The 55,843-nt window shown below is 44.7% G+C and overlaps 1 protein-coding gene and 1 non-coding gene across 2 annotated transcripts; both read right to left on the reverse strand.

Annotated features, from left to right (window-relative positions):
• Positions 1-14,094: 14,094 nt before the first annotated feature.
• On the reverse strand, positions 14,095-29,860 carry SERPING1 (serpin family G member 1). Its single transcript, XM_053561456.1, has 7 exons — positions 29,800-29,860; positions 26,115-26,664; positions 23,488-23,622; positions 20,950-21,153; positions 20,616-20,755; positions 17,191-17,410; positions 14,095-14,616 (listed from the first exon to the last, which is right to left on the reverse strand). The coding sequence occupies exons 1-7, from the start codon at positions 29,851-29,853 to the stop codon at positions 14,363-14,365; spliced, it is 1,557 nt and encodes a 518-aa protein (XP_053417431.1). The 5' UTR covers positions 29,854-29,860; the 3' UTR covers positions 14,095-14,362.
• LOC128566291 (U4 spliceosomal RNA) lies at positions 29,313-29,455 on the reverse strand. Its single transcript, XR_008374551.1, has one exon. It is a non-coding gene; the product is annotated as a U4 spliceosomal RNA (small nuclear RNA).
• Positions 29,861-55,843: the final 25,983 nt, after the last annotated feature.

Below are 55,843 nucleotides of genomic sequence, written 5' to 3' on the forward strand. Positions count from 1 at the left end.
CTGTTGCCCTGGGTAGAGAGCAGTGGCATCTTCCTGGGTCGAGAGATCCTCCTGCCTCAGCCTCCCAAGCAACTGGGACTACAGGCGCCCACCCCACACTGGGCTAATTTCTTTTCTATTTATGGTAGAGACAGATTGCTCTTCTCAAACTCCTGACCTGAAGTGATACTCCCACCTTGACCTCCCAGAGTGCTCATGGTGTGAGCCACCATGCCTGGCCACCTTAATCATTTTTAAGTGTACAGTACAGTAGTGTTCATCATATACACACTGTTGTAAAGCAGATCTCTACAGCTTTGTCCTCTTGTAAAACTGAAACTCTGTATTCATTGTTCAACAACTCTTCTTCCCTTCTCTCCCTCCCTGGCAACCACCCTTCTACTTTCTGTTTCTAAGAGTTTGATGACTTGGGCGGCCCCTGTAGCTCAGTGGGTAGGGCGCCGGCCCCATATACCAAGGGTGGCAGGCTCAAACCCAGCCCCGGTCGAACTGCAACAAAAAAAATAGCCGGGCGTTGTGGCGGACGCCTGTAGTCCCAGCTACTAGGGAGGCTGAGGCAAGAGAATCCTCTAAAGCCCAGGAGTTGGATGTTGCTGTGAGCTGTGTGAGGCCACGGCACTCTACTGAGGGCGATAAAGTGAAACTCTGTCTCTACAAAAAAAAAAAAAAAAAGAGTTTGACAACTTGACTTTAATTAGATACCCCTAAAAGTGGAATTACACGTCATGCAATATTTGTCTTTGACTGGTTCATTTCCCTTAGCACAATGTCCTCAAGGTTCCTATCCTGTAGCGTACATGACAGGATTTCCTTTATTTTTAAGGCTGAACAATATTTTGTGGTATATACATACGTTTTCTTTATCCACACATCTGTCACGGACTTTTGATTGCTTCCACCTCCTGGCCATTGTGAATAATCTGAAAGAACAGTGCTTCTAATCCATTAAGTTATTATTATTATTATTATTTTTTTAGACAGAGTCTTACTATGTCACCCCCAGTAGAATGCCATGGCCACAGCAACCTCAAACTCTTGGGCTTAAGCAACCCTTGTGTATTTTTTTGTTGTAGTGTCATTGTTGTTTGGCAGGCCTGGGCCGGGTTGGAACCCACCAGCCCTGGTGTATGTGGCCGGCACCCTAGCCACTGAGCTACAGGCACCAAGGCTGTTTGTTTTGTTGAGACAGAGTCTCACTCTCTCACCCAGGCTAGAGTGCCTAGCTTGCAGCAATCTCAAACTCCTGGTTTCAAGAGATCCTCCTGCCTTAGGCTCCGGAGTAGCTGAGATTAGAGGCGCCCACCACAATGCCTGGCTAATTTTTCTATTTTTAGCAGAGGCAAGGTCTCACTCTTGCACAGGCTGGTCTCAAACTCTGGAGCTCAAAGGATCCTCGAGCCTTGGTCTCGAGAGTTTTTTTTTGTTGTTGTTGTTTTTTGTAGAGACAGAGTCTCACTTTATGGCCCTCGGTAGAGTGCCGTGGCCTCACACAGCTCACAGCAACCTCCAACTCCTGGGCTTAAGTGATTCTCTTGCCTCAGCCTCCCGAGTAGCTGGGACTACAGGCGCCCACCACAACGCCCGGCTATTTTTTGGTTGCAGTTTGGCCGGGGCCGCATTTGAACCCACCACCCTTGGTATATGGGGCCGGCACCTTACCGACTGAGCCACGGGCGCCGCCCTTGGTCTCCAGAGTTTTAAGATTACAGTCCTCATGCCTATAATCCTAGCCGTCTGGGAGGCTGAGGCAGTGGATTGCTTGAGTTCAGGAGTTGCAGGTTGCTATGAACTGTGACACCAGAGCACTCTAGCTTGGGGCAAGAGCGTGAGACTCTGTCCAAAAAAAAAAAAATAGGAAGAATAATAGAAACTAGTTCTGTCTTTTCTTTTAATATCTTTGAGAGAGCCCTTAATTATTTTTTTTTGTATGTAAATAATTGTTAGATAAACCATCTTAGGTGGAAACAAACAAAGAAGATGGATCAGAGAATTCCCTAGATACTATATATCAATTAGTGGAAAGGGAAAAGGCCTCCCGGACAATAGCAGAGCACAGATTCTCTTTAGGTGGTCCATTTGAATAGATAAGGAAATAATCTACACAGTTCAGACTCCAGACACTTACTGAAAGGCTAGGAACCCTCTTTCCCCTTCTGACTAAAGCCATCCATCTGTGGAGTTCCAAATCCTGATTCCAAGGATCAAAGACTTAGGGCAGCAGGGAGGGACAAAGACCACCCAAAAACAGAAACGGAGCTCCCCAGGTTAAAGATAACTTGTAAGGCAACACTTTAGCTGATAATAACTCCAAGAAGCTATGCTTTGGGCTTTGGTGTTCTTTCCTCCAATGATGTGTCGAGACAAATAAAATAAGAATAACATTAATGTTATTATTGTGAAATAGAAACTTCACCCAAATATAGACATTGCATACTTTGAAACAAAGGTGTTTGTTGGGAGGTCAGGAGTTGGAGATCAGCTTGGGAAACATAAGAGAGACTTCTCTACAAAAAAATAAAAATTAGCTGAGTGTACTGGCATGTACCTGTAATTCCAGCTACTTAAGAGGCTGAGGCAAGAAATAACTTGAGCCCAGGAGTTTGAGATTTCTGTGAGCTGTGATGCCATTGTACTCCTCCCTGGGTGATAGTATAAAAATTTGAGGGCAGCGCCTGTGGCTCAAAGGAGTAGGGCACTGGCCCCATATGCTGGAGGTGGTGGGTTCAAACCCAGTCCTGGCCAAAAACTGCAAAAAAAAAATTTTTTTTCTGGGTGTTTATAGGCATGGATGGTACCAGAGAGACATTTTCTTTCTTTCTTTTTTTTTTTGAGACAGAGTCCCACTATGTCACCCTAGGTAGAGTGCTGCGGTGCCATAGCTCACAGCAACTCAAACTCTTGGGCCCAAGTGATTCTCTTGCCTCAGCCTCCCAAATAACTGGGACAACAGGTACCCGCCACAACGCCCGGCTATTTTTGTTGTTGTCGCAATTGTCATTGTTGCTTAGTTGGCCTGGGCCGGGTTCTAACTCACTACCCTTGGTGTATGTGGCTGGCACTGTAACCACTGTGCTATGGACGCCGAGCTGCAACCTCAAATTCTTGTGCTTAAGTGATTCTCTTGCCTCAGCTTCCCAAGTAGCTGGGACTACAGGCACCCTCCACAATGCCCAGCTATTTTTTTGTTGAAGTTGTCATTGTTGTTTGGCAGGCCCTGGCCGGGTTTGAATCCACCAGCCTCAGTGTATGTGGCTGGTGCCCTAGCTGCTGAACCAAAGGCGCCCAGCCCAGAGAGATATTTTCTGAATCATGTTCACAAGGAGCTTCCTAGTGCTTGGAGTGAAAAGGCAAATACTTGTGGGGCTGGGCAAGGTGGCTCAGGCCTATAATCCCAGGACTCTGGGAGGTTGAGGTGGGTGGACTGCTTGAGACCAGACTGAGCCAGATCAAGACCTGTCTCTAAAAAATAGCAGGGCGTTGTGGTGGGCTCCTGTAGTCCCAGCTCCTTGGGAAGCTGAGATAGCAGAATCACTTGAGCCCAAGAGTTTGAGGTTGCTGTGAGCTACAGTGCCATAGCAGTCAACCCTCAACCCCAGGGCAACTGAGTGAGACTCTGTCTCAAAAAAAAAAAAACAGTAAAAAAATAAAAGGCAAACACTTGTGAACATGTTACAGATTTTACAAGGCAATATATGATCACCATAGTGTTTGGAGGAGAGGGAAGGTGCTATTGTTTGAGAAGAACAGAAAACACTAATGGGAGATGGGACTTTGTACTGGACTCAAAAGAATGGAGCATTTGAGTGGATGGGATCTGGAAAGGCATTTGTTTTGTTTTGTTTTAGCTGATAGGTTTTTCCTTTTTTATTCCAGACAGGGTCTCAATCTATTTTTTTTTTTTTTTTTTTTTGCAGTTTTTGGCTGGGGCTGGGTTTGAACCCGTCACCTCCAGCATATGGGGCTGGTGCCCTATTCCCTTGAGCCATAGGCTCCACCCCAGGGTCTCACTCTTGCTCAGGCTGGTCTCAAACCTGTGAGCTCAGGCAATCCACCTGCCTCGGCCTCCCAGAGTGCTAGGATTAGAGGTGTGAGCCACTGTGCCCAGCCTAGGAGTTGGTTTGGATGCGACACCCCAGACCTAGCTAATAGACAGGTGTCCTGTGACCATAAGCACACCCATGTGGCCAAGCAATGGGTACTATCCCCATCCTGGTGGCTCTGTTGCCTGCATTTTCTGCTCAGCTCTTGGCCCTTGGCCCTGGGAGTTGGCGTTCGGTCTCCCACTGTGAAACTGAAGTAGACTTTGGCTCTTCAGACTCAGGAGAGAAGAGGAGGAAGACCTGCCCCTGGGGCTTCCAAGAGGAAACAGTCATAGAGCAGGCTCTGCAAGTATGAGACAGTGAGTTGGGGGATCACCTTCACAGAGGTGAGGTGAGGTGAGGTTGGAGAAAGACTACGGATTCTGAAATGTGCAAATAGCTGGCTTTGGTTTGAACCATCTCCAGCCTTCCTAGTTCAGTAATCCCGGGCAAATTATTTCTTAGAGGCTCCTTTTCTTTATTTGTAAATTTGGCAAAACAATTCCAAGTCATGAGATATCGGAAATTTCAATGAAATACTGAAAATAAAGGCCAGTGTGGGGCACAAATAAAAAGCCTGACCAAAGGGGGGTTGTGCAGGGGTGAGGGGAGCAGAGGACCTTCACAAGAGCTCTCAGGATGTGCAGAGAAAAGAGCAGAAGGCAGACAGTTGAGCCAGGGCATGTCCATGTTTATGTTTTTGGAGAGGATTGAATATTCAGCCAAAATGCTTTTCACTCTGTGGAGCAGATCTGCAGTTAGTCCCGGAGAAAAAGGAGTGGACTGGGGGAGGGGCCAGGAGGCGGCTGCACAGCCAGCCTGCCACTCTGGGATGATGGATGAGCCTATTTCAAGGCTTCTAATTACTGGTGACTAGCTGTGAGATCCTTCCTCTGGGGGAGTGCTCCCTGCTCCTCTGTGCCCCAGAGGCCCTCTTCTGGGATTGAGGTTGGGGCTGGGTTGTAAAGTCGGCCCCCAAACTCTGGCACAGATTTCCAGAGAATGGTATGCATGTGATTTTGTACATGCGTGTGAATATGAGTACATGTATCTGAGATGCTCTATCAGTGTATGTGTACGAGTGCATACATGTGACTGTTGTGTGTATTTATATGTCTATATGTGCACATGTATGCTAAATTGCTAGTCAAAAGAAAGATTAAATAGGGTATACAATGAGAATAATACTTAAAATGCTAAACTTTTGTCTAGGTCACTTGAGGCAGACTCTGAGTTTCAAAGAGGTCACTCGACTAGCCCATCTCATTTATACAAATGGTAGACAGCCGCTGTTGTGGGAGAGGGAATAATAGAAACATGCAAACTTCTATGGAAGTTGCCATTCCCCAAAGTGCCTGGTAGCCAAAACAGATCAGGAGGGTGAAAAAGGGTTTTTTAATTTAAAAAAATTTTTTTTTATTTTTTGGAATGAGGGTAATCTATATTTCCCCGACATTTCTTCATAACATTCAAAATTGTAAGGAACTTTTTGGACCAATGAGTGTAATTCAGCCAAAGTTTAGGACAAGGGGCTGGGTGAGGTGGCTCATACCTCTAATCCTAGCACTCTGGGAGGCCGAGGCAGGAGGATTCCTTAGCTCAGGAGTTTAAGACCAGCCTGAGCAAGAGGAGACCTGTCTCTACTAAAAACAGAAAAATTATTGTGGTGATGTGGTGGGCACCTGTAGTCCCAGCTACTTGGGAAGTTGAAGCAGGAGGATCACTTAAATTCAGGAGTTTGAAGTTGCTGTGAGCTATGCTGACACCGTAGCACTCTAGCCTGGGGATAACAGAGTAAGACTCTGTCTCAAAAAAAAAAAAAAAAAAAAAGGAAAGGAAAAAGAAAAGAAAAGAAGAAAAACAAAGCTTAGGACAAAGAACATTAATTAGTAAGTTCTCTAAAATAAACCTACCTTGTGAGAAAATAGAATCCTGGTTCCTGAGCACGGTGCTGGTGTCTACTCCCAACTCCACTGCTTATCAGCTCTGAGGACCTTGAATAAGTAGATTAATTGCTCTCTAAGGCTTCCTTTTTCATCTATATAAAGGGGATAATAATGGTGTTGTACTCTTGTATATTATGTAAACTTGAATTAGACAAATTAGAAAAATTATAAATCTCCCTAAATTAAAAAAAAAAATGGGTTGCATAATTTCAAAACTGATGGGCTAAGTCGATTGTAAAGTGTACCCACAACTATTGCTACATGACTGAGCACTACATGAATGGTGCTTGAGCTGGTAAAACTAAATAACTGCCACCAATGCTCATAGTATATAAATCAGCTGCTATATGTATGTCATAACTCCTAGTAGCAACATTAATGACTAATGTGCTGTTATTTTAATATTCAGCATTATAATTTAAAATATTTTCTGTATCATAGAATGATGTTATCTCAGAATTCATTAAGTGATAGCAGTAGTGCTAAAAACACTTTTCGAAATCAATAACTTTATAATGGAAGTTAGATGTGATAAAGCACTGTGGAAAAGCTCAAATAACTCCTACAGGGTGCCAAGCAGTTAATTTAAGAGTGCTTACTCTGCGAAACATTAGAGATTTTGTGTTTAGTAAATAAAAAATAGCATGAAGATAAAACTATTCTACAACAGATCAAGATTTTTCTCCCTACCTGTTACAGTTATTCTCTTCTGGAGAACACGGGGTCAAATTATTTAAGGTTATTTTTTTCATTTTTATTTTTTTGAGACATCGTCACATTGTCACCCTTGGTAGCGTTCTGTAGCATCATAGCTCACAGCAATCTCAGACTCTTGGGCTCAGGTGATTCTCTTGCTTCAGCCTTCCAAGTAGCTGGGATTACAGGCGCCCTCCAACACACCTGGCTATTTCTAGAGACCAGGTCTCACTCTGACTCACACTGGTCTAGAACCTGTGAACTCAGGCAATCCACTCACCTTGGCCTCCCAGAGTGCTAGGATTACAAGCGTGAGCCACCGTGACCCCCCTGGATTTATTTATTTATTTATTTATTTTTGAGACAGAGTCTCAAGCTGTCTCCCTGGGGTTGAGTGTCATCCCCATCTCCACGGTGTCATCATAGCTCACAGCAACCTCAAACTCCTAGGCTCAAGCGATCTTCCTGACTCAGCTTCCAGAGTAGCTGGTACTACAGGTGCCCACCACAATGCCCGGCTTGTTTTTCTACTTTTAGTAGAGGTGGGGTCTTGAGGCTGAGCAAGAGTGAGACCTCGTGTCTATTAAAAATAGAAAAATGGGGCGGCACCCGTGGCTCAGTCAGTAAGGCGGCACCCGTGGCTCAGTCGGTAAGGCGCCGGCCCCCATACACCGAGGGTGGCGGGTTCAAACCCGGCCACAGCCAAACTGCAACCAAAAAATAGCCGGGCGTTGTAGCGGGCGCCTGTAGTCCCAGCTACTCGGGAGGCTGAGGCAAGAGAATCGCTTAAGCCCAGGAGTTGGAGGTTGCTGTGAGCTGTGTGAGGCCACGGCACTCTACCGAGGGCCATAAAGTGAGACTCTGTCTCTACAAAAAAAAAAAAATAGAAAAATGGGGTGGTCTGTGGCTCAGTGAGTAAGCGCCGGCCCCATATACTGAGGCTGGCGGGTTTGAACCTGGCCCCGGCCAAACTGCAACAAAAACTAGCCAGGCATTGTGGCAGGTGCCTATAGTGAGCTACTCACTCAGCTACTCGGGAGGCTGAGGCTACTGTGAGCTGTGATGCTATAGCACTCTACCAAGGGTGACATAGTGAGACTCTGTCCCAAAAAATTAAAATAAAATAAAAATAGAAAAATTAGCCAGGTGATGTGGTGGGTGCCTGTAGTCCCAGCTACTGGGGAGGCTGAGGCAGGATTGCCTGAGCCTAGGAGTTTGTGTTGACTCCAAGGCACTCTAGCCTGGGCCAACAGAGTAAGACTCTGCTTCAGACAACAGTTACCGAAAAAGTCCCCACATTAGCTCCCTAAGAGTCTGGAACACCGACAACCCAGTACTTGAAAGAAAAAGCAAGTGGCCATGGGGCTATGCAGGACAAAGCTTCAACAGCGACACCATGTGGCATCAAGTACTACTGCAATGTAACTCTTCGACCTTCCCCAAGGAAACGCTTGGAGCCTGCGGAGGAGCGTCTAGTTGGAGACAGGAAGTGAACCACTGGAACTGTGGAACTGGGTCTGCGGATATGCGGGGCTCTGTCTATTCCAGAGTAGAACTGCAGGGCGGAGCAGGAGGGTGGGAGTCTTAGGATATGTCTCTGAGTGTATGACCCTCTGTTCCTCTTTCTGAAGTTAACACATGCAGGCAGAGGAGTTGGAGGTTGTTAAATATGCCACAGAGATAGCAAATAGAAGAGTAAATTCATATGCAAGCAACTTGAAACTTCCTGTAATAAATTGTTTCTAAAATTATTTTGATGTTAACAAAAAGCCCTTGATTCTTTAGGGAGAAACTCAGAGCAGCAAGTTACTGAGGAACATTGCTAATAGTTTCTCTGAAACTATGTAAGGCTACTTTTGGTAGATTTGGAAAAGTGGCCAGAATTATTCACACTTCTTTTTTTTTTTTTTTGAGACAGAGTCTCATTATGTTGCCCTCGGTAGAGTGCTGTGGTGTCACAGCTCACAGCAACCTCAAATTCTTGGGCCTAAGTGATTCTCTTGCCTCAGCCTCCCAAGTAGCTGGGACTACAGGCGCCTGACACAACCTCCAGCTATTTTTTTTTGGTCGTAGTTGTCATCGTTGTTTGGCAGGCCTGGGCTGGATTCGAACCTGCCAGCTCTGGTGTATGTAGCTCGTGCCCTAGCTGCTTGAGCTATAGGTGCCAAGCTGACTTTTCATGCCTTTACTTGCTTTTTTCAATTTTTGCCATTCAATTTATGAATAAGACCAGACTACCCTCTTGGAATATGAGAGATTGGATGGAGCAAAGTTGGTCAGATGGTTTATTGCAGCCAAAGTCTAAGAGAAGTGAAAGAGTGTACCCAAGCTCAGCAAAGTCAAACCTTCCAACTAACCCCCAAATGCCTGCAGCAGGTACATAACCAAGGCTACCCCAGGCCTGCCAGGCCCACACACACTCAATGTCTCATTAGCAAAGTAAATGTTTATTGTTTTAAATAAACAAAAGCGGTGGCACACATCCTGTTATAAGAAAAGCCTCAGAACAGAAAATATTTAAATTCTCTTCACTTCCAGATTTTTGATGGTTTCCAGATGGGTGAGATTATCCTCTTTCCCCCTACCTGGATGTGATGATTCATTCATTTGTTCAATAGATTTTTTTTAATAGAGTAAAGTACTTTCATAGGCTCTTTGAAGGCACGTAGTGCAAGGCTTGAGAAGACCCAGATCTGGTATAGCTGTATCTTTTCATGCCCTGAATCAGGCCATAAGATTGGACAGAAAGGAAGGAAGTGTGGGCAAAGAAGTCACTACATTTGAATTTAGACAACATGGGATTATTTTATTTTATTTATTTATTTATTTATTTATTTTTGAGACAGAGTCTCAAGCTGTGACCCTGAGTAGAGTGCCATGGCATCATGGCTCACAGCAATCTCCAACTCTTGGGCTTGAGTCTCTTGTCTCAGCCTCCCAAGTAGCTGGGACTACAGGTGCCTGCCACAACACCGGGCTATTTTTTTGGTTTTGTTGCATTTGTCATGTGATAGTTAAATTTATGTGTCAACTGGACTGGGCTAAGGGATGCCCAGATAGCTGGTAAACATTATTTCTGGGTATTTCTGTGACAGTGTTTCCATAAGAGATTAAGTCTTGGATTGGTAGACTGAGTAAAGAAGATTGCTCTCATCAGTGGGGGTGTACACAGTCCAATCTGTTAAGGGCCTGAATAGAACAAAATGGTGCAGGAAGGGCAAACTGGCTCTTTTTGCTTGACCTGAGATGTCCATCTACTCCAGCCCTCAGATATCAGCACTCCTGATTCCTGGGCCTTTAGCCTCAGACTGGAACCTATACCATTGGCTCCCTTGGTTCTCAGGCCTTCAGATTTTGACTACATTATACCACTGGCTTTCTCGGGCCTTAACTTCATAATTGCATGAGCTAATCCCTAATAATAAATCTTCATGTCTGTATCTATATCTGTCTATCCCCGTAGTTCTGTTTCTCTGGAGAACTCCAACTTATACAGAAGGACATGCAGAGACCACTCTGCAAATCAAGACTGGTATGAAGCAGTGATCTCTCCATGGTCATAGAGCTATAAGTCAAGTCTGGGTGACCAGGATTTATGATGCACCTGCCTTGCCAAGGCCTATTGGAAGCCTGGGTGACCTCAGATCATGCATTCAGCCCTGAGCTTGGCAGCCCTAGCCCAGGGCCACAGAGGATGGGACCAGCCCAAAGCACGGCCAGCTGCAAGCCTGGCTGTGGTACCTGTTTAGATCAGTTACCACACTGCCCCACCTTCAGGGTGTTCCATGACAGAGGGATGGAGAACCCAGATTTTGCAGGAGGCAGAAGTTCCTAGAGTAAGGGGCAACAGTGATGTGAGCAAATATCCTATTGGCTTTTGTGGCCTTAAGGAAAGCACCTACCCCACAAAAACATCTCAGGCAGGACTAGCTGACCCGCACCGAGACCTTATTTGAAAATCAAATCTTGTTCATGTCAGACAGATGCTCAATAAATGTCTGTGGACCACTGGCTGAATCTCATGTGCAGGCGTGAGGAGTATGCATAGCTCTGGGTGTTTGTGGCTGGGAACCTGAAGGTTTGAAGTGTGGCGAGAAAGCTGCCGAGGGAGAAGGGATAACGGGACTGGAGGGTCTGACCTGCAACCTTATCAGCTCGAGAAGCTGAAGGGCTAAATCCAGAATGACTCAAATGTGAGTCAACAATGCCATAACAAGGAGAGAAAGGAAGCGAGAAGAGACACAGTGAGAGATGGAAAGAAATAAAGACAGAGAAGGGAGGACAGAGACAAAGAGGTGGGATGAAAGGAAGACAGAAAGGGCAGAAAGAAACAGGAGGGAGGGATAAAAGCTGGAGTCTTAGCCTGGTGTGTGGGTGCATGCTTCTAATACTAGTTGCTCAGGGGGCTGAGGCATGAGGATTGCTTGAGCCCAGAAGTTGGAGGCTAGGCTGAGCAATATAGTGAGATCCTTTCTCTAAAGAAAAATGAAAGCTGGAGTATCAGCAAGTCTAAACTAAAAATGGCAAAAACACGTTCAGAGACATCTTCAGACATGAAAAGAACTGTTAGAATCTATCTTCTGTCTGTCTCTCCCTTTTAAGAGGTAGATTTGTTTTTGAGATAGAGTCTCACTCTGTCACCCTGAGTAGAGTGCTGTGGCATCATACCTCACAGAAACTCCAAACTCTTGGGCTCACGTGATCCTCTTGCCTCAGCCTCCTGAGTAGCTGGGACTATAGGTGCTCTCCACAGTGCCCCACTAGTTTTTGTATATTTAGTAGAGACGAGGTCTTGCTCTTGCTCAGGCTGGTCTCAAACTCCTGAGCTCAGGTGAACCACCCACCTCAGCCTCCCAGAGTGCTGGGATTACAAGTGTGAGCCACCACATTGGTCTTTCTCTCTCTCTCTCTTTTTTCTTTTGAGACAGAGTCTCACTTTGCCACTCTTGGTAGAGTGCTGTCACATCATAGCTCACAGCAACCTCAAACTCTTGGGCTCAAGCAATTCTTTTGCTTCAGCCTCTCAAGTAACTGGGAGTAAAAGTGCCCACCACAACACATGGCAATTTTTCTCAGAGACAGGGTCTCACTCTTGAACAGGCTGGTCTTGAACTCATGAACTCAGGCGATCCACCTGCCTTGGCCTCTTAGAGTGCTAGGATTACAGGTGTGAGTCACTGTGCCCAGCCTCTTTTTCTTTCTTTCTTTCTTTTTTTTTTTTTGAGACAGACAACAACTCTGTTGTTGCCCATACTAGAGTACCATGGCATTGCCTGGCTCACAGAACCCTCAAACTCCTGGGTTCAAACAATCCTCCTGCCCCAGCCTCCCATGTAGCTGGGACTACAGGTGCCTGCCACAATACCTGGCTAACTTTTTTTCTCTATTTTTAGTAGAGGTGGGGTCTCATCTTGCTCAGGCTGGTCTTGAACTCCTGAGCTCAAGCAATCCTCCCATCTTGGTCTCCCAGAATGTTTGTTAGGACTAAGGAGTGAGACACCGGGCCTGGACAGGAGGTATGTTTTGAAAGTTGGCAGTAGGTGTAAGTCATATTTACATCCTCAGTGCTTAGCATAGTGACTGAATGACAGGCACTCAAGAATAAGTTTTTGTTGTTTTTTTGTTTTTTTGAAACAGAGTCTCACTGTATCAACCCAGGTAGAGTGCAGTGGTGTCATTGTAGCTCATTCCAACCTCAAACTCCTGGACTCAAGCCATCTTCCCACCTCCCAGAGTGCTAAGATTACAGGTGTGAGCCACTGCACTCACAATAATAAGACTTCTAAACAAGCTGGGCATCTTGGTGCACACTCGTAGTACCAGCTACTCAGGAGGCTGAGGCAGGAGGATTGCCTGAGGCCAGGAATTTGAGACAACAGTACACTATGATTTGGCCTGTGAATAGTCACTGTACTTGCCTGGGCAAAGTAGCCATCTCTAAATAAAAATAGTTTTTCAAACAAAATATTAAGATAAGGTAGGCTGGGTGCAGTGGTTTATGCCTGTAATTCCAGCACTCTGGGAGGCCGAGGTGGGTAGATTGCCTGAGCTCACAGGTTCGAGACAAGCCTGAGCCAGAGCAAGACCCCGCCACTAAAAATAGCCAGGCATTGTGGTGGATGCCTGTAGTCCCAGCTACTCGGGAAGCTGAGGCAAGATAATTGCTTGAGCCTAAGAGTTGTTTCAGGTTGCTGTGCGCTATGAGGCTCTCTACTGAGGGTACAAAGTGAGACTCTGTCTCAAAAAAAAAAAAAAGAAAAAAAAGAAAAGAAAAGAAAAAGAAAAAGAAAAAAAGGCATAATTTCAAGAGAAAAGAATGGTAAAGACAGCGAAGATAGCAGCTATGAGCTTAGACTTAGGAGTTACGGAGAGGTACAATCAAACCCTGGTTCCATCATTCCCTAACTATGGGATTTTGCACAAGACTTAGCTTCTCCAAGTTTACCATATAAAGTTATTGTGAGGATTAAGCATCTGCAAAGCTCTTAGCAGGCTGCCTGCGTAAGTTCCCAACAATGTTGGCTATTAGTGTCCCAATAACACTAACTATTATTAGTGTTGTCACAGTTGTTGCAGGCTAACAAGCAAGATGGAGACTGTGATAAATGGATTGGGTAAATGGCCTCCAATTAATGGCTCTCTGCCCCATAACTTGGTAGTGCCTTTCCATATTGCTCTAGATTTGGATGTGTGACTTGTTTTGGCTGATGGGACAATGGTAAATGTGATGCAAGCAAAGGTGTGAAAAAGAGACTGCCCAGATTCCCTTCTGGTACCAGCTAGCCTGCTGGAAGGATGTGGAGGACCTGTGAAGGAGGGCCAAGGTGTCCCAGCTGAGGCCATCGAAGATCAGTCACCCCCAGTCAACCTACCAACTATTATAGATGTAGGAGTGAGCCCAGGCAAGAACAGCCAGGCCTAGCCCAGATCAGCAGGATCACTTAGCCAACCTTTGCATGAAAGGTGGCTGGGTTTTTGTTTGTTTGTTTTTTTGAGACAGAGTCTTACTTTGTCACCCTTGATAGAGGGTTGTGGTGTCATACCTCATAGCAACCTCGCACTCTTGGGCTCAAGAGATCCTCTTGCCTCAGCAAGTAGCTGGGACTTTAGGTACCCATAACGCTGCGCTATTTTTTAGAGATAGGGTCTTGCTTTTTCCCAGGCTGGTCTGGAACTCCTCAAGGTCAAGCAATCCACCTGCCTCCACCTCCCAGAGTGCTAGGATTATAGGCATGAGCCACTGCGCCCAGCCAAGGTGGCTGTTTTAAGCCCCTAAGTTTAGAGTGACTTATTACACAGCAGCAGCTAGCTGGTAGAGGAGCCCTGGTAGTTCTTGTCCTCTAATATTGAAGCAGCTGACACCATAAAGGAAGTCATGGTCTACCAGGTTTTATTTGTTAGAGTATGATAAACTTGAACCAGAAGAAGCTGCAAAGCTGCATAAAGTGGCTTGGAGAGCATGGCAGAGCCATGGGGAAGTGCTGACAGCAGCAGGTCCCTTTGTCAGACCCTGAGGGGGCCCTTTAGATGGCAGACAGAGGACACTTGAGGTGGGAGCTGGCCGGGGGCAAGACCAGGCAGGCAGCAGCAGGGCTGCCTCTGGGAGAGCCTCAGCTCATCCTAATCTGGCCCCTGAAGGTCTTAGGCCCTGGGATCATAAACCCGCCCCATGAAGACAGGAAACTTGTGCTGGTTGTCCCAGAGCAGGAAGAGGAACGGCTGCTGCACTTCAAACACCAGCAAGGTGCGGGCCACGGAGACAGCAGACGCAGCGGCTGCCTCTACCCCAGTCTCTGTCAGCTCCAGCACAGACTGGTGCTGCATCGCAGAAACCGCCAGATCCGGGTCCTTCGTCAGCCCACATAGGTCGAGGTCATAAGAAAAGTCGAAGAATTCTAGGAAAAAAGCAGAGAAAGACCAAGAATGAGAGACCAGTATGAAACCCTTAGCTGTTAGAGACCTTTGTCCTGAATTTTTTTGGATTTATCCTGAGTCCCAACGCTATCTTCCTCCTCCTCCCTTGTCAGGCTATATACCGTGTCTTCTGGGCTAGTGTGGGAGAGCCTCTGTTAGTAGGTCTAAACACCACTCCCTCTCCAGAGGGGAGAAGCCTTGTCCCCAGCCCTAAAAAAGGAAACCCTAACCAGGCGTGGTAGCTCATGCCTGTAATCCTAGCACTCTGGGAGGCTGAGGTAGGTGGACTGCTTGGGCTCAGGAGTTTTAAGACCCATTTGAGCAAGACTGAGACCCCCCCCATCTCAAAAAAAAAAAAAAAAGGAAACTCCAAAAAATGATGTCATTGCTTCCCCGCTTACTAGGACCTTGGAAACAAGGAAACATATTAGAGGCAATTCATATATCATAAAATGAGACTATATGTAGAAGGCTGTGATGCTGTGTAGTAATGAGAAATGGATATGTTGGTTTCTGTCCCCATCCTGACACAGAGCTCCCCAAACACTTGTAATTTCTACAAAGATGGGGTGCTAAGAGCGTCTTTAGCTCTTGTATTTGGTCTTTTACCCCAGTTCCTAACATAGAGCTCCTAAATCCCTTGGAATGTCCTGGGTGATAGGAACACCTTATGTGTTAATGAGGGAGCTGGTCACCATAAAGACCATGGCAGAAGCTTGGCACTTTTAGCCCCACATCCCATCCTTTGGGGAGGGGAGAGGAGCTGGAGATTGAGTTAGTAATCCATCATGTCACCATATAAATCCCTATCCCTAAAGTACAGGGTTCTGAGAGCTTCTGGGGTGATAAACACACATGGGCAGGAGGGCGGCATATCCCAGACCCCTTCCAGACTGCCCTGTGCAGCTCATCGGGCTGTTCCTCTGTATCCTTCATCACGGGCTTTCTATATGTATTTATAGTAAACCAATGAACAGCTAAGTGTTTCTCTGACTTTTGTTAGCCATTTTAGCAAATGATCACATCTTAGGAGAGAGATGTGAGAACCTCTGATTTATAGCCAGTTGGTCAGAAGCACAAGTGACAATCTGGTCCTTTTATTTATTTTTTTTTCTTTTGAGACAGAGTTTTAATTTATCACCCTCAGTAGAGTACTGTGGCCTCATAGCTTGTCAAACTCTTGGGCTCAAGTGATTCTTTTGCCTCAGCTCCCAATTTTATTTATTTATTTATTTTTGAGACAGAGTCTCACTATGTCATCCTAGGTAGAGTGCCATGGCATTACAGCTCATAGCAACCTCAAATTCCTGGGCTTAAGCAATCCTCTTGCCTCAGCCTCCCAAGTAGCTGGGACTATAGGTGCCCTCCACAATGCCCGGCTACTTTTCTGTTGCAGTTATCATTGTTGCTTAGCTGGCCCAGGCTGGGTTCGACCTGCCAGCCTCAGTATATGTGGTTGGCGCCATAACCACTGTGTTATGGGCCCTGAGCCTCCCAATTTTATTTTTATTTTTGAAACAGGATCGCTCTCTGTCATCTGGGCTAGAGTGCAATGGCAGCCTAGTTCACAGCAACCTCAAACTCCTGGGCTCAAGTGATCTCCTGCCTCAGCCTCCCAAATAGCCCTGTGTCTGCCACAAGACCTGGTTAATTTTTCTATTTTTAGTATAGACAGGGTCTCACTCTTGGTCAGGCTGTTCTCAAACTCTTGAGCTCAAGCAATCCTCTTGCCTCAGTCTCCTTTCAAGAGTGTAAGGTTTACAGGCATGGACCATTGAGTCTGCCCAACAACTTGGTCTTGTAACTGGTGTCTGAAGGGGGAGGGGGCAGTCTTGTGGGACTGAGCCCTTAACCTATGGGGGGAGACAGTATCAGAATTGAATTGAATTGTATGACGCTGTGGGTGTCCCCAGAAAATTGAAGAACTGCTTGGTGTGGAAAAAACACCCACACCTTGGGTGGTCAGAAGTGTAGATAAAAACAGTTCATTCTTCCTTTACAGATGCCATTGTACTAGGAAATGAGATCATGTGTTTGGTGGTCACATTCTCTAACAGGACATGAAGTAGCAAAGCCAGACCTGAGGTCAGAGGTCAGTGGAGTCTCTGCTGCCTCTCTTCACCTCAGAAGCCTCCAGACCCTCACATCCAGAGGGCCTCTTGCATATTCCACGGTGTGGTTGACTGTCGCAAAATGTCTCTGGGGAAGGAGCATCTATAACCGTAACCCACCTTGGTCACTTGTCCCACTGCCTATGTCACCATGAACCACAGTGGAAACCGTCACAAGAGCTGAAGACCTGGACTGGCATTTTGGTTTGCCTCTACCTAGCTTAAAGAATAAGTCATGGAAATTTGGGGTAAGTCATATAAAGTTTCCAAGTCTTGGTTTCCTCAATGATCCAATAGGGTAATAGCACCTGCCCCGCTAACTCATAGGATTGAGGAACAACCAAGATCATGGATATCACAAATATTCTAGAGAATTTTGACCACATTTTAGGGATCCCCCTTTTCTCCTCTGATGGCCTGAGGTTACTTGCCGCCAGAGCTCACCCAGTTTCTCCATGACTGACAGCATGTCCTGGCTGGTCTTCACTTTGATGCGGGGCAACATTAGCAGAGTGGGGTGGAATTTGGACATCTCCAACTTCCTCATGATGGCCTTTAGCACAGTGGGGCTGAGAGCCTGCTCCATGTCTTCGAGATGGTGTTTCAGGCTCTGAGGCACCAGGAGCACCACGCTCAGGTTGTGTGAGAGCTGCAGCTGCCCCACCTAGAGAATAAGACAGGTAGCTTTTCAGTCTTCCTATCCCAGCTCTCCTGGCCCCTGTCCTCTGTGTCCCAAGGCTCTCCTGCAGTTGGCTGCTATTCAGCGGTCCTCAAACTAAGGCCTGCGGGCCACATGGGGTGGTGTGATTGTATTTGTTCCTGTTTTGATTTTTTTACTTCAAAATAAGATATGTGCAGTGTGCATAGGAATTTATTCATAGTTTTTGCTTTTTTTTTAAACTATAGTCTGTCCCTCCAGTGGTCTGAAAGACAGTGAACTGGCCCCCTGTTTAAAAAGCTTGAGGACCCCGATACACTATTCCAGACATTGCCAGGAAATGGGATACCCCACTGGGGGAACAGTGCTGGTCTGACTCTGTGGGTGAGGGGCAGTGGAGTGAACACAAGTTTCTGATTACACCCTGACTTTACCACTGACTCATTACGTGATACGGGCAAGCGTTTGATCTCTCTGAGCTGCCTTCCCTTCTTTCCAAGCATGTTGTATGGACAGTGTATAACACACACAACGCACCACCAGAGTTATCAGGTCAGTTTTTAAGAACTATGGATGGCTCTTCACTACCTATGAGAGTAAGTACAAGTTTCTAAAAACAGTTGAGCATTGTGGCGGGTTCCTCTAGTCCCAGCTACTCAGGAGCTGAGGCAAGAGGATCATTTGAGCCCAAGAGTTCTCGAACTTCAGAGCAAAAGTGATCTTCTCATCTCACCCTGTCAGAATGCTAGGATTATAGGTGTGAGCCACCATGCATGGCATAGTTTAGTGTTTTTATATAAAAATTACTCTATTATAAATAATGTAGCAAGCTCAGCTTAAAATTAAAAGGCCTAGGCCAGGAGCAGTGTACAGCATGACTGTAATCCTACCACGCTGGAAAGCCAAGGCAGGAGGATCCCTTGTGCTCAGGAGTTTGAAACCAGCCTGAGCAAGAACCTGCCTCTGAGAGACTACCCTGTGTCTACCAAAAAGAGAAAATTAGCTGGATGTGGTGGTGGCAGGCACCTGTAGTCTCAGCTACTCCAGAGGCTGAGACAGGAGGATAACTTGAACCCAGGAGTTTGAGGCTGCTGTGAGCTGAGTTAATGCCATGTGCATTCTAGCCTGGGCAACAGAGTACAACTCTGTCTCAAAAAAAAGAAAAAAAAATGGGCAGTGCCTGTGGCTCAAAGGAGTAGGATGCCGGCCCCATATGCCAGAGGTGGTGGGTTCAAACCCAGCCCCGGCCAAAAACTGCAAAATAATAATAATAATAATAAATTATAAGGCCTAAGTAAAACTTTGATTTTACATTTATAATGTTAAAACTTTAAATTAAATATCTGTTTAAAACCCAAGGAATTTTTTTTTGTTTTTTTAGAGACAGAGTCTCCCTTTATCACCCTCTGTAGAGTTCGTGGCATCACAGCTCACAGCAGCCTCCAACTCCTGGGCTTAGGCAATTCTCTTGCCTCAGCCTCCCAAGTAGCTGGGACTACAGGTGCCTGTCACAACACCTGGCTATTTTTTTGTTGTTGTTAAAACCCAAAGAATTGTAAATAATGTTTTGTTTTGTTTTGTTTTTAGACAGAGTGTCACTTTATTACCCTCAGTAGAGAGCCTCATAGCTCACAGCAACCTCCAACTCTTGGACACAAGCGATTCTCTTGCCTCAGTCTCCCGAGTAGCTGGGAATATAGGTGCCTACCACCATGCCCGGCTATTTTTAGAGACAGGGTCTCGCTCTTGCTCAGGGTGGTCTGGAATGTGGGAGCTCAGGGCAATCCACCCACCTTAGCCACCCAGAGTGCTAGGATTATAGGTGTGAGCCACCGCACCTGGCCAAATAATGGTTTTTCTGTATAAAATTCCTCCTCCTCTGGCATTAAAATAATATTTATGATGATCCCTCCACCCTATGTCCTGAGTCAGAATGATACCCTGAACATGTCTCAGATACTCACTCTCCTGTGCCTTATACACGCTGGTCAGGTTCTGTTAAATGAGTCATGAATGGTCAACTACAATACGTTGGATAGGTATGAATGGACAGGTGGATAAGTAAATGAGGAAAGAACGGTCAGAGTAACCCCCATGCAGTCTTCTAGCCACTCATACTAAGTGATAGCTCCATTTGGTGCTCTCTCTGTCATCCATTCGTGCATTCTGCAAACACTGAATGAGCACCCCTCATGGGCACCATTGTTCTTGGCACCGTAGATGTAGAAGGAAACAAGACAGGGTCCCTTATCCAAGTAGACAGACAATATCTCAGGGAGACAGACAATACTGTTATCAAATAAGCAAATAAATGGCAATTTTCAGGTGAGGATGAGTACCGTGACTATAATAAAAGAAGCCACTGTTACAGGGGGAGGGGGAAGCTTCTTTAAGGGGGAGAAGTCCTGTCCACCAAGGTAATCTTTGAGCTGACACCCAATGACCAGAAGGAACAAGCTATGTGAAGATCCATGTGAGGAATGATCAGGCTGAGGGAAAAGCTAAGTGAAAACTCCCAAGGTGGAACAAGCCTGGCATGTTCCAGGAGCAGAGTCTTTACTTCTCAGCCTGGGACTGAGGCATGGGGTGTCTCCCCTTGTTTTCCATCTAACTGGTCTATGTCTTGCTGTCCTAACAAAGCAGAAATGTCTGATCACTGGGCATGAAATGGTTTACTGAGGAGAATACCCTGCCTCCATATTTTATCTTCAGTCCCTTTACACTCAGTCAAGTTGTATATGTTCTGTTTCTCCTAAGGCATGTAAGCTATTTAACACATGTGCAACTCATGCCCTTACCACACATATGCATATACATGGATATACCTACACGTGTGCACATGTGCGTATGCATGCTGTACACAGGTACACACAAATACACAGGACTCACCGAGCCACCAGGGTCTCCTGGTGGGTTGACTAGAAAGAGAAACATGCACAGAACAGGAACACGACTCACTTTTTGCCATTTGATGCAGCAGAGATGCATGAAGAAACTTTAGAATCTTGTCTTTCACCCTAAAACATACAATGCCTGCCTCGGCCAAGGCTGGAGAAAGGAGGTGGAGAAGAGACAGGGTGGAAACACAGATGGAAGGAGTAAAAATGATGAATTCATAAGAGTTTCCCCCCAAATGATGGGACCATAGCAGAAAAGAAATCAGGAGACTCAGATGGGTCTGAAACAGGAGTGTGAAGTGTCAAGGACCTACCTTGGCCTTCAAAGTTGGATCAATGAAATGGGTCATAGGATACTTCTTGCTATTCATCATTGGCACTTTTCTAACAGAGTCTTTGAAGTAAAAGGGCTCCATCCTGGTTTTACTTTGAGAAAATGCTGTCTTCCACTTGGCTGGAGGGAAGAAAGGGGGAAAGCATTGCTCTAAATCTGGCGGAAAAAGGATGAAGAGGAGCTAAAAGCCTTGTTACGAAAGAGAACACAAATATCCTGGGATCTGGTGGTGGAACTTGGGGCTTGGGGGTTTGAAACCAGGAGGGAAAGAGGAACCCAGAATGGGAATAGCACCTGGCCAAGGGCCCCCTTACCGCTCAGGTAGACGGCATTGAGGAGGACAAGGCGGGTGTCCAAAGGCAGGCTGTCTAGCAGTTGCCTGATCTTGTGATTGGTGTTCTCAGCCACCCAGGTGTTGACAAGCTCCAAGTTGGCATCACTATCATTGCTCAGGACTCTGGGGCTGCTGCCATACAGACTCTGAGAGGCGTTCACAAAGCTGTCCCTTATAGCCAGGTCTGGAGGATAGGTTGAGAGAGGGAGGCATGAGTCCCCTGAACACTTTTTCCCCTTCCAAAAGCAAGTGTTGAGAGTAAGCATGCTTCCCATGGCTCTTTCTGCTCACTCTACTGAACACAGCATGTTGGAGCAAGGTCTAGTCCACTTCTCTTACAGATGTGGCATAAGGCCCAAAATAGGCAAACCCCGAACTAAGAACAGGAGAGCTAGTCCTAGGCCCTTGCTGCCTCTGCTTGCCATGTGACCATGGTTTGGCAAGATGATAACTCTTCTGAGACATTAACTTCTACCTGCATGTGTTTTTCCCTCTTTCTTCCTTTAATTCAGCAGGGAACAGACTCTGCTTCCTGGCCACAGTGGAAACTTGTGACAAAACTTCCTGGCTTTTGCTCTCCAAAAGATTTCAATCCACTCAAGAAAATAGTATTTGAAAGAGAAATCCATCCTGTGCTAAACAGATTAAAGATATTTCCCCAGGCTTTGCTGATAATTAGGTATAGCATGAGACCAAGAACCTTGGCACAACCCCAGGGCAGGCCTGAGAGGGGGACAAAGGCCCTAAATGAATGCAAGTTGTATTTTCCATCAACCTAGCAAGATAGAGGATAAAGCAGACTTATAGTTTTACAAGTAATAATTCAGTTCAACATTTCATGAGTATCTCTGAGTCATATTATCCCTACATCTAAAAAGAGTGTTTTTTAGATGATGAGGTGATAGGTGATTTTTCTTGTGTTTTTTTTTTTCTTTTTTCCTCTATATTTTCTCAGTTTTCTATAATGAGTATTGTTTTTATAGGTTTTTCTTTGTTGTTGTTGTTTGTTTTTTTTGCAGTTTTTGGCTGGGGCCGGGTTTGAACCTGCTACCTCTGATATATGGGGCTGGCGCCCTATTCCTTGAGCCACAGGCTCCACTTTGTTTTTATAGTTTTTTTAAAAAGCCTGGGGCGGGCGGCGCCTGTGGCTCAGTGAGCAGGGCGCCGGCCCCATGTACCGAGGGTGGCGGGTTCAAACCCAAACCCGGCCAAACTGCAACAAAAAAATAGCCGGGCGTTGTGGCGGGCGCCTGTAGTCCCAGCTACTCAGGAGGCTGAGGCAGGAGAATCACCTAAGCCCAGGAGTTGGAGGTTGCTGTGAGCTGTGTGACGCCATGGCACTCTACCGAGGGCAATAAAGTGAAACTCTGTCTCTACAAAAAAATATAAAATAAAATAAAAAGCCTGGGGCAAACATTTTATGTTTTTTAAAATGGGGGGGGTTAGATGAGAACTATGGTTTTAAACCTTATAAAGCATCAGCAGAACTGTGTTTTCAAATAAAGTCATGTCTGAAGCCCACGGTATAAAAGGGCCCTGGTTGAGGGTAGGTGAGCAGTCAGAGCCCCATGGCATTCTCGCTTGCAGGAACAGTGCCCCATTCCCTACCACTCCACCTCCCCATGACCCTACTCCCACTGGACTCCTGAAGCAGCTCTGCAGAACTCTAGGGCTCTGAGGGACAAAGTTTGAAAACAACTATATTAGATAATTTTACAAACTTATCACTCTTTATTACCTAGGTCATAACATAATACATGTAAATGATAACAAATTCAAATAACACAAAAATACAAAGAGTCCCAAGACTCCTTTGACCCAAAAATTAGCCAAAAACAAACAAAAAAAATGTTATGGGTATTTTATGTTTATAACTCTCTAACTCTCTAGCTCTATTATTTTCTATTATATTTTCTTTCTTTCTTTTTTCTTTTCTTTTCTTCTTTTTTTTTTTTTTTGAGATGGAGTCTCTTTCTGTCACCCAGGCTGGAGTGCAGGGGTATAATTATCGATAACTCATTGCAATCTGAAACTCCTGGGCTCAAGGGAGCCTCCCGCCTCAGCCTCCCAAGTAGCTGGGATCACAGGTTCCCATCACAACACCTGGCTAATTTTTCTATTTTTAGTAGAGATGAGGTCTCGTTCTTGCTCAGGCTGGTGTCAAACTCCTGAGCTCCAGTGATCCTTCCATCTTAGCCTCCCAGAGTGCTGGGATTACAGGCATGAGCCACCTGCCCAGTCCCTAGCCCTATCTATTCAGAAATGCATAAGGATAGTTTTATTCTGAAAGGAGCTGATGCATGCAAATGACTTGCCCAAGGTCTCACCAGAGGAACAGCGCAGCTCCTGAAGCTACTCGAAACTTCTGCCAAGGCCCTCACCTGCTCTGCACCCTGTCCCTGATAGTCTAGCTTCAACATTCCCTCCATCCTATCTTCCTCGTTGCTGGTGTTGGGTCCCCATCCAGAATCCCTTCAGGACCCTCCTCTGCAGCTGCTGCTCCTCCCTGGGTACCCACCTGGGCTGTGGAAGATCTGAGAGACTGAGGTGATGCCTTTGGACGTGAAGGCCTTCAGTGCCTGGTGGACACAGGTGAAGTCCTCAGGGTAGGAGAGGATGCTCTCCAGGTTTCTTCTGGTGCTGTTTCCAGCCCCTACAACAAAAGGCCGAGGTGAGGGACACTTGCAGGCAGAGTGGGAGACCCACCATTTGGGACCAGGGTTGAGGGACCAGGCTGGTCTGGAAGGTGTTCCCGGCTATGCTGTGGATCAAAGATGTGAGGAAGAATCTTTGTTCTCTGGAAGATAATATCTATGTGAGAAAGCAGGGGTGTGAGAATTATGAATAATTACAAAGTTAGGCTTCTGCAGGGCTTTGACTACTCTCCTCCCCCCTTTTCTCTATCTGTTTAAATCCTGCTCATCTTTCAAAGCCATGTCTAACCAATCACTGGCTGGTCCACATTAACTATTAGTTGGTTTACAAAGATTTGCCTCATGGGCAGGGATACCAGATTACTATTTACAGGAGAACTCATATAATCATAAAAGAGAATGGATGCACAGTATCACTTCAACTATTCGTTCATTATTAAATATGTATTGTACGTACCTTCTATGCAATAACAGCTAAAAGCTATTGAACACTTTACTTGGTTCTAGATCTCCTAAGTGCTTCTCCCATATTATGGTATTGAATCTTTACCATAACCCTGTTATACAGGCGAGGAAACTGAGGTTGAAGAGATTCGGTACTCTGGCGGCGCCCATCCTCAATGGGTAGGGCGCCGGCTACATACACCGACGCTGGTAGGTTCGAATCTGGCCTGGGCCAGCTAAACAACAATGACAACTGCAACAAAAAAATAGCCAAGTCTGGGCGGCGCCTATGGCTCAGTCGGTAAGGCGCCAGCCCCATATACCGAGGGTGGCGGGTTCAAACCCGGCCCCGGCCAAACTGCAACCAAAAAATAGCCGGGTGTTGTGGCGGGTGCCTGTAGTCCCAGCTACTCGGGAGGCTGAGGCAAGAGAATCACTTAAGCCCAGGAGTTGGAGGTTGCTGTGAGCTGTGTGAGGCCACGGCACTCTACTGAGGGCCATAAGACTCTGTCTCTACAAAAAAAAAAAAAAAAAAAAAAATAGCCAAGTGTTATGTCAGGGGACCTATAGTCCCAGCTACTTGGGAGGCTGAGGCAAGAATCGCTTAAGCCCAAGCATTTGAGGTTGTTATGAGCTATGACACCATGGCACTCTACCCACGGTGACATAGTGAGACTCTGTCTCAAAAAAAAAAGAAAGAGAGATTTGGTACTCCATTCATTTAAGGGCAGAGAGCTAATATATGGAGGATGTAGGAGGACTTGTGCTGTATTTGGGGGAACAATAAAGAAAGTAACTGAAATCAGTTGAATGAAATGTGCCTCCCAGGAGACCTTTGGCAATGTCTGTTGTGGTACCTGAGGAGAAGGGTGCCACTGGCATCTAGAAAGACACTGGGATTCTGGGACCTCAGAATAATGGTTCTTTTTTTTTTTTTTTTTTTGAGACAGAGTCTCACTATGTCACCCTCAGTAGAATGCTGTGGTGTCACAGCTCGCAGCAACCTCTAACTCTTGAGCTTAAGTTATTCTCTTGCCTCAGCCTCCCAAGTATCTGGGACTACAGGCGCCTGCCACAATGCCCGGCTATTCTTTGATGCAGTTGTCATTGTTGTTTAGCTGGCCCAGGGCTGGGTCAACCCTGGCGTATGTGGCTGGCACCGTAACCACTGGGCTACGGGCGGCAAGCCAGAGTAATGGTTCTTATATGCACACTGTATTGCTTCTGACAGCCTTCTTTGAATGCCCCCTTGGCAATGACAACTGCTCTCTCCACTGCTTGTAGTAATTTGTTTGTGCCGTTCCTGGCGTGATCACCACATGGAACTTCACAGTAACCTCTCAAAATGACAGAGGGATAAACATTTTTTGACCTCCCACCAAGTCAGGCTATCTACTTATCTTTTGAGGTAGATATTGCCAGTACCACTTTACACATAAGGACTCAAGGTTCAGAGAGGTTAAGTAATCTGTCCGGGGTCACAGAGTTAGAAAATCATTATTATCATTATTTTTTGAGACAGAGTTTCACTCTGCTACCCTGTATAGAGTGCTGTGCTGTCTAGAAGATCCCCTTGCCTCAGCCTAGGAAATCATTGTTAAATGAAGGAATTTTCAAGAATGAGAAGAAATATGCCCCCACTCTCCCCAAATATACCCCATTTTTTACAGCTTCCTCACAGAAGCATAGCTTTATAGAAAGCATCTGGGGCTTGGCTCCTGTAGCTCAGTGGTTATGGTGCCAGCCACATACACCGGGGTTCGAACCCAGCCGGGGCCTGCTAAAAACAACAATGACAACTACAACAAGAACAAAAAATAGCTGGGCATTGTGGCAGCTGCCTATAGTCCTAGCTACTTGGGAGACTGAGGCAAGAGAATCGCTTAAGCTCAAGAGTCTGAGCTGTTAGCTGTGACACCACAGCACTCTACCGAGGGCGACATAGTGAGACTCTGTCTCAAAAAAAAAAAAAAAGCAAACAAAGCATCTGGGAGTTGGGTCACAGAGAGACCTGGAGGACACAGAGAGAATTCAATTAGGGTCTTACCAAGCAGGACCTGAGTGAGGAGGCTGGCGATGCTGAATGGGGAAAAGACCAAGTTGGTCTCAGGCTTCTTCACTGCTGAGAAGGCCTGATAGAGTTTCAGGGAGAAATCTACTAAAGCTTCCCCCAACACTGCTTCTGCAGAATGAGTCTCCAAATCAGAGCAGAGAGCACCAGGCTCTGGGCAGAAGGGCTCAGGCATGGGCTGGGTAGTAGGCTCTGTTGGGGGCTGGGTAGGAGGCTCTGTGGGGGGCTGGGTAGGAGGCTCTGTGGGGGGTTGGGTAGGAGGCTCTGTGGGGGGTTGGGTAGGAGGCTCTGTCGGGGGCTGGGTAGTTGGCAGGGTGGTGGGTTGATCAGTGGTGCCAGCCATTATCACAGTGGCTGAGCTGGTTGCTGGGTTGGTCTTCGGCAATGTGGAACTCTCTTCCACGTGCAGAGTGGTTAGAGTATTGGGGTTATCTCTCTCCACGATGTTCCCTTCGCTTTCCTCTTGCAAGCTCTTTGGATCCCTGGAGCTGGAGCTGGCAGCATTTGGATTTGAGAAGTATCCATCCTGTGATTCAAGACAGTTTCATTTTTCTTACTCTGAGGCACAAGTCCTCTTAAACACTCCAAGCAGGAAGAAAAGATGGGATGTGGAAAACGCTGTACCAGAGAATTATTTCTGAAACAGCATGGTGGATGAGGAACCTGCCCTAATGCCACCACCATGAATTCCTTCAGAGAGGGGATGATGCAGGGATAGGGCAGGATGAAGCAGGAATATTCCATGCAGGAGGTGAGGGGTCATCAGAGATTCTGTTCTCTCTGATCAATTATTGCTATGTAGGAAATTATTTTCCAAACTGAGTGAAGCTGAGTGAAATTGTCATTTGTCTATGTTCTCACAATTTTTTTTCTTTTTTTGGAGACAGAGTCTCACTCTATTGCCCAGGCTAAAGTGCCATGGAGTTAGCCTAGCTCACAGAACCTCAAACTCCTGGGCTCAAACAATCCTCCTGCCTCAGTCTCCCAAGAAGTAGCTGGGACTACAGGTATGTGCGTGGTGATGCCCAGTTAATTTTTCTATTTTTAGTAGAAATAGGGTCTCACTCTTGCTCAGGCTGGTCTTGAACTCCTGACCTCAATGATTCTCCCATCTCAGCCCCCCAGACTGCTAAGATTACAAGCATGAGCCACTGTGCCCAGCCCATTCTCATGATTTCTTAGAAATAGCTACCTGTCTTGACTCACTTCCCAAGACAGATACTCAAACTTCTGGCCCTTGCTTTAGAATAGTGGTTTTTCAAATTATGCATTGTAATCTTTTACTTGGTATTAAAAACAATCAGCATTCTGACAGGAAGGAACCAAGGGAAGCAGGAAAGAAAGGAGGGACAGAGGAAAGGAGAGGGGAAGAGAGAAGTGGGGAGAGAGAGAGAGAGAAAAGAAATAGTATCCAGGGGTCCTCAAACTGCAGCCCGCGGGCCACATGAGGCGGTGTGATTATATTTGTTCCCGTTTTGTTTTTTTACTTCAAAATAAGATATGTGCAGTGTGCATAGGAATTTGTTCATAGTTGTTTTTTTAAAAAAAACTATAGTCCGGCCCTCCAACGGTCTGAGGGACAGTGAACTGGCCCCCTGTTTAAAAAGTTTGAGCCCCATGATCGCATTAATGTACACAGCTATGATTTAATATAAAAAAAAAAAAGTTTGAGGATGCCTGGTAGACCATAACTCTGAGACAATTGACTCCCAGGGATATTTAGCAATGTCTGAAGGTATTTTTGGTTGTCATAAGGAAGGAAGCAGGGAAGATGCTGGAATCTAGTAGGTAGAACCTAGAGATAATAGATTGTAAAACATCTTGCAATGCACAGGACAGCCCCTCAACAACAATTATCCAGCTCAAGTGTCAAGTGTCAATGTCTGTTCAGTTGAGAAACTATACACATAGTTTAACATAGTAAATTGCACACGAACTTTATGGACACCCTGCATTATCTCTCCATTTCAGATAGAGAAATTGTTGCTGACACATATTTTTTTCTTTTTGAGACAGTTTCACTTTGCTGCCCCCAGTAGAGTACTGCGGCATCACAACTCACAGCAACCTCAAACTCTTGGGTTCAGGCAATACTCTTGCCTCAGCCTCCCCAGTAGCTGGGACTACAGCTGCCCACCACAATGTCCGGCTATTTTTCTTTTTTTTTTTTTTTATTTTAGAGACAGACTCTCACTTTATTGCCCTCAGTAGAGTGCTGTAGCATCACAGCTCACAGCACCCTGCAACTCCTGGGCTTAGGCGATTCTCTTGCCTCAGCCTCCTGAGCAGCTGGGACTACAAGTGCCCGCCACAATGCCCAGCTATTTTTTGGTTGCAGTTTGGCTGGGTTTGAACCCGCTATACTCGGCCGGCGCCCTACTCACTAAGCCACAGGTGCCACCCAATGCCCAGCTATTTTTAGAGACAGGTCTCACTCTAGCTCAGTTGGTCTGGAACTCCTGAGCTCAAGTGATCCACCAGCGTTGGCCTCCCAGAGTGCTAGGATTACAGGTGTGGGCCACCGTGCCAGGCCTTGCTGACACATATTAAGTGAATAGCTCATGGCCTCACAGAATGGGAGGATAAACTAGGAGTCAAACCAAAATCTCTGATTCCCAACTCCTTGCTAGTCATCTGCTGAATCTCAAAGGGAACTATGGATGCCAACTTCCACACACAAAACACACATGTACACACATGTACACATACCCCAAAGTAAGCATTTACCTTTCTCTTGGGCTTCCCCGCTTCCTGGGCTTATTTCTCCAGACAACTGCAACTGCACACTGCTGTTAACCCCACCCAGGCCCACACATTTGCTATTCTTCCTCCCTTCCCCATTTCCCTAGGCCCCAGCAGCCAGAACCCTACTCCGCACAGCAGATTCATTTCCTTTCCCCATTTCTTTTCCCCTTTCCTTTTCTTTTTCCAGTCTCCATAGAGACTGTCAAAATTTGCCAAAAAAGGCTGACATCGGTGGCTCATGCCTGTAATCCTAGCACCCTGGGAGGCAGAGGCGGGTGGATTGCTTGAGCTCACAAGTTCAAGACCAGTTTGAGCAAAAAGTGAGACCCCTGTCTACTAAAAATAGAAAAACTGAGGCAGGAGCCCAAGAATTGGAGGTTGCTGTGAGCTATGATGTCACAGCACTCTACCCAGGGTGACAGCTTGAGACTCTAACTAAAAAAAAAAAAAAAAATTGCCAATGTAGACTATATTTTGTGCCATCAAGCTGGTTACTGGGAAAAGTTTTCAATTAGCAATAATCACTCCTCAGATAAGCCTCGTTGGCTACGATACTGCCACTGAGCAAAGTTACACATGGCTGTTTTCTACAACCATGACAACCTCCTGCTTTGATATCACAAAATGCTCTCTGTCTCCTAGTGTTCTGTGGTCCTTCTGACAAGCCTGCTTGGTGGACAGCGTGAGGTCTATTTATTCAACATTTTAGAAGTCAGGATTGGGTAGGCTGGAGAAGTGACTTGCTCAAGGCCAACAGCCAGTGAGTGCATCGCCCTGCCAAGGCCCTGTCTGTCTCCTCCCCGAGGTCTGTCTCCATGCCACCAAGTCAGGTGCTACACTAACTGACATTCCCGGGAGCCTGAAGGGTTAATCTCCACCCCCACCCCCACGCCCGCCTCTGGCAGGGCCCACGTACCCCAGCCAGCAGCAGCAGCAGCAGGAGGGTCAGCGGGGTCAGCCCCGAGGCCATCTGGACGTCAGCCGGACCTGCAGAGCCAGCCAAAGTCCCGGAGACAGCCCCCAGCCCGGGAGCCCAGGGGGCGCCCACCCCAAGGCCCGCCCCCCTTGCGTCCCAGGCCCCGGCCCCTCTCTGCGAGTTCCCTCCCACTCCCTGGCTCCTCCCTCTGTTTTGTTTTCCCCAAACTGCTTCCCATTCCCGGCACCAGCTGGCCCTTCCTCTCCCCGGGGCCTGGGTCTTCATCCATCTGTTCCATTGGGGTGGGGGAAGTCCAGCGTTAGCTAAACAATGGGGAGGGGTCCAGAGGGGACTGAGCACAGCAGTCCTGGGGGAGCACAGGGTAGGGGAGAGGAACAGAAGTGGGGCAGAGGTCTCCAGGTCTCCTGTGGAGATTGCAGAGATAAACTGGGCAGAAACCCGGGAAGGGGAGGACAGAGGTGAGGACAGCCCTCTCCCCAGACCTCGTCACTTAACGCTCCCCACCTCACCTCCCTACCCCAGTCTAGCACCAAACCTGCTCCAAACTCCGGCTCCCTAGGCAGCTTCAGTGCAGACTGCTGGAGAGTCCCTTAGGGTCAGGGAGCGGGGGGTGGGGGGGTTAGTCTTAGCTATTGGTTGGCCCAGGACACTGCCCAGTTACGAATTAAGGATGATTGATCGCTGGTGTGACTTCCCGTAAATCAGGGTGGGACGGACCACTCTGTGGGCCAGGACAGGAATTTAGCCTGAAGCCCCTTGGGGGTGGGGGGTGAAGTTGGGTGCAGCTCTCAACTCCACACAACCAGAGCTTCTTGCTCTATCTTCATGGGTGGTAATAAAAACAGCATGGACACAAAATGTGCTTATCAGTATAAAAGGAATGAGCTTTTTGGAAATCACACATCTGAGTTGATCCTTAACCCTTTAGAAATAAGTTTTCTTGTGCCTATTTGATAGTTAAGAGACTGAGCCTTAGAGCAGTTACATGTCTGGTCCACAGTGGCCCTCACTTGGAGAAGCGTCCTAACCTCCACTCCCACCTCTTCTGTGCTCTGCGGGTGGCCTTCTGTTTTTTTTCTCTTTAGAGACCCATAATCAGTAGTTCTGCCTTTTCATAACACACAAGGAATCTGAGGCACCCCACTCAGCAAGCATTCACCTTAATTAAAACAGGGAAAAAAATGAAAGCTCGGGTGTATTTGTGGGGAGGCAGTAGATGTGACTTGCTGTATGACCCCAGCAAATTGATTTTCCCCTTGGCACCTAGCTGTTCTCTCAGACCTGCCAGATAAAATATAGGAAGGCGGGCTAAATTTGAATATCAGATAAACAACAACAACAACAAAAAGAACTTTTCATGTAAGTATATCTCATGCAGTATTGGGACATAATAAATGCTAAATATATATATATCTTCTTGTGTCTCTGAAATTCAAATTTAATTGGGCTTTTTGTATTTTATTTGCTAAATCTGGCAACCCTATCTACTCTGCAAATCACGGTTGTTTCTGATGACCTAATACAGCTCCAGTGTTCTACAATCATCTCAATGAAGGCTTGTCCTTTAGTTGTGTTGGGGACATTCAGAAAAGTTCCCTGCTAGCACCAGAGCTGTTACTCTGAGGGACTTACCAAGGACGGAAACAGAACAATTTTGTACCTCCTCAGGGATCCTTGGATAAGACCCTGAAAGAGTTTTTCCCCCAGCTTTGCATTTCATTCCCTGCAGCTGCTTGGGAACCTCCTAAACTTTGGGGAAGTCATACAACATCCGTGCCATCATTGGAACAGGTACATACAAAATATCTCTTCTCCATCCCCACTGCTCAAGCTGGTGGCCTCAAAGGCAACATGAGCTCCTGAATTCTGGGGAATGGGTCAGCCAGAGAAGGAGGTAGAAAACAGTCTCCTTCCCTGGGTTCTTACCATGTGTTTACATTCACCCTCTCCTTAACCGTCATGATACTTATGAAGTGAGTATTAATATTAATCCTATTTTAAATGAGTAAAACAAAAGAAAAATGAGGCTCAGTGAAATTAATTGGTCCGGGCAACGCCTATGGCTCAGTGAGCAGGGCGCCGGCCCCGTACACGGAGCATGGTGGGTTCAAACCCGGCCCTGGCCAAACTGCAACAAAAAAATAGCCGGGCGTTATGGCAGGCGCCTATAGTTCCAGCAACTTGGGAGGCTGAGGCAAGAAAATCGCCTAAGTCCAGGAGTTGGAGGTTGCTATGAGCTGTGACGCCACGGTACTCTACAAGGGCAATAAAGTGAGACTCTGTCTCTACAAAAAAAAAAAGGGAAATTAATTGGTCCACCCAAAATCGCACAGCTGGTAAGTGACAAAGCCAAGATGTAGACCAAGTATGAAAGCTTTTCTTTTCTTTCCTTTTCTTCTTTCTTCCTTCCCTTCATTTTTTTTTTTTGAGACATGGCCTCACTCCGTTGCCCCAGGCTAGAGTGCTGTGACGTGATGTCAGCTTAGCTACACAGCAATCTCAAACTTCTGGACTCAAGCAATCCTCCTGCCTCAGCCTTCTGAGTAGCTGAGTCTATAGGCAAGTGCCACAACACCCAGCAATTTATATATTTTTAGTAGAGATGGGGGTCTCACTCTTGCTCAGGCTGGTCTCAAACTCCTGAGCTCAAGCGATCCTCCTGCCTCAGCCTCCCAAGTAGCTGGGACTACAGGCACCTGCCATGACACTCAGCTAATTTTTCTATTTTTAGAATAGACGAGTTCTTTCTCTTACTCAGGCTGGTCTCCAACTCCTGAGCTCAAGGGATCCTCCTGCTTGGGCCTCCCAGAGTGCTAGGATTACAGGCGTGAGCCACCAAGCCTGGCCAACATTGAAATTCTGCATTAACCCTATACATTACTGACATCCACCAGCAGCTAACCTGAAAGGGGAGCAGAGTAAGCATTTTGGGCCCAGCTGCAAAAGTCCAAGGCTTTATAGGCTGAAGTTGCAGGGTGTACAAGGCCCCAAGGAGAGGTTTTCCTAGACTGTTGGTCTACCTCCTTCAGCATTTTAGTTCTCTGGCCAAAGCCATTGCTACACTTAGAAGGTGTCTGCTTTTTTTTTTTTTTAATTTTTTTTTTTAATTGTTAAATCATAGCAGTGTACATTAGTGCATCAAGGGGTACAATGTGCTGGTTTCATATACAATCTGAAATATTCTCATCAAACTATTCAATGTAGCCTTCATGGCATTTTCTTAGTTATTGTATGTAGACATTTGTATTCTGCCTTCAGTAAGTTTCCCCTGTACCCATTCTAAGATGCATGATAGGTGTGGCCCCCCCCATTACCCTCCCTCCACCCTAATCTCCCCACTCCCTTTCCCTTCCTTGGCCCTTTCCTCATAGTCTTGTGCTATAGTTGGGTTATAGCTTTCATGTGAAAGCTATAATTTAGCTTCATAGTAGGGCTGAGTATATTGGATACTTTTTCTTCCATTTCTGGGATACTTTGCTAAGAAGAATATGTTCCAGCTCCATCCATGTAAACATGAAAGAGGTAAACTCTCTATCTTTCTTTAAGGCTGCATAATATTCCATGGTATACATGTAACACAATTTGCTAGTCCATTCGTGGGTCGATGGGCACTTGGGCTTCTTCCATGACTTAGCAATTATGAATTGGGCTGCAATAAACATTCTGGTACAGATGTCTTTGTTATATTGTGATTTTTGGTCTTCTGGGTATAAACCTAGTGAAGGAATTATAGGATCGAATGGCAGGTCTATTTATAGGTCTCTAAGTATTCTCCAAACATCCTTCCAGAAGGAACGTATTAGTGTGCATTCCCACCAGCAGTGTAGAAGTGTGCCCTTTTCTCCACATCCACACCAACATCTCTGGTTTTGGAATTTTGTTATGTGGGCTACTCTTACTGGGGTTAGGTGATATCTCAAAGTAGTTTTGATTTGCATTTCTCTGAGGATTAAGCATGATGAGCTTTTTTACATGTGTTTGTAGATCATGCGTCTGTCTTCTTTAGAGAAGTTTCTCTTCAAGTCCCTTGCCCACCCTGAGATGGGGACACATGTTCTTTTCTTGCTAATACGTTTGAGTTCTCTGTGGATTCTGGTTATTAGACCTTTATCAGAGGTATAACCTGCAAATATTTTCTCCCATTCTGAGGGCTGTCTGCTTGCTTTACTTACTATGTTCTTGGCTGTGCAGAAGCTTTTTAGTTTGATTAGGTCCCAGTAGTGTATTTTTGATACTGCTTCAATTGCCTGGGGAGTCCTCCTCATAAAATACTCACCCAGGCCGATTCCTTCAAGAGTTTTCCCTGCACTTTCTTCAAGTATTTTTATAGTTTCATGTCTTAAGTTTAAATCTTTTATCCAGTGAGAGTCTATCTTAGTTAATGGTGAAAGATGTGGGTCCAGTTTCAATCTTCTACAGGTTGCCAGCCAGTTCACCCAGCACCATTTGTTAAATAGGGAATCTTTTCCCCATTGAATGTTTTCAATTGGCTTGTCAAGATCAAATAATGGTAAGTAACTGGATTCATCTCTTGGTTCTCTATTCTGCTCCAGACATCTACTTCTCTGTTTTTGTGCCAATACCATGCTGTTTTGATCACTATCGATTTATAGTACAGTCTCGGGTCTGGTAGCGTGATTCCTCCTGCTGTGTTTTTATTGCTGAGTAAAGTTTTGGCTATTCAAGGTTTCTTCTGATTCCATATAAAACGTATTATTTTTTCCAGATCTTAAAAATATGACAATGGAGCTTTAATAGGAATTGCATTAAAATTGTATATTGCTTTGGGTAGTATAGACATTTTAACAATGTTGATTCTTCCCAGCCATGAGCTTGGTATGTTTTTCCATCTGTTAACATCTTCAGCTATTTCTTTTCTTAAAGTTTCATAGTTCTCTTTGTAGAGATCTTTCACATCCTTTGTTAGGTATACTCCCAAATATTTCATCTTCTTTGGCACTACTGTGAAAGAAATACAGTCCTTGACTGTTTTTTCGGCTTGGTTATTGTTGGTATATATAAAGGCTACAGATTTATGGGTGTTGATTTTGTAGCCTGAGACATTGCTGTATTCCTTGATCACTTCCAAAAGTTTTGTAGTAGAATCCCTAGTGTTTTCCAGATATACGATCATATCATCTGTGAAGAGTGAAAGTTTGATCTCTTCTGACCCTATATGGATACCCTTGATCGCCTTTTCTTCCCTAATTGCAATGGCTAAAACTTCCATGACAATGTTAAAGAGCAATGGAGACAATGGGCAACCTTGCCTGGTTCCTGCTCTAAGTGGAAATGATTTCAATTTAACTCCATTCAATACAATATTGGCTGTGGGTTTGCTGTAGATGGCCTCTATTAGTTTAAGAAATGTCCCTTCTATACCAATTTCCTTAAGTGTTCTGATCATGAAGGGATGCTGGATATTATCAAAAGCTTTTTCTGCATCACTTGAAAGAATAATATGGTCCTTATTTTTTAGTTTGTTTATGGTGCTGAATTACATTTATAGATTTACGTATGTTGAACCAGACTTGAGAGCCTGGGATAAATCCCACTTGTTCGTGGTATATAATTTTTTTGATGTGTTCTTGGATTCTGTTTGTTAGGATCTTATTGAGTATTTCAGCATCAATATTCATTGGTGATATTGGTCCATAATTTTCTTTTCTTGTTGGGTCTTTCCCTGGTTTGGGGATCAAGGTGATGTTTGCTTCGTAGAATGTGTTGGGTAATATTCCTTCTTTTTCTATATTTTGGAAGAGGTTTAGTAATATAGGTAATAGTTCTTCTTTAAAGGTTTGGTAGAATTCTGACGTAAAGCCATCTGGTCCTGGGCTTTTCTTTTTAGGGAGATTTTGTATAGTTGATGCTATTTCAGAACTTGATATAGGCCTGTTCAACATTTCCACTTCATTCTGGCTAAGTCTTGGTAGGTGGCATACTTCCAGGTATTGGTCGATTTCTTTCAGATTTTCATATTTCTGAGAGAAGAGTATCTTGTAGCATTCGTTAAGGATTTTTTTTATTTCTGAGGGGTCTGTTGTTATTTCATCATTACCATTTCTGATTGATGAAATTAGAGATTTTACTCTTTTTTTCCTGGTTAGGTTGGCCAAAGGTTTATCTATTTTATCGATCTTTTCAAAAAACCAACTTTTGGATTTATTGATCTATTGTATAATTCTTTTGTTTTCAATTTCATTTAATTCTACTCTGATTTTGGTTATTTCTTTTCTTCTGGTGGGTTTGGGGTTGGAGTGTTCTTCCTTCTCCAGTTGTTTGAGATGTTCCATTAAGTTGTTAACTTCCTCTCTTTCTGTTTTCTTGAGGAAGGCTTGCAGTGCTATAAATTTCCCTCTTAGGATTGCCTTTGCAGTATCCCAGAGGTTCTGGTAATTCATGTCTTGATTGTTGTTTTGTTCCAAAAATTTGGTGATTTCCTTCTTAATCTCATCTATAACCCATCTATCCTTCAGCATAAGGTTGTTTAGCTTCCATGTTTTTGTATGAGTATCCAGGTTCCTGTTGTTATTGAGTTCAACTTTTATTCCATGATGGTCTGAGAAGATGCAAGGAATAATTTCTATTTTTTTAAAATTTTCTGAGGTTAGATTTGTGGCCTAGGATGTGGTCAGTTTTGGAGTATGTTCCATGGGCTGATGAGAAGAATGTGTATTCAGTTTTGTTGGGATGAAATGTTCTGTAGATGTCTGTTAAGTCCAGATGTTGAATGGTTAAGTTTAAATCTAAAATTTCTTTGCTTAGCTTCTTTTTGGAGGATCTATTCAGCACTGCTAAAGGGGTGTTAAAATCTCCAACTACTCTGGAACTGGAGGAAATCAAGTTGCTCATGTCTGTTAGAGTTTCTCTTAGAAATTGAGGAGCATTCTGGTTGGGTGCATAAATACTAATAATTGAAATGTCATCATATTGAGTATTACCTTTAACAAATATGAAGTGTCCATCCTTATCTTTCCTTATTTCAGTTGGTTTAAAGCCTATTGCATCTGCAAATAGGATTGCAATGCCTGCTTTTTTCTGCTTTCCATTTGCCTGGAGTATAGATGACCATCCCTTCACCTTGAGTCTATATTTGTCTTTTAATGTAAGATGCAATTCTTGTATGCAGCAGATATCTGGCTTGAGTTTTTGTATCCAGTCAGCCAACCTGTGCCTTTTTAGAGGACAATTTAAACCATTCACATTACTTGAGAATATTGATAAAGCCTTTTGAGAGTCCGGTGGACATTTTTAATCCTTTTGTGACTGTGGAAGTTGGAATTTGATCAAAATTTTCTGGGTGGGTTTACTTTTGTGGTGGAGGATTACGCTGGTCTTTATAGAGGATAGGTCTGAGAATATCCTCGAGAGCTGGTTTAGTTATGGCAAATGTCTTCAACATGTGAATGTCATTGAAGTATTTAATTTCTCCGGCATAAATGAAACTCAGTTTAGCTGGGTATAGGATCCTGGGTTGAAAGTCATTTTGTTTTAGGAGATTAAAAGTCAATGACCATCCTCTTCTAGTTTAAAAGGTTTCAGCAGAGAGATCTGCAGTTATTCTAATATTCTTGCCCTTGTAGGTGATAGTTTTCTTTCGTCTGGCTGCTTTCAGAATTGTCTCCTTCATATTAACTTTAGTGAAATTGATTATGATGTGTCTGGGGCATGTCTTATTTGGGTTGAGTCAGGCTGTAGTTCTGAAACTGTCTGCTATCCGAATTTCAGAATCTCTTGGCATGTTTTTAAAGTTCTTCATAATATCATACAGAAGAGACTGTGTGCCTTGTGAAGCCACTTCGTCGCTTTCGGGGATTCCTATAAGATGAATATTGGGCTTGGCACCTGTGGCTTAAGCAGCTAAGGCGCCACCCATATACACCTGAGCTGGAGGGTTCAAGTCCAGTCTGGGCCCGCCAATGGCACTCTACCCAGGGTGACAGCTTGAGACTGTCTCAAAGAAAAAAAAAAAAAGACGAATATTGGTTCTCTTAGAATTATCCCAGAGCTCTCTGAGAGAGTGATCTATTTTTGCCCTCCATTTCTCTTCCTCTTTGAGAATTTGGGAGCGTTCAAAAGCTTTGTCTTCAATGTCAGAAATCCTTTCTTCTGTTTGCTCCATTCTGCTACTGAGGGATTCTATTCTGTTTCTCAGATCTTTGAGGGCTGCAACTTCTTGTCTCAATGTGTCAAAATCTTTGGTCATTTGGTCTTTGAATTCATTGAATTCTTGAGATATTTTTTGGGTTACTGCTTGGAATTCTAATTCGATCTTATTTGCTATCCAGATTCTGAATTCGATTTCTGACATCTCAGCTATTTGTTTGTGCATGGGATCTTGTGCTGTGTCTGCCCCCACTGATCCTTGGGGGAGTTGATCTACTCTGATTATTCATATTGCAAGAGTTTTTCTGTTGATTTCGCCTCATGTTTTTCACCATTGCCTCTGGCCGTCCTCAGAGTTGGGAAGGTGTCTCTACAAGATTAGACCCCAGCAGGATCACTCTATTGTCACTGGATCTTTGTAGGGAGTGACCCTGTGTAGTTCCTCTGGGGCTGCCCTAGCTAGGGAGTTCTGGCTGTGGAAGCAGTTCCGGAGTGTGACACACCTGGATCCGGCAACAGGGCGGGAGGTGGTGCACACGGTTCTGGGAGTGCCTGGCACCCAGTGACTTTGGCACAGAGAGCCCAAGTCTCCAGCAGTCTCTGGCCAGGAGAAGGGGTCTACGCAGAGGCAGGGAGGGCTCCGGAGGGCATGTGGCTACCAGAGTCCCTGGCAAGACGAGCGGGCCAGTGTGGAGGCAAAGAGGGTACAGGAGGGAGGACGCAGGGTTGTGTGGCTCCCAGAGTTCCTGGTCAGGGCTTGTGGATGCCCGGCGGAGGCAGATCACGGGTTGAGGGTCACGGTGTAGCTCTTATGGAGGTCTGGGTGGTGCCAAGCCCAGGAGTTTGAGGTTGCTATGAGCTGTGACACCATGGCACTCTACCCAGGGCAACAGTCCGAGGCTCCAGTGTGCCAAACCCGTCTCACTCTGCCCCTGAGGGTTAAGGCTGTAAGGCAGCTCAGTCCCTGCCTTTAGGCTGCTCAGTCACTAGGTTACTAGCTCACACCCAATCCTTGCTCAGTTACCCTGAGGGTGGAGCTTGCTGGGGCAATTCCCTCACAATGGCTCCCTGTGGCCTACAGCCAAACACTGTTAGCTCTGTCCAGCTCAGCACTCAGTCTGGGGCCCTAGACAATGCCCAAAGTTCTCCACACTCCTGCTCAAGCTCTCCCCAAGGCAGTTCAACTGAGTGCCAAGTCCAAAAACATGGAAACAGTTCACAGGTAAGGTCTTTCTGGTTTGCAATCTCATTGCTGCTTGTACTTATGGCTGCCTGCGGGATTAGGTCGATCCATCAGACGCAACCATTTGCCAGTTTTCCACTGTTTTTGTCCTCCTTTTGGGGTCCAGAAGTCCCTTGCTGACTCCCTGTATCCTCAAAGGGATGATTATAGGCAGATCCCACCAGCCAGAGATGCCTGGAGTCTTTTCTCCCCAGACTCACTGTGCTCTGTTGCAGGGAAGCAGTTGCTTGGCTGCCATCTTGGATTTGAGACAGAATGTGTCTGCTTTATGGACACTCCCTTGCCTGATGAAGCTGAGGTGAAACTGACATCACTGTGGTGTCTGCATTATCAGGGAATACAAATATTCCCATTATGGATGGGAATGAGAGATAAAGAGAAATTATTTGCAAATAAGTGGATCTGGCTGGTCTCAAACTCCTGAGATCAAGTAATCCTCCCACCTTAGCCTCCCAGAATGCTGAGATGACAAGTGTGAGCCACTGCACTCAGCCTATACACACATACACACACACACACACACACACACACACACACACAAGTGATTTTAGTCCTGGGGACAGTCTATAGTTTCTCGGCTATTAAGACCTTTCCTTGTGGTGGGTGAGAAAGGAAGAGCTCACAGACACCTTCTTTTCTCCCATGTGGGTTCCCTGGTGTTAGGTGAGGTTCACTTTCTCACTAAAGTTCTTTCTGTACTCAGGGGAGAGAGCAAGATGGAGGCCGAGTAACAGTTTCCTTGCATCTGGGCACCGTGAGTCTGGGGAGATAGGACTCAAGGCATCTCTGGCTGGTGGGATCTGCCTATCATCACCCCTTTGAGGATACAGGGAGTCAATGAGAGACTTCTGGACCCCAAGAGGAGGACTAAAACAGTGGAAAACCGGCAAGTGGTCACATGTGTTCAATCAGTCTAAACCCGCCCGCAACTGTAAGTTCGGTAGTAGTGAGACTGCAAACTGGAAAGGCCTTACCTGTGAACTGTTTTGGTGTCTTTGGACTTGGCACTCAGTTGAACTGCCTTGGGGAGAGCCTGAGCGGGAGTGCGGAGAACTTTGGCCATTGTCTATGGCACCAGTCTGAGCCGCTGAGTCAGATGGAGCTAATAGTGTTTGGCTGGGCCACAGGGAGCCATTGTGAGTGATCTGCCCCGGCAAGCTCCGCCCTCAGGGTTGCAGAGCTAGAACCGGGTGGGAGCTGGTAACCTAGCGACTGAGTAGCCTTAAGGGTGGGGTCTGAGCCGCCTTGCAACCCTAACTCTCAGGGGCAGAGTGAGACCGGTTTTGGCGCACTGGGTAAGTGGATAGCCACTTCAGCAGTGATTCCAGCGACAAGCACTTTCCTGGGAAAGCTTATGCTCAGCAAGTTTACAAGTTTAAAGTGCCTTTTAAGTGGGCTGAAGAGAGATTTAGGGTGTCTACCTGCTGGGGTTTGAGAAATCAGCAGCCTCCAGTCATATCAGAACTGTGATTAACATCTCATACCTCAGAAGACTACGTGTTGCCCAGACAATATTCAACAACATATACATACTGCTTTGTTTTTGATTGTGTGTGTTTTTTTTTTTTTTTGGTTGTTTTTTCTTTATTTTGATGTTATTGATGTTGTTTTGTTTTTTAATTTCAACCTTTTCTGTACAAATCTTTTTTCTTTCTCAATTTTTCTAGTTTAATTATAATTTCCCATTGCTGCCTTTTTCAATAACTAGAACTTCATTTTTGCTAGTGTTTCTAATGATCTTATTTGGTTTTTCACCCAATTTTATCCCATAAAGTTTTCTTGTTTGCTTGTTTTGGTTTGATTTGTAGCATTTTTGTCTTTCCTCTCTACTTGGTGGAGGTGGGGTACTGTGTCTGATCAGGTTAGCAAAGAGCTGCTGACCTCAAGGGAACCACCCAACTGGGCACCCCCAGAAGGTGGGTTTTTTTTAAGGTTGTGTCAAAGTACCCTACTGTACACCTATATTGCTCTGTCTCCCTCTTTCTTTGCCTATCTTCTTTTTGTCAATATTCCTTTTACCCATCCCCTCTCCCTTCTCTATTTTTTTTTCTTTTCACTCGGTCCTCCTTTCTTTCATCCCTTTCTTGCTCTTCAACCTTCTCACCCTTCTGGCCCTGTACCAAAAGGACTCATCGAACCCTTAGTCCACAGGCATGAGAACTTAAAGAGCAAGAGGAAGTGAAAGGAAAATTAGGGCAAGTAAACAGATAAAAGAAATCACTCATGAGGAAGAATCAGCAGAAAACTCCAGGCAACATGAAGAACCAGTCCAGAACAACCCCACCAAGGGACCATGAGGTGGCTACTGCAGAGGATTCCACCTATAAAGAAATGTTAGGAATGACAGAAAGGGAATTTAGAATACACATGATGAAAACAATGAAAGAAATGATGGAAACAATGAAGGAAACTGCTAATAAAGTGGAGAATAACCAAAAGGAAATCCAAAAACAGAATTAAATAAGAGATGAACGATATGAAGAATATAAAAAGGATATAGCAGAGCTGAAGGAACTGAAACTGTCAATTAGGGAACTTAAAGATGCAATAGAAAGTATCAGCAACAGGTTATACCATGCAGAAGAAAGAATTTCAGAGATAGAAGACAAAGTTCTTGAGATAACTCCGATAGTAAAAGAGGCAGAAAAGAAGACAGAGAAAACAGAACGTTCACTGTCAGAATTATGGGACTTTATGAAGTGTTCCAACATACGAGTTATTGGAATCCCAGAAGGGGAAGAAGAATGCCCCAGAGGAATGGAGGCCATACTAGAGAATATTATAAAAGAAAATTTCCCAAATACCACCAAAGATTCTGATACACTGCTTTCAGAGGAATATCGGACCCCAGGTTGCCTCAACTCTAACCGAGCTTCTCCAAGACACATTGTGATGAACCTGTCCAAAGTCAAGACAAAAGAAAAGATTCTGCAAGCTGCCAGGAGTAAGCGCCAGTTGACCTACAGGGGCAAATCCATCAGAGTGACCGCAGACTTCTCTAATGAAACTTTCCAAGCAAGAAGACAATGGTCATCTACCTTTAATCTACTTAAACAGAACAATTTCCAGCCCAGAATACTGTACCCTGCTAAGCTAAGCTTAAAAATTGACAGAGAAATGAAATCATTTACGGATATACAAACATTGAGGAAATTTGCCACAACAAGACCAGCTCTACAGGAAATACTTCAACCTGTTCTGCACACTGACCACCACAATGGATCAGCAGCAAAGTAAGAACCCAGAAATTAAAGGACAGAACCTAACCTCCACACCGATGCAAAAGATAAAACTAAGCAATGGACTCTCACAAAGTAAGACGAATAGAATACTACCACACTTATCAATTATCTCAATAAATGTTAATGGCTTGAATTCCCCACTGAAGAGACATAGATTGGTTGACTGGATTAAAAAACACAAGCCATCCATTTGCTGTCTGCAAGAAACACACCTGGCTTCAAAAGACAAATTAAAGCTCCGAGTCAAGGGTTAGAAGACAATTTTTCAGGAAATGGAATTCAGAAGAAAAGAGGAGTTGCAATCTTATTTTCAGATACATGTGGATTTAAAGCAACTAAAGTCAAAAAAGACAAAGATGGTCACTTTATATTGGTCAAGAGAAAAATACAACAAGAAGATGTTTCAATTCTAAATATTATGCACCCAATTTAAATGCTCCCAGATTCTTGAAACAGACCTTACTCAGTCTGAGCAATATGATATCTGATAATACCATCATAACAGGGGACTTTAACACTCCTCTTACAGAGCTGGACAGATCCTCTAAACAGAAATTAAACAAAGATAAAAGAGATTTATATGAGACCCTAGAACAACTGTGCTTGATAGACACATATAGAACACTCCAACCCAAAGATAAAGAATATACATTCTTCTCATCACCCCATGGAACATTCTCCAAAATTGATCATATCCTGGGACACAAAACAAATATCAACAGAATCAAAAGAATTGAAATTTTACCTTGTATCTTCTCAGACCATAAGGCACTAAAGGTGGAACTCAACTCTAACAAAAACGCTCGATCCCACACAAAGGCATGGAAATTAAACAATCTTCTGTTGAATAACAGATGGGTGCAGGAAGAAATAAAACAGGAAATCATTAACTTCCTTGAGCATAACAACAATGAAGACACAAGCTACCAAAACCTGTGGGATACTGCAAAAGCAGTTTTCAGAGGAAAATTCATCGCTTTAGATGCCTACATTCGAAAAACAGAAAGAGAGCACATCAACAATCTCACAAGCCATCTTATGGAATTGGAAAAAGAAGAACAATCTAAGCCTAAACTCAGTAGAAGAAAAGGAATATCCAAAATCAAATCAGAGATCAATGAAATTGAAAACAAAAGAATCATTCAGAAAATTAATGAAACAAAGAGTTGGTTTTTTGAAAAAATAAATAAAATAGATAAACCATTGGCCAGACTAACGAGAAATAGAAAAGTAAAATCTCTAGTAACCTCAATCAGAAATGATAAAAGGGAAATAACAACTGATCCCACAGAGATACAAGAGATCATCTCTGAATACTACAGAAACTCTATGCCCTGAAATTTGACAATGTGAAGGAAATGGATCAATATTTGGAATCACACCCTCTCCCTACACTTAGCCAGGAAGAAATAGAAGCTCCTGAACAGACCAATTTCAAGCACCAAGATCAAAGAAACAATAAAAAATCTTCCAACCAAAAAATGCCCTGGTCCAGATGGCTTCACACCAGAATTCTATCAAACCTTCAAGGAAGAGCTTATTCCTGTACTGCAGAAATTATTCCAAAAAATTGAGGAAGAAGGAATCTTCCCCAACACATTCTATGAAGCAAACATCACCCTGATACCAAAACCAGGAAAAGACCGAAACAAAAAGGAGAATTTCAGACCAATCTCACTCATGAATATAGATGCAAAAATTCTCAACAAAATCCTAGCCAATAGATTATAGCTTATCATCAAAAAAGTCATTCATCATGATCAAGTAGGCTTCATCCCAGGGATGCAAGACTGGTTTAACATATGCAAGTCCATAAACGTTATCCACCATATTAACAGAGGCAAATATAAAGACCATATGATCCTCTCAATAGATGCAGAAAAAGCATTTGATAAAATCCAGCATCCTTTTCTAATTAGAACACTGAAGTGTATAGCCATAGGTGGCACATTTCTAAAACTGATTGAAGCTATCTATGACAAACCCACAGCTAATGTAAAACTGAAAGCTTTTCCTCTTAGAACTGGAACCAGGCAAGGTTGTCCTCTGTCACCTTTACTATTCAGCATAGTGCTGGAAATTCTAGCCAACACAATTCGGCAAGACAAGGAAATAAATGGGAGCATCCAAATGGGAGCAGAGGAGGTCAAACTCTCCCTCTTTGCTGACGACATGATCTTATACTTAGAGAACCCCAAAGACTCAACCACAAGACTCCTAGAAGTCATCAAAAAATACAGTAATGTTTCAGGATATAAAATCAATGTCCACAAGTCAGTAGCCTTTGTATACACCAATAACAGTCAAGATGAGAAGCTAATTAAGGACACAACTCCCTTCACCATAGTTTCAAAGAAAATGAAATACCTAGGAATATACCTAAGGAAGGAGGTGAAGGACCTCTATAAAGAAAACTATGAAATCCTCAGAAAGGAAATAGCAGAGGATATTAACAAATGGAAGAACATACCATGCTCATGGATGGGAAGAATCAACATTGTTAAAATGTCTATACTTCCCAAAGCAATCTACCTATTCAATGCCATTCCTATCAAAATATCAACATCGTACTTTCAAGATTTGGAGAAAATGATTCTGCGTTTTGTATGGAACCAGAATAAACCCCGTATAGCTAAGGTAGTTCTTAGTAATAAAAATAAAGCTGGGGGCATCAGCATACCAGATTTTAGTCTGTACTACAAAGCCATAGTGGTCAAGACAGCATGGTACTGGCACAAACACAGAGACATAGACACTTGAATCGAATTGAAAACCAAGAAATGAAACTAACATTTTACAACCACCTAATCTTTGATAAACCAAACAAGAACATACCTTGGGGGAAAGACTCCCTATTCAATAAATGGTGTTGGGAGAACTGGATGTCTACATGTAAAAACTGAAACTGGACCCACACCTTTCCCCACTCACAAAAATTGACTGAAGATGGATAAAGGACTTAAATTTAAGGCATGAAACAATAAAAATCCTCAAAGAAAGCATAGGAAAAATACTGGAAGATATTGGCCTGGGGAAAGACTTCATGAAGAAGACTGCCATGGTAATTGCAACAACAACAAAAATAAACAAATGGGACTTCATTAAACTAAAAAGCTTCTGTACAGCTAAGGAGACAACAACCACAGCAAAGAGACAACCTACACAATGGGAAAGGATATTTGCATATTTTCAATCAGACAAAAGCTTGATAACTAGGATCTATAGAGAACTCAAATTAATCCACATGAAAAAAGCCAACAATCCCATATATCAATGGGCAAGAGACATGAATAGAAACTTCTCTAGAGAAGATAGACGAATGGCTAACAAACACATGAAAAAATGTTCATCATCTCTATATATTAGAGAAATGCAAATCAAAACAACCCTGAGATACCATCTAACCCCAGTGAGAATGGCCCACATCACAAAATCTCAAAACTGCAGATGCTGGCGTGGATGTGGAGAGAAGGGAACACTTTTACACTGCTGGTGGGACTGCAAACTAGTACAACCTTTCTGGAAGGAAGTCTGGAGAAACCTCAAAGCACTCAAGCTAGACCTCCCATTTGATCCTGCAATCCCATTACTGGGCATCTACCCAGAAGGAAAGAAATCCTTTTATCATAAGGACACTTGTACTAGACTGTTTATTGCAGCTCAATTTACAATCGCCAAAATGTGGAAACAGCCTAAATGCCCACCAACCCAGGAATGGATTAACAAGCTGTGGTATATGTATACCATGGAATACTATTCAGCTATTTAAAAAAATGGAGACTTTACATCCTTCGTACTAACCTGGATGGAAGTGGAAGACATTATTCTTAGTAAAGCATCAGAAGAATGGAGAAGCATGAATCCTATGTACTCAATTTTGATATGAGGACAATTAATGACAATTAAGATTATGGGGGGGAGGAAAAGCAGAAAGAGGGATGGAAGAAGGGGGTGGGGCCTTGGTGTGTGTCACACTTTATGGGGGCAAGACATGATTGCAAGAGGGACTTTACCTAATAATTGCAATCAGTGTAACCTGGCTTATTGTACCCTGAATGAATCCCCAACAATAAAAAAAAAAAAGAAAAAAAAAAGTTCTTTCTGTACTCAGAGCATTTTATCAGCGTTTTCACCCTGGGGGGTCCTCAGATACTGAAGGGTATGAGATGCTGTGGCTAAACTCTTTCTCACACTCCATTTGCTTTTAGTTTTTCCTCTTAAGAAAAATTATCCAAAACTTGGAAATTGCGCAGCAGAGTCAGGGTCACCTGATTTTCTGAACACACAAAAATCATTTGAGCAACTATTTTCTCAATTCTCCCATGGATAGTACAATAACTAGCATTGCTCCAGTTGCAGAGGAAATAAGTTGACAATTACCCACAAAGAATGCCTTGGGCGTTAGGGCTCAGTCCTCTCTTTGCAACCCTGGTTGAGAAATACCATTCTAGGGGGGAAGAATTTTTTCTTTGACTTTTTATTTACTATATGGATCACAGCCCAGAGTTTGTAATGTCGGATATTGGCCTGCCAAAAATGGATAAGATGCAAATAGTTTTTGTCTGGCAGAGACATGAGTGAAACGGAAACATTTGGAAGAGATGATAATGATAATCCCAAAGGCTGTGTTCTTACTGCCCTGTCGGGCAGTAGCCAGTTTTATAGCTAATTTAGCTGTTATTCCAGCCTTCTCTTTTCTGCTGAGTACACACACACACCAGTTTCTTTTCTTTCTTTTTTTTTCTTTTGAGACGGAGTCTCACTCTGTCACCCTGGCTAGAGTGCCATAGTGTCAGCCTAGCTCATAGCAACCTCAAACTTCTGGGCTCAAGTGATCCTCCTTCCTCATCCTCCCGAGTAGCAGGGACTACAGGCACCTGCCACAACACCCAACTAATTTTTCCATTTCTAGTAGAGACGGAGGTTTTGATCTTGACCTGGCTGATCTCAAACTCCTGAGGTCAAGTAATCCTCCCACCTTGGCCTCCCAGAGTGCTGAGATTACAGGTGTGAGCCACTGCACCTGGCCTATACACACACACACACACACACACACACACACACACACACACACACAAGTTTCTTCTGTCATTTTTTGAACCAACTTTGTCATCTGATGGTTGTCTTGTGAATGTTGTCACCATGTTGTTGTGCAAGAATGATGTTGCACATTTTGAGAAATATGTTTTGACACATCTTTTTTGTGGGGCTATTGATGTTCTGTATTTACGTAAAGGTGGACCACTGACTGAAATGTTTTTCCTCTTTGAGGAAGGGTACAGATTTGGCAGTGAGGGGGCAGTGAAGGCTGCTGCCTCTACTGTGCTGCCAGTGTTTTTTGCCCATTGACTTCTCACCATCTTGGGCACTCAGGCTCTTTCCTGCTCAACTCTCCAGGCACAGAACCTTCTTAGGAACCTCAGGAGGAATTATTCTTTCAACCTTATTGCTGCAATGTCAAACTTTGTAAAACAGTAAGATTTTACAAGCTTTGTTAAATTTTTTCAAGTGGGCAGCACCTGTGGCTCAGTGAGTAGGGCAACGGCCCCATATACTGAGGGTGGTGGGTCTGGACCTGGTCCCGGCCAACTGCAACAATCGAAAAAAAAAAAAAAATAGCTAGGTGTTGTAGCCAGCACCTGTAGTCCCAGCTACTTGGGAGGCTGAGGCAAGAGAATCGCCTAAGCCCAAGAGCTGGAGGTTGTTGTGAGCTGTGATGCCCCAGCACTCTACTGAGGGCAATAAAGTAAGACTCTGTCTCTACCAAAAAAAAAATTTTTTTTGCAGGCAATTCCAAAATTTATAACATTAAAAGTTACTGCAAGGGCTGGGCTTGATGGCTCACACCTGTAATCCTAGCATTCTGGGAGGCTGAGGCTGGTGGATTGCCTGAGCTCACAGGTTCCAGACCAGTTTGAGCCAAAGTGAGACCCCATCTCTAAAAATAGTTGGGTGTTGTGGTGGGCACCTGTAGTCCCAGCTACTTGGGAGGCTGAGGCTTGAGCCCAAGAGTTTGAGGTTGCTGTGAGCTATGATGCCACAACACTCTACCAAGGGTGACAAAGTGAGACTGTGTCCAAAAAAAAAAAAAAATTTTACTGTAGATGGAACTGCTGTTAATAATTCAGATTCTCTTTTCTATTTACAAAATCATATATGCATTACACAGAACCCACATATAATCATTACTCTTCCATAATTTTTTTTCTTACTTAATACATTATCATGAACATGGTTCCACATCATTGCAGGCAGCTCGGTCTCATTGTTTCTAGCAGCTGCATAGTATTCCATTGTACGATGTATCCCAAATTATTTCTTTGTTCTCACATTAGAACTGATTCCCAAACCAACCCCCTAACCACCTGCTGCCTCCTGAAGTTCCCCTCTTGCTTGCCCACTTTTACCCTCTTTGCATAGCAGCTTACCTGTTTTTTCTGCCACCTGTATGTTTGTAACCTTTGCCTCCCGCTCTCTGTTACCACCTATTCGGTTAGAAATCCCAGCTGTGAATTTGGTCCCCTTCAGATAGTCATTTCTTATTTCTTCCGGCTGCTCCCACATCCATGAGCTGCTCCCCACGGTAGAAGCGTCATGCCTGTAATCCTAGCACTCTGGGAGGCTGAGGCCGGCGAATCGTCTGAGCTCCCGAGTTCAGAGACCTGCCTGAGCACCAGCGAGACCCTGTCTCTAAAAAAATAGCCGGGCGTTGTGGTGGGCGCCTGCAGGCCCAGCTACCTGGGAGGCTGAGGCAAGAGAATCGCTTGAGCCCAAGAGTTTGAGGTTGCTGTGAGCTGTGACGCCAGGGTACACTACCGAGGGCGACAAAGTAAGACTCTGTTTCAAAAAAAAAAAGAAGAAAAAAATAAGTGCCCGGCCCCACTTCCTGGAAAGCCAGTTTACCTGGTTCATCCTTCATCCTCAGGGAGCCACGCCCCTAGCCCTGCCCAACTTGGACGTGAAGCCCCACGGTCGCTTAACCAGTTACAGGCTTGTTTCAACCTCTAATTCTCAGTTACCTTCCCGCACAAACCGTGTACATACCACATCATCCAGATACTTACCCGCCACAGACGGTAACTCCCCAACTCCTACTCCTGCCAGCATCTTGTGTGATTAGATGCAGTGCAGAGAGGGGAAAGGGCGTGTGCCCCCGAGCCCCGCACACGCCCGCTTCTCTACGTACCAGGTACCCAAGGGACCTTGACCTCCAGAGACTTGCTTTCAAAATCTATGTGGGAGTTCTATGGTCGACTCTCCAAGGTAATTTTTTTTTCTTTTTGAGACAGGGTCCCACCTGGCCTCCCTGGTTGGAGGGCAGTAGCTATTCCCAGGCTCAATTATAGCACACTACAGCCTGGAATTCCTAAGCTCAGGCAGCCCTCCTGCCTCAACCTCTCGTGTAGCCAGGAATATAGATGCATGTCACCTCACCTGGTACCAGGGTCATTTTTGAGGATTGAGTAGAGTGGGTTTCAAAGTCACCAAAAAAGTGCTTGAAAATGATAGCAGGTGTGGTGAAATCCTTGCTAACTGTCCTCCCCCGCCCCATAGTGATGACTACTTTCTCATAATTCTCAAAAAAAAAAGCCACCACTTTTGTTTCTCATAGAAGTGGTCATAAACTGATTACACACAGGTGGAGTTTATATGAAGGATAGAGTCGTTGAATTTGTTTCTTGAGTCAAGTATATTTGTAGGCCCACTTAGGCTTTTAGTTTCATTTTCTGATGAGTTTTTTTTTTTTTAGACAGAGTCTCACCTTATGGACCTTGGTAGAGTACTGTGGCATCACAGCTCACAGCAACCTCTAACTCCTGGGCAATGGAGGTGCTGGGACTATAAGCACCCGCCACAAATGCCAGGCTATTTTTCTATTGCAGGTTTGAACCTGCCACCCTTGGTATATGGGACCGGCGCCCTACCCACTGAGCCACAGGTGCTGCCCTTTTTCTGATGAGATATTTATCATGCAGAAGGATTCTGTAATGGGTGCCTAGAGTCTTTGTCATTTCTACCATTAAAAAACAATTCATAAAATAAATAAAAATAAAAAATAATTTATAATATAATTTATAAGGAAAATTACATAAGAATAGGTATACAATCTTTTTTTTTTGAGACAGAGTCTCACTTTGTTGCCCTTGGTAGAGTGCTGAGGCGTCACAGCTCACAGCAACCTCAAACTCCTGGGCTTGAGCAATTCTCTTGCCCCAGCCTCCTAAGTAGGTGGGACGCCAGATGCCCACCACAACACCCAGCTATTTTTAGAGACAGGTCTCGCTCTGGCTAAGTCTGGTCTTGAACCTGTGAGCTCAGGCAATCCACCCACCTTGGTCTCCCAAGTGCTGAGATTACAGGCGTGAGCCACCGTCTGGGCCAAGATCTTTTTTTTTTTTTTTTTTTTTTTTAATTGAGACAGAGTCTCACTTTGTAGCCCTCTGTAGAGCACTGTGGTGTCATATCTTACAGCAACTCAAACTCCTGGGTTCAAATGATCTTCTTTCCTCAACCTCCCAAGTATCTAAAGGCACCCACCACAATGCCCACCTAGTTTTTCTATTTTTAGTAGAGACTGGGTTTTGCTCTTGCTCAGGCTGGTCTCCTGAGATCAAGAGATCTGGCCTCACAGAATGCTAGGAGTACAGGCATGGGCCACCACGCCCTGCCAAGAATCAGTATACAATTTAATAAAATATCTTAAAATTAACATCCATGTAACCATCACCTAGTTCAAGAAACATAATATTGGGGCGGCGCCTGTGGCTCAGTGAGTAGGGTGCCAGCCCCATATACCGAGGGTGGCGGGTTCAAACCCAGCCCCGGCCAAACTGCAACGAAAAAATAGCCGGGCGTTGTGGCGGGCGCCTGTAGTCCCAGCTACTCGGGCGGCTGAGGCAAGAGAATCATGTAAGCCCAAGAGCTGGAGGTTGCTGTGAGCCGTGTGACGCCACGGCACTCTACCAAGGGCCATAAAGTGAGACTCTGTCTCTACAAAAAAAAAAAAAAAAGAAACATAATATTGGCTGGGCACGGTGGCTTACTCCTATGGTCCTAGCACTCTGGGAGGCTGAGGCAGATGGATTGCCTGAGCTCACAGGTTCAAGACCAACCTGAGCAAGAGCAAGACTCCATCTCTAAAAATAGCCAGGGTCACACCCGTAGCTCAGTGGGTAGGGCACCAGCCACATACACCAAGGCTGGCGGGTTTGCACTCAGCCTAAGTCTGCCAAACAACAATGACAACTGCAACAAAAAAAAAAACAGTCGAGCATTGTGGCTGGCACCGGTAGTCCCAGCTACTTGGGAGGCTGAAGCAAGAGAATCACTTAAGCCCATGAGTTTGAGGTTGCTGTGAGCTGTGATGCCACAGCACTCTACCCAGGGTGACAACTTGAGACTCTGTCTAAATAAAAAATAAATAAAAAGAGCCTTGTGTGTGGCAGGCGCCTATAGTCCCAGCTACTTGGGAGGCTGAGACAAGAGAATCGCTTGAGCCCAAGAGTTTGAGGTTGCTGTGAGCAATGACGCCATGGCATTGTACGAAGGGTGACAAAGTGAGACTCTGTCTCAAAAAAAAAGAAAAAGAAAAGAAAGAAACAATATTACTAGCACTCTAGAAGTTCCCTATGTCCCCTTCATGGTTACAACTCCATTTTGCTTCAGGAAACCATGATCCCAATGTTACTGAAATAACTTCTTATTTTTATTTTTTATTTTTTTATTTTTATTTATTTATTTATTTTTTTTTTTTTTTTTGGTAGAGACAGAGTCTCACTGTACCGCCCTCGGGTAGAGTGCTGTGGAGTCACATGGCTCACAGCAACCTCTAACTCTTGGGCTTACGCGATTCTCTTGCCTCAGCTTCCCGAGCAGCTGGGACTACAGGCGCCCGCCACAACGCCCGGCTATTTTTTTGTTGCAGTTTGGCCAGGGCTGGGTTTGAACCCGCCACCCTCGGCATATGGGGCCGGCGCCCTACTCACTAAGCCACAGACGCCGCCCCCCTGAAATAACTTCTTTAGGCTCAACGCCTGTAGCACAGTGGTTACGGTGCCAGCCACGTACACTGAGGCTGGCAGGTTGGAACCCAGACCAGGCCTGTTAAACAACAATGACAACTGCAATGAAAAAAATAGCTGGGCGTGGTGGCAGGAGCCTGTAGTCCCAGCTACTTGGGAGGCTGAGGCAAGAGAATCACTTAAACCCAAGAGTTTGAGGTTGCTGTGACATGTGATGCCACAGCATTCTACCAAGGGCAACATAGTGAGACTCTGTCTCAAAAAAAAAAAAAACAAAAAACTCACTTCTTTACTTTTCTTTATATATTTGCAATGTATGTTATCATTTCTTTTGGAGTTTATATCATGCAGTATGTATTCATATGTATCTGCTTCTCTCACTCAACATTATGCTTTTAAGATTTACCTGTACTGTGACTGTGGTTTATCTTCATTGCTATATGGTTTTCCATTCAATTACTACATGACATTTTATCTCTTCTACAGTTGTTGGACAAGAGATTGCTTCCAGTTTCGAGCTCTTCTGTACAATGCTGCAGTGGACATGTCTGTGTATGCAGCCTGTTTCTCTAGGGTTTATGCCTAGGAGTATTGTTCCTGAGTTAAAAAGATGTGAGCAGCAAAAAAAGAAAATAGAAATTAAAATTTCTTTTAAGAAAAAAAAAAAAAGATGTGAGCAGCTTCAACATATCTACCATTTGCCAAAGTGGCTTTACCAATTTACACTTCCACTGCCATTTATTTTATTTTTTTAGATTATTTTTTAAGATATGGTCTTATTCTGTTTCCCAGGCTGGGTACAATGGTGTTATCATAGCTCATTATAACCTCAAACTCCTGGGCTCAGCCATCGTCCTGCCTTGGCCTCCTGAGTAGCTGGGACTGCAGGTACATGCCACTTCACTTGGCTAATTAAAAAATTATTTTTGTAGATGCAGTATCTTGCTATATTGCTCAGGCTGGTCTTAAACTCCTGGCCTCAAGCGCTCTTCCTACATCAACCTCCCCAAAATGCTCCCAAAGGATTTCAGGTATGAACCACAGTACCCATCTGTGTTGCAGTTTGTAAAAGTGTATTACGTAAGACCTTGTGATTGTTAATTTAATTTCAGTATATGTTATTTTTTAAGGCAAGCATTAAACAAAATTTATTGAGGAAGATAAGGGCTTATAGAATAAGAAAGCTTACAGAGTGGGATACATTCACCGTAGACAGCAAACAGGCCTCCACTGCCAGGGCAAGTAAGCAAAGAGGCTGTGATCGTTAATTTTGTACGTCAACTTGGCTGGGCCACGGTGCCCTAATATGGGTCAAACATTATTCTGGATGTTTCCAAGAGGGTGATATCAACACTTAAAGTAGTGGAGTTTGAGTAAAACAGGTTGCACTCCATAACATGGACAGGCCTCGTCCCATCAGTTGAAGACCTTAACCGAACAAGACTGACCTTCCCCAACCAGACAGGAATTTTGCCAGCAGATTACCTGTGGACTCTCTGGGGAGTTTCCAGTCTGCTGGCCTACTCCGTCAAATTTTGGACTCATCAAGCTTCTACAGTCACATGAGCCAATTCCTTAAAATAAACTTCTCTGTCTATATATATATATACACACGTCCTGTTGGTTCTGTTTCTCTGGAGAGCCCTGACTAATACAGAACTAAAATTAAGCCTCAATATTATGTGCAGCCTGGATAGCTGATGCAACTGAGAGGATTTGCAAATGGGCTAACTATGAGTTCCCCTCTCCACTCTGTTCCCTTGGATAAGGTCCCCCCCCAAAAAAACCCCTCCTTTTCAAGGGGACCAGGTGCAATTCCTGCTTATCTGTGAGTAGTGGATTTCAGTTCCTTGCCAGCCTGCAGCGTTATCCACGCAAGCCAATCACATCCTCCCCTGGGAACCAGGGGCCCATTCTCCTTTTGTACTGTAAAGCCTATGTCCCATAGCCTCTTGCTGAGCCTCAGGGAAACCCCTGTGTGGCCTAGGATGGCATGTGATGTCCTCCCTCAGTATGAGAGTTTATGTGACCAGTAACCAGCTGTCGGCCTTACCTGTTGTGGTGTTAGGCCATGCCCCTTACAATAGGGTGGGAGTTCCTGCCACACCAACAGGGCAAATAGGAAGTGATTAAACAAAAGCTACTATTCATTAAATCCTCACCAACTCCTGGTTTGCCATAATTTGAATTTTTAGTCTATCTATTGTTATTTCATTATGGTCTTTATTTTTATTTCCTTGATTTACTACTGAGATGGAGCTTTGTTGTTGTCATTGTTTTTTATAGACAGACTCTCGGTCAGTCATCATGGGTGACATGGTGTCTGCCTCAGCTTCCCAAGTAGCTGGGACTATGGGTGTGCCACCACGTGCAGTTAATTTTTCTATTTTTAGTTGAGACAGGGTCTTGCTCTTGCTTAGGCTGGTCTCCAACTCCTGAGCTCAAGCATTCCACCTGCCTCGGCCTCCCAGAATGCTAGAATTATAGATGTGAGCCACCATGCCCTCCCGGGATCTTAATGACACACAGATTATATTTCAGTTTCATCTCTATCATAAGAATTTTTTTTTCAATTTTATTTTTTCTTTCTTTCTTTTTCTTTTTTTGACAGAGCCTCAAACTATCACCCTGGGTAGAGTGCTATGGCATCACAGCTCACAGCAACCTCTAACTCCTGGGCTCAAGCAATTCTCCTGCTTCCTCCTCCCACGTAGCTGAGACTACAGGCACCCACCACAATGCCCAGCTATTTGGGTTTTTTTTGTTTGTTTGTTTTTTGTTGCAGCCATCATTATTGTTTGGCGGGCTGGGCTGGATTTGAACCTGCTAGCTCACATGTACATGGCTGGTGCCTTAGCCGCTTGAGCCACAAGCACCGAGCCCATAAGAATCATTTTTGTGCCCAGTTTCCTCTTTATTCCTTTATGGTATTAAGGCCTAGTTTTATCACTGGCCTAGAAGTGTTAGATTTTGTGTTTTCTTTTTAGATCTAGGTTCACTGAATATAGTTAGGTTTAGGTCTGCAATCATGGATCTTAATTTGATGCCCCATCTTTGCCTCAGTGAGCATATGACCAGCAAAGGTGACAGAAGACTGATTAGTCTTAGACCCAGAAAGAAGAGGGGAGACTGGTCTTTCTCTCCACTCAGCCATCTGCAAACCTTTCAGCAGAATCTCCAGGATATATCCTGAATCCACTTTTTTCCATCTCCGGGGCCACAATCCCAATGTAGCCACAATCATCTCCCCCTGGACCTGTTTTATTTATTTATTTATTTAGAAACAGAGTCTTGCTTTGTTACCCTAGGTAGAGTGTCATGGCATCACAAACTGATGCAACCTCAAACTCTTGGGCTAAAGCCATTCTCTTGCCTCAGCCTCCCAAGTAGCTGGGAGACAGGCGCCCACC

The sequence above is a fragment of the Nycticebus coucang genome, chromosome 14 (assembly GCF_027406575.1).
Source record: "Nycticebus coucang isolate mNycCou1 chromosome 14, mNycCou1.pri, whole genome shotgun sequence".
Classification (NCBI taxonomy): Eukaryota; Metazoa; Chordata; class Mammalia; order Primates; family Lorisidae; genus Nycticebus; species Nycticebus coucang.

Bases quoted from the DNA above. Each gene is read 5' to 3' on its own strand.
- SERPING1 (XM_053561456.1), bottom strand. From the start codon at position 29,853: ATGGCCTCGGGGCTGACCCCGCTGACCCTCCTGCTGCTGCTGCTGCTG. The intron at 26,665-29,799 runs GTACGTGGGCCC...CTTGAATCACAG, and splicing joins TGCTGCTGCTGCTGGCTGGG to GATGGATACTTCTCAAATCC. The intron at 21,154-23,487 runs GTGGGTACCCAG...CCTATCCTCCAG, and splicing joins TCAGATCTTCCACAGCCCAG to ACCTGGCTATAAGGGACAGC.